This window comes from Cricetulus griseus, assembly GCF_003668045.3.
Source record: "Cricetulus griseus strain 17A/GY chromosome 1 unlocalized genomic scaffold, alternate assembly CriGri-PICRH-1.0 chr1_0, whole genome shotgun sequence".
In the NCBI taxonomy this organism is placed as follows: Eukaryota; Metazoa; Chordata; class Mammalia; order Rodentia; family Cricetidae; genus Cricetulus; species Cricetulus griseus.
The window spans coordinates 63,192,667-63,264,755 of record NW_023276806.1 but is presented as its reverse complement, the minus strand read 5'-3'; the positions used below and the strand labels follow the sequence as shown (position 1 = coordinate 63,264,755).

Sequence of the window (72,089 nt, the reverse complement as noted above, 5' to 3'; positions counted from 1 at the left end):
GGCATTTTGGAGATGGACATTTGGGAGCATTTGGGAGCTCCTGAGGCTGTTGTTTCTGCTGTGACATTGCTCAGCTAACTCTTTGAATCTGGAAGAAAAAGAACATACTGTTACATAAGAGACCAGAAGGCATGGGCCACTCTTCTCTGGAGCTGAGGCTGCCATTAATAGAGCCAGCATTAACAACTCAGAAAAGCCTATTCCAGAATGAAGAATGGTGGATTCTAAAGGATTGAACTCATGGGGAGTAAATTCTGGTGAGAATTTCTAAGAATTAGTCAATAATCAAGTTAATAACTTACCCCCTCCTATTAAAGAAAAGTAAAATTTAACTTTCTGAACCAACAGGACACTTCTAAGACTGATGACTGATGTGGTCACGTGTAAAGAACACACACATTCCTGCTCTTTTGTTACTTGGTTCTGGCCTCAGTTTTTAAGCCTATGTGGTGTGTCTCTGCTGTTAATTCTGCCCTCTGGTCCTCATTGGTTTGTCCCATGTTAGTTCATTTCAGGATTCTTGGCATGGATTTCCAGTCGTTCCCTTCTCCCTGCTATAAATATTTCCTACCTTGTTTATTAATTTCTTGGGAGAGATACTAGGGGATGCCAAAACTTTCTTAGCAAAGTGTGAGTGAGTGACATGTGTCTCTTCACCCCAAAGTAGCCTTACCTTCAAGGAAGATGGGTAGACAAGTCACCCCAGGAGGAGCCTGAGGTTTTGTGGGACCAGGATGGAAGGTGCTTTTTTATACATCCTCCAGTTGAAGCCTCCAGGCTACTTGTTATTGGAGGGCAGTCATGGAGTGGATGATCTATCCAGGTGTTTCATAATTCCCAGGGCAGGATTTCTCATCTGTATACACCTGGGAAGCATTTCAAAGGGAATTCCATGTAAGCAAGTGATGAAAAGGCTGAGGCTGGCTTGTGTAGAAGTGAGTACACCACACAAATTCTATGAGACGAGACAGGATGGGAGATAAGAAAAGTACTTTTATGTTTAATTTAGAATGGAAGAAGGAAGACAGACCAGTCAGTGACCAGAGTCTGAGGAAGACCCTGATTGTCTCCTAACACCTATGACTGAATATCCAGCTCAGCACCATGCATTCCATGGGACTTACCTAGTTTTATAGTCATATTAGAGTCCTAGGTCCTCTGACCTCAGATCTACAGGTGTCCCAGGTCATAGTGACCTAGATACGTACCTTATCGTTTCTAGTAAACTGAATGATAGAGACTTGTCATTATCACTTCTGCATTCCTAAAGCCTGATGCTATTTCCAACACACACCAAAAAATGCTCATGAATGTTTGATGAAGGGCTCAATCTACCTGACTTTAGAATAGGGCTTGTATCCAGGGGAACAAAAGCAGGGAAATAAGACCCAGCTCATTTTTCTTTGTATTTAGACTTCATTTTTATTCCTCTTTTGTGAACACACTTTCCGAATCTGTGGGTGGACCTTGCCTGGTACAACAGACTGAGAGGAGGGAGGGGAGAAAACATTCATTACCTGTCTTTAAATAGAAATGAGGATCTGTGTGTTGATCCAGACACTCCATTGAAAAGCCTTTTACAAAGCAAAAGTTTTTCTTCATCTTTTATAAAAGTTTATATTATCCCATGTTTTCTTAGCTAGAGTGAAAATCCTTCTCATCTAAATACCTTTTCTCATTTCCCAGTGTTTCCATTTCAGAATCATTGTTGATGTGACATCTCATTGAAAACGATGATGAGTTTGGCAGTAGGGGCTGGGCCTTGCCTGCCTCTAACCAACCCTAAAAACACACTATAATGTGGAAACAACTGACTAAGTGAGAAAAGATGTAATTTGATTATAGAAGCACTCCTTAAAGGCCCCAAATCAGATTGGAAACAAAGGCAAACATGACTGGGGCATGGGTTAAGGAATAAGGGACCTAACCAGGGTAGAAAACAGAACAAATTCAGGAAGAATTACATTTGGAGGGCTAACCCAGCAGGGCAGCATTATTTAAATTTGTCTGTTCCTTCTGAGAAGCTTTGGGGATGTAGCTTGGATGTAGAGAACTTAAAGTACTTATGAAAACACAGTGAGTGGGTGGGAGACGGTTTGGTCTATGTCATCCTATAACGAGAGGGCCCTAAAGAGTGAATCTGATTTACAGGACCTCAGTGCTTAAACAACATCTTCCTTCACTTCTTCTGTGCCTTTCTTTCCCCTCAGCCCTCTCAGGCACCAGAGAAGCCTCTGGCTGTTCCTCATCATGCTTCATGTGCCTGGGAAGGCAGCATTTGTTTGATTACAATGCATTGCTTTTTCTTTTCCCCAACCCACATCTGCAGCATGTAATTTCCTAGTATGGAGACCTCACATGCCACAAAAGCATTTATTTGCGCTTAACCAATAATCATTCATTTGCTATAGTCCTTATATAAGGTCTATAAGTTCTTTCTGGGGTTTCTGCCATGAGTATTCTGCCCCGGAAGAATCAAGTATACCTGCCTATTTTATTTATTTTCCATCCTATGCATTATAGTACAAATCACCCATAGGAATCTTTAAGTGCAATCAATTTTATCACGGTGAGTCTTCTCAACATGTAGGGCACTATGGGGACTGAGTCTAGGATTTGTACTTGCAGTAGAAGATATTGATATATAGGTTTGCCTAGTTACTAGGGAGCCTCTCCAAGTTGTTCTCTCTTCAAATGGACTTACACATCTTGTCACTTGTACATTAGGGACCCAGAAATTTAGTGTTCTTAAATTTCAACTCCACCTCTCATTGTGGCTCAGGTATCTAAGAGCAGAATTTCGTAATTTGATAGTAATTAAGTACCTACTATGAAAATGATGCAAGAAAGGACAGAACCCCACCTCATGCTTTAAAGAGTTCTCATAGAAAGAGAAGGGATGCATTAGTGGGTCACACCAGATGGTACTGAAAGTGAAGGAGGGAAGCAAAATAGCAGGCTAGTGCTGCTTGGATTTTAGAGTGTGATTAATTATCACAAGTGTACCTGGTTAGGAAGGTAGTGTCTGAAGAGGTGGCTATCATTACTGAGCCTGATCTGGAGACAGGATCCTACCCCCAAGAAGTGTCTCTTCTCATTCCTACTCATTTGAGGCCCTCAAATTTTCCTGAGCAATAAGCACCTACAGATATAAAGTTTCTCTGAATCTTACCTCTGTAGTTTTTCTTTTCTTTTCTTTTCTTTTCTTTTCTTTTCCTTTCTTTTCTTTTCTTTTCTTCCTCCCCTTTCCTTTCTTTTTGGTTCCCCAAATCTCTTAGATATTCAGAAGATAAATGCCTCTTTTATCTTGTTTTATTTTTCTATCCATGGTCCCTATAATTGATAAATAACTTTCAATAACACGGTGATGTCTTCAAGATAAGCCCAAATTTTATCATTTAAGGCCCTGTGATTGTGATCCCCATTCTGTAACTTTAAGCTCTTGCACTGACACTTTATTTCATTATTTCTCATTAAGTAAGTCCAAACAGTGAACCATTTACTTCATAATAAATCCTGATCACATTTTCTTAGGAAGAAGGGCCAAGAGGTCTTCTGGACCCATATTTTTTCTCCAGATGGTATTATTCTCAAGTCACCAATTATCATGGTTACCCTTTTTATGGAAAAACAGCAAGTTTTTAGTAAGTCTACAGCATCATGAGGACTGTTAATGCAATATTTTATTAATTCTTTGAGAATTTCATGCATGCATACTATGATAATATTTAGTCCACACTATTTCCTACAAATCCTCCAAGACTCACACCCAACATCCACCTTCCATACCCTCCCAAGTTCATGACCTCTCTCTCTAATAACCTGCTAAGTTAAAACAAAATCAATCAATAAAGTCTGAGGAACCAAAAGAGCCAATATATACAAAGACTGTAATATAATGTAAATTGGTCATTTTATAGTTTCTAACTTTAATTTTAATTTTTTTTATTTTTTATGCGCATGTGTGCTTTGCTTGCATATATGTCTGTACACCGCTTGCATGCCTGATTTCTGAAGAAACCAGAAGTAGTCACTGGATGCCCTGCAACTTGAGTTATAGATAGATGTAAGCCACCACGTGAAAATCAAACCCAGTTCCTTCAGAGGAGCAGCCAGTGCTTTTTACTGCTGAGGTACTTGTCTAGCACCTACTTTCAGTTATTAATTGTCGTGAAAAATACCCATTCAATATTCTACTTTCAAGAAAAAATTTTGTTTAGTTGATTCTTCTCTAGTCTCATCTCCCCCCTCTCCCTTCCTACCTGGTATAAGTCAGTCTCCCCTTCACTTTCATATCACATGCACCTTTAGCTCCTTCTACCAAGCACTTATTTCACTCTCATTTGGTCTCCTACTTTTCATGCTTCAGTCACATTTATATACCCATTTACAGCCATACATATACACATTATATACTAGGATCCACATATGAGAAGGCAACATGCAGTTTTTACTCGGGTTACCTTGTTTAATATAATACTTTACAGATTCATCTATATGCCTACAGTTTTCATGATTTCATTTCTTACACTGAGTGAAATTCCACTGTGTGTATGTACTGGATTTCTATTATCAATTCATCTGTTGATGGACATCCAAGCTGGTTCTAGATCTTTGGTATTGTGAATATAACAGCAACAAAGAGATGCATAAACATCTCTGTGGCAGTATATGGAGCCTTTGGAGCAGGTGCCCAGATACAATATAGCTGGATGATATAGTAGTTCTACTTTTAATATTTTGAGAAACATTCATGCTAGCTTCCATAATACCTGTATTGGTTTACAATACCACCACTAATTAATAAGAGTTCCTCTTTCTCTGAGTCCTTGCTAACATCCATTCTCTGTTTTCTTGATGATAGTTATTCTTACTGGAATGACATGATACTGCAAATTAATTTTAATTTGCATTTCCCTGATGGCTAGTGTGGTGGTTTGAATAAAATTGGCCCCATATGCTCATATATTTCAATGCTTGGTCTCCAGTGAGTGGAACTGTTTGGGAAGTGTTAGGAGGTGAGGCTTTTTTAGAGCGGGTATGGTCTTGTAAAAGAAAGTATGTCATTTGCAGTGGACTTTGAGATTTCAAAAGAACATGTCAGCCCAATTTTTCTCTGCCTGCTGCCTGGGATCAGGATGTAAAGATCTCAACTAATGTTCCAACTCCCATGTGTGTTCGTCTTCTGTCGTGATATAAAACTATAAGCAAGCTCCTAATTAGATGTTTTTTTTTAATAAAAGTTTTCTTGGTCATAGTGTCTTTTCACAGCAATAGAATAATAATTAAGAGGAAAAAATGGTATCATGAGTGCAGTTTTGCTGTGACAGACTTGACTATGCTGTTTTTTGGACTTTGGGACTTTAGACTAGGAGAATACTTGAATGCTTTTAAGTAGCACTTAATGGGGCATCGTAGTAGGAACATGTAAGGAAGTAATGCTGAGGGCAATTTGATCTATAGAGGCCTGGCTCTAGAGGTTTCAGAGGGTAAGAATATTAGGAAGTAGCCTATAGACCATTCTTGTGATACTTTGGGAATAGAAGTGACTGCTTTTTGCGCTTGTCCTAAGTATCTGCCTGAGGCTAAATTGAAGAGGTTTGGATTAATGAGATTGACAAAGGATTTTTCAAAACAGCCTAGTACTGACTGGGTCATGTGATACTTAGTGATTATTCTTACTCAGATCTACAATGAAAAGGATCAGTCAGGTGAAGAGAAATAGATTATAGAGTTGTAGAAGAAAAGCACCAGAAAATATAACATTGGATCCAAGTCCTGTGCTCCAGGAGGTAAAAAGTTTAATGAAAGGCCTGATTAAAAATGGAATAAAGGGAGTGGTGCTCTCAGGGAAAGACCTCATCCAACCTAAGTTCCCAACTTGTGAAAAGGAATTAAAGGAAAGTTTAAACAGCAAAAGAAACCATCAAAACCAGAAAGCTTATGCAGATGTAACTCAAGGAGGGTGCTGTTTCCAGCCCTAGCAAGCCACAGAATTTAGGCAGTTTTGGCCATGTGGTCCAGGATTTAAGGATACTAGTTTAAAGGGTTGGGGAATTGTAATCCATGCTTAAGGAATCCATCCAGGCAAGGCCTGAAGTAGGGGAGCCCCTTCAGAGATTCTCATAGAAGCCATTTTTTTTTCAAGCTGCACTTTTAGTGAAGCCTGGATTGCCTTGTAGACTACAAGATGTTGGAGATGCCAGAGCCCTAAGTACCTGCCAAGGACAGCTGCAAACAGAATGTGGAGCCAGCACAATAGAGAGGAGTGTACTGTGGTCAACACAGCTGGAAGGAGTGGGAGACCTGAAGAATGCTCTGACATCAGTCAAGGAGCTACAGAATTTGCAATTTTCCCTGCTAGACGTCATTTCCCTCTTAGTCCAGTCTTTCTTCACTATGCTCCCTTTCCTTGCTTTTGGATTTGGTAGTGTACATTCAATGCCTTTGTATGTTGGAAGTATGTGATTGTTTTTGCTTTTGCTTTTACATGGGGTTATGGTTAAGAGATGGCCCTATGAGTCTCAGAAGAGTCTTTGGACTTTGAAACAGTTTTAAGATGGAAAGACTATGGGAATTTTTTAATGCATTTTTGCTTTATCATATGGCTGCAAGCCTATTGGAACCAGAAAATGGAATGTGGTGGTTTAAATGAGAATGCCTGTATAGGCTTGTATATTTGAATGCCTAGTCTCCATTTGGTGTTAGCTATTTGACTTGGATTAGGAGATGCATCCTTGTTGGAATAGGTGTGACCTTGTTGGAGAAGGTATGTCACTGGGGATGGGCTTTTATTTCAAAATCCCATGCCAGGCCCAGTCTCTCTGTCTCTGCCTGATGCCTGTGAATCAGACTGTAAAGCTCTCAGCTAGTGTTCCAGTGTTCAATGTCCAGTGTCCATGACTGTCTACTTCCTGTTATGATGATCATGGAGTAACCCTCTAAAACTGTAAGCAAGTCTTCAATTAAATTCTTTCTTTTGTAAGAGTTGCCTTGGTCATGATGTCTCTTCATAGCAATAGAACAATAACTGGAGATAGCTGTGTCGGGGCAGTATAAAGAAGCACTTAATGGCCATTTGTGTTTCTTCTTTTAATAACAGAAAAAAAATGTCATTTTTGTCAAAGATATTTGAGATGGATGCTACACAGAAATAGCAGTGAAAAGTAATTTCCTTTTAGAAGATTCAAAGATTGGGCTTAATAGACAAAGTCTTTAAGTGGCCACCAAAATTATATTTAAATTGCTCTTGAAAACAATGCATAAGAGGTAAATAAGGATATAATAATGTCTCATCAAAAATGTGGAAATTATTTTTCAAATAACAACCAGATATTCTAAAGTTCACAAGTAAAATGTCTGAAATGAAATTTTATAAGGACTCAACATACATTGAACTCCTAGCAAAAACAATTGCAAACAAACTAAATCAACAGAGACTACAAACTCAGTGAAAGAGAAGGGTGAAGAACTGTGACTAAAGTCTTGACCAAGCTTGTAATGTAAGTCTACAAATACGTGTGAGCACAAAAAAAGGGATTAAAAAACAGAAAAGAGCAACAAAAAGATTTTTAAAATCTCCTAAATTTTATTATAAAATTTAATCCATTCACAAATAGACAAAAGTCAGAGATCAATGGATCATGAGGAGATAAATCCAACAGATAAATCTACATCACAGCTCCTGAACATATGGCTCAGGGAGCATCACAGAATATGCTGCCAAAAGATTGTAAGAACCAGAATACCAGAAAGTCTGCAATGGGGATAGTCTTCTTTAGAAATGGCAGAATCAACAAGACGGGAACAATAGGAACATCAATGGACACATTAACATGAAAGAGGGAAATTTTGTGGGCTCCTACCCAAAGACAAAGAACTTCTTACTGAGAGAAAGAGAATTAGTTTCTCCTTGGGAGTGGTCATCTTTGAAACAACATACACACAGACAGCAAACATGCACTCAGCAGGCTTCATTTATTTATATTCATGTGCACACATATTTATGTATATAACATATAATCAAAGAAAAAGAGATTATCAGCTTGAGATTGGGGGAGGCATGAGACGGGTTCAAGGGATGACAACTGGAAGAGTCTAGAGGGAAGAAAGGGAGTGGGGAAATAAGCATTTCTACTTTAATCAAAGACATTAAAAACTAAAATTTAAAAATGTTAGGAAATTCAAGGTGAGATAAACACAGAAAATATGCACACTCACATGCATCTCTGTAAAATATGGACAAAATGAGAAAAAGAATTTTTGAAGAGGAAAATGTCATGGCAGCAACTTAAAGGGTATTTCAATAATATTTATAGCTGCTTTCTTTTTTCCATCAAAATGCATGGACTCTACAGGAATTGTGGTGGTTCGAGTAAGAATGTCCCTCATAGGCTCAAATATTTGGTGTCTCACTACCACCTGTAACTCTAACTACAGGGAGTTTGATGCCACTGCCTTCCCAAGGCATCTGTACACACTTGCACATACCCACCCCCACAAACATATAATTAAAATTAAGGTTATATCTAAAAAGGAATTGTTAATTTACCAGGAACTATAATCCTAAAAAAAATACTATAGGGCAAATATAAAAGAATAAAATTGACTTTCTTGAGAAAATTAGCTCAAAATAGATTAATAATCCGAGAAGCTTAAACAATAAAATTCTAAGAAAAATGACTTTGTTACAACATGACTTTGTTGTAACATAGGATCTTGGTTTTTCTGGGACTTTATTCCTAAATAGACACATACCACTGCTTTTTATGGAGTTTCTGGTCTAAGGGAGTGAAAAAACAACAACAACAACAACAACAACAACAACAAAACCCAACCTCTTTGTAATAGTATCCTGTCACAACTGGAACATTCCTTCCATTCTAGGAAACACAATCTTTGCTTTGTTTGGCTTGAGAATTATAATTGGCCTAACAATCAATGTTACTCTTGTTGCTATGAGGGTTGGATGATTTTGGCAGGAAGAAGGAAGATCCACCTTGTAGGTTTATGTTGGAGCTTCCTCTTGTCACAGAACATAAGTAAAGCTGTTCTTTTCTAACCTTAGAATAGTAAAGGGGCAGGCACATGGTCAGGGGCCAGCATCCTGATGTTCCCTTTTTGAATCAAGTGACTGAGAAAAGGCACAGGGTGTCTGAAAGTCATATTAATCCTATTAATTGTGAAATATGCTGCAGTATATTCCTCTGCTGTGTTCCCATGCCTCAGTCAGCCAAATGCTTGTTTTTTTATGAATTAAAAATTAAGTAAGCTTCTGGACATTTATATACTTCATAAAAATATTATTGAAAGATAGAGACAAAGTAAAATTAACAATATTAAATATCATGTTAATTCTACAACTTAAAACCATGGTGAATGTTACGACTTCTTGTTCAGGATTATTTGTGTAATCCTAGGTATTTTGTGCTTCCATATGAATTTTTAAGATTTTTTTCAATTTGTATAAAGTACCAGGTTGTATTTTTGATAGCATCTGCATTAAATCTACAAACCGCTTTTGGTAGAATGTTCACTTTCACAATATTAATCCTATCATGTTATTCCAGACACCTGAGTTTTGACAGATAGGGCATAACCGCAAATTACAATTAAAAATGGCCTCTTGAACAAATGGTGCGGGTCAAACTGGACAGCTACATGTAGAAGAATGAAACTAGATCCTTATATTTCACCCTGCACAGGACTGAACTCCAAATTGATGAAGGATCGCAACATAAGACCTGATTCTATGAATCTGTTAGAGGACAATGTAGGGAGTATGCTCCAACTGATAGGCAGAGTCAAGGTCTTCCTGAAGAGCACCACATTAGTGAAGGAATTAAGACTAGCGACTGAGAGATGGGATCTCATGAAACTAAAGAACTTACATATAGCAAAGGTCATTTGAGTGAAGAATTACAGAACAAGAAACAATCTACTAGCTAGAGGTATGCTATCTAGAATATACAAATAACTCAAAAAACTAAACTACAAGTGTATGAGTTTGCTTTCTATTGGTATGATAAAACACAGACCAAAACCACCTTGGAGTGGAAAAGGTTTATTTCACTTTGCAGGTTGTAGTTCATTCTTGGGGAAGTCAAAGCAGGAACTGAAACAGGAAACTGGATGCAGGAACTTAACCAGATATCAGAGAGGAATATTGCTTACTTACTTGCACTCCAGGTTCATGCTCAGCTATCTTGTACCTGTCAAGACTTCCTGCCCAGGGGTGACACTGCCCACAGTAGGTTGGATCCTTCCACATCAATCATCAATCAAGAAAATGTCCTGCATACTTGCCTGAAGGCTGATCAGTGGGAGGCCTTTCCTCAATTGAGATATCCTCTTCCCAGAGGACTCTAACTTGTGTGAAGTTGCCAATAATGTAATCAGCACACCATGAAAACAAACAACTTCCTTAAAGTTGGGGTGTGGAACTAAACAGCTGTCAAAACAAGGAATAAAAATGGCTGAGAATTCCTTCTTTAAGTTCAATATCTTTAGCAATCAAGGAAAGGAAACATAAAACTACCTTGAGATTTTATCTTACCCAGCCAGAAGGGTATATATTTATATAATAATTTAAATTATTTTTAAAAATTAAATTGAATATATTAAATATTTATTAAATATACATATTAAAAAGGCCAACAAATGCAGGCATAGATGTGGGTAAAGCTAAACAGTTACCCACTGTTGGTAAAAGTACAAACTGGAACAATCACTATGGAAATCAGTGTGGGGTTCTTCAAAAAGCTAGAAACAGAGCTACCATACCACTCTTGAGCATATCTGACCACATCTGACTCCAGAGATACCTGCAAATCCATATTCATTAAACATCTGGCATTAGATGTCTGGCAACTGAATGGATAATGAACATGTGGTGTCTAGGGAGCAAAGGAAGCCCTAAGTGAGTGAAGTCCTGAGTGATCGATCGTATAGTTTGCAAGTACATGGTCTGTTGACAATGCCAAGGCCAATTGGCCCATGGCAAATTGGCAAAGCCATTACACATATGAACCAGACTCCAGAGGAGTGGCAAAGACCAAGTATGAGTGTTCATGAAGGATTGGTCGGTGTGTGTGCAAACACTAGTAATTGTAGTTTCCTTCTCCGGGATGTTTACAGCCTGAGGTTCCTCTGAGGCAGAGACCACCTACAGAGACTGGTGAACCCCTCCTATTGTGCTGTACCTCATAAACACACTGAGCTTCTGAGTTACAGTAGTTAGAGCTACTTGATTCAAGGTTCATTATATGTGAGTCTGTGTGCCTGTCCTTTCTTCATCCCCCACCTCCCCATTCAGGGTTCTGGAACACAAGCCACTGAGGAAATGCCAGTTGTATTTACACATACTATTATGAATCATATGCAAAGAAAAATTAAATTATAAAAATTGCAGGTAAATAGATGGAGCTGCAAATACTCATTCAGATTGAGATAACCCTGAGCCAGAAAGGCAAACGCCGCATGGTTCTTCTGCTTATTTGTTTGTTTATTTTACATCCTGACTGAAGTTTCTCCTCCCTTCTCTCCTCACATCCCTTCCCCCTTCTCCCTCCTCTCATTCTACTCCCCTGTTTCTGTTCAGAAAGGGGCAGGTTTCCCATGGGTATCAATAAAGCATGGCTTGTCAAGTTGCAGTAAGACTAAGAACCTCCCCCTATATTTAGGGCAAGGCAATCCATTATGAGGAATAGGTATCCAAGAAGCTGAGCAACTGTCATATATACGTAGAAAGTGTAGATTGGTTCCATGCAGGCCTCCTGGTTGTTGGTTCAGACTCTGTGAGTTCCTATGAATCAGGTTAGTTGTTTCTGTGGCGTTTTTGTGATGTTCTTGAGCCTCTTGCTCCTACAAGCCTTCCTCCCTTTCTTCAGCAGGATTCCCAAAATTCGGCCTAATGTTTGGCTGGGGGCAGTCTCTGCATTTGTTTACATGAGTTATTGGATGAAGACTCTATGATAACAACTGGGGTAGTCACCGATCTGATCACAGGAGATGGTCAGTTCAGCCTATATATCCACTATTGCTAGGAGTCTTACCTGGGGTCATCCTTGTAGATTTTTGGAGTTTCCCTTGCATCAAGTTTCTACCTGACTCTGAAAAGCACCCCATTTCCAGTCATCTCTTTCAGTACCCTCCCCTCCACTCACCCTCAACCTGATCCCTCAAGTTCCCACCCCCACCTGCCTCTGTCCTCCTAGGGAAAGGGGGATAGAATTTAGGTGATATAAAGAGAGAATGGATAGTAATGGGTCATTAAAAAAGTGAAATGGGGTGAGGGTAATAGGACCAGGTAGAGGAGGAAGCAGGTGTGCGGGGGAGGGTAAAACTAATGTCAAACTCATTTGAAAAATTATGGAAATGTACTATTGAAAAACCTTCCTAAAATACATTCATATACATATGTAAAAGGAGTTTAAATGAGTATCCTACAACAGGAGAAACTGCCCCCTCAAGACACCATAAACTGTGAAATAAAAAAGCTCAGTGCCAGGAATGGGTTATCTCTGTTTAAGTTGTTAGCCAGTGTACCCCTACAGACCACCTCCTCCCACAAGCAGCAGGATGTTGTCATTGCTCTTCCTGGTACACGGCTATTAAAATATCAAAAGACTGGACATGCCTGCACCGTTGTAGGCTCTGGTGTCAGCATGTGAGACACATGTCCTGTGCCACATGGTCCTGTGACAGGTGATGGATGACTGGATGCTTCACAACTTCCCTATTCAATGAAGTCCAGGCAGCAACTGCAAACACAGGATATGAAAAAGTATGATGGGCAAGGGAACAGGCTAGTCAGGCCCTCTGGGACGTATCTTTGATATCTCTGCCTATACAGATGAATGCCTGCAGTTTATAACTTCTCCTGTTTCACATTATAATTTATTTACAACATTTCTCCCTTCCCTTTCCTCCTTAGAAGGCCTCCCATATAACCCGCCCAGTTCAAATTCATGATATGACTTTTCCTCTCTCTCTCTCTCTCTCTCTCTCTCTCTCTCTCTCTCTCTCTCTCTCTCTCTTTCTCTCTCTCTCGTGTGTGTGTGTGTGTGTGTGTGTGTGTGTGTGTGTGTGTGGTGTTTTCCTAAACATACCCTGTTTGGTCCATATAATGTGACCTGCAGATATGGACATTCGGAACTGGACAACTAATTGGTGTTCATAGGTGTCATACCTGGGTGGGACTTTGGTTGCCTCTCTCCCTTGGAAGCTTACAAGATGCTTTCTGGGATCATGAAAGCTAGTCCTTGGGGAGGAAGTATTCAGGTTAGCTCTAACTCAGGGGTATTTGCGTTTGGGGCCATGTGGGCATGGGGTTTTAAGCAATAGAGATTTATGGTACACCTCTGGGGCATAGCCAAGGTCAGCAGCAATAGGCTGTATGTTTTGGGAGTCTCTTGAATAATCCTGTACAACTGAAGAGTACTTCTTCTTCTAGTATTGGGGTTTGTGTTACCTAATCTTTGGCTCTTAGCGGGAGTACTGTCAGCCCATTTTGGTCTGTTTTCTTTATTTACATAAGGTCAATGATTTCAATTCAGAACACAATTTTTATCATCTTAAATAGTGGCTTTCTGGGGGTCTTGTTATCAAAAACTGGGCACTGACATGAATGAGCTCTACAATGGGAAACATGAACCAAATTAGAAGTGATGCATGTGTCCCATGTTGTAAAGTTTTAAGATGCACTGGATCCAACTTGCTCCATTTCAGCTGACACTCCGGCCAAAGCTTCGGATACTGACTTCAATCAAGTTGAGGATTTCAAGCGAGATCTTCTATCAAGAGAATCCCATCTAACATGGACTGGAAACAATCCATTCAAGACTTTTACTACACTAATATTTTCTTCCTACAGGACCCCACATGACTATCATTGTCCAATTTCAGCAGGAAGTAACTTGGAGAATGCTACGCTCCCTTTCTCCATTGTTGTCACTTAGGATACTGTATATACCTAGTTAGGAATAGCTTCCTATTGTTTATGGTTGGGATTGGAAGGAGGTGTTCAGGCTTGGACACCTCTTTCAGATGACTTTAGGGTTTAGTTAAAATAGATAGTTAGGATGTGACATAAGCAGATTGTTTTATCTTCTTATATTTTTCCTTTATGATTGTTAATTTTGGATACTTTAAACTGTTAAGTTTTAATCCTCTTTTAGACTAAGAGGGGAATTGTAGGGGAAGCTGTAGCCACGCCTACTTAGGGTCTGGCTACAGGTGTGCCTGACCACGCTTGTGAGGGCGTGGTCAGAGTGACGTAGTGTGACTGTGTTTGTGCTTTCGGTTTCACTTTGGTACTTGCGTACAGACTGCTGCCACGTCGGCTGGCTGAGTAGATCTGTAAGTAAGGCGTTTTCCCTGTTAAATACCCTTGTATTTCTACCTGACTCCGTATTGGTAATTTCTCACTATACAAATGTTTTTAACTATGTCCATGTATATAGCCTGAATCATTAAAATCACATTGTAACAGAAAAATATTTTATGATTTAATACTAATGAATGATTTTTTTATCTTTTGAGACAGGGTTTCCTGTATAGCTTAGTAGACCAGACTGGACTTGAACTCACAGAGATCCACCTGCCTCTGCCTCCCAAAGTACTGGGATTAAAGGCGTGCACCACCACCTCTCAGCTTAATGAATGCTAATTTTGAATGAAGCTTTATATATTTCTGAGGCTGCCTTATCTAAAGCATAAATAATAAAATGATATTAAAATATAATTTAAAACTGTTTGTAGCCATGCACCTATTCATGACAGGAATATGTTCTGAGAACTGTCATTGGGCTATTTTGGTCATTGTGACAGTATCACAGAGCAGTATTGCACACTTCACAGTAACCTATATGATGTAATCTTTTGGTTCTAGACTATAAACCAGTGTAACACATCACTGTTCTGAACACTGTAGGCACTTGTAACATGTTGAATATTTATGTGCCTAAACATAAGCATAACTGAAGACTGAGTGGAGGATGCGGAACTGGAAGGAACTCTGGGTGAGACAGTGAGTGTGAGTGAATGTGAAGGGTGGAGGTACTTTGACCACGCTGTAGACCTATTCGACACACTCACTTAGGCATTTCTCAATTTAAAAAGTGAAACAAAAAAAATCTTTCTTAACTTAATAACCTAAACTAAATCTAACTTCATTAAATTATAAACATTTAAATCATTTCAACTTTTTGTTTCATAATGACATTTAGCTGAAATTGGAGCAAAAATATAGCTACACTATTTTCTTCATACACTTATTCTTTGAGCATTTTCCCATGTAATTAAATCTATTTTAGTTTTGTAACTCTTGTTAAAAGATATGACACGAGGCTACACAGAGAAACCCTATCTCATAAAACCAAATAAAGTAAAATAAAACTACAACACAAGCCTGGCATGATAGGACATGCTACAACTCCAGTACTTGGTGGGAGGATTGTGAGTTTGGGGGCAACCTGCATTACATAGTGAGTTTTAATATAGCCTGGGCTATGCTATATAACTGTCTCGGAAAACCAACCACACAAGCAAGCAAAAAAACTACAAAACAACAAAACACAAACACACATCACCCAAACCATAAGTACCACTGTCATCTGCCTCCACATTTTGCCCCACTTGGGAATCTTTAGAGACATCAGCATGTATGAAGCTGTCACTTCGTAGGGCTACAGCACCCTCTTCTGGATCCCCCTGAAAACCTGCTGAGGTTTGTTTCTGTTCTCATCATAAATTCCTTTGTAAGCATAAAATACCCTGAGAGCATTTCTCTCTATTGATGAACACCTTCCTGCCATTGGGTGAACATTTTAAAATGTATTTTTATTTATTTTTTGTTTTTGTTTTTTGAGATAGTGCGCCACCACTGCCTTGCATTTTCAAATGTTGTAAGGAGCTTGTTTAGACCGTCAAAGCTGTCAGTGTGGATTTTTCTTTGGAATTAATCTTTTTCTTCTCCTACAGTCTTTTCTGTTTTGTCTTCCTCAGCTACATGCTCCTGATCTAGTTGCAACAACCCCTCATCAGTTCAGTTTTCAACACTCTTCCATGTCATCTCCATTCACACCCAACACAAAGTTGTTTTCTGTCTCAATCACAGCTTCATTGATTTTTGCAACCTTCTTATTCTTGGCAAATCCTTTGAAGTCATGGATGAACCTCTTCTTCCAGATGCCACTCATACATTCCTTGCTGACATCACCTCAACCCTAACAAGTTTCCATATGCAGATAAGATGGTGTAATCTTTCCATAGCTGCGCCAGCATCTTCTCAGCTCATTGCAGAAATTGTGCAGGCCAGTGTCTTTACTGAGTGTAAGTATTACACCCTAGTATAGCTCCTTCCTTCATCTATTAATCAAATTGAAAAACTTGTGTTTGGAGGGAGAAATACAACTTTAATATTATGATGAAGATTGCCTGTGAGGAGCATTACCAACAATAAGGAAAATTTAAAAAGTTTTCCTAGTCTCCCAGTGATACTTTGCCATTGCATTGGCTAGTTACTCAGTAGTGTACCTTGGGAGAGGGACTGGGACATTCCTGATGTCTTGTTTCTGAATTGTACCAAGTATGTGCTTAGTGACACATTTGAGCAGGCTGCGGCTCTCACTATGCTAGATCACAAAGGATTTCTTGTAGCCTACAGCACCTCCCTGAAGCTGGATTGTGATCTTCTCCTTACAAGCCTAGGGACATGGCATTAACTTGCCCTGTTTATAGGTGAAAGTCATTTCAGATATTTATTTCCAGAATTAGGTCAGTTGCATTCATGCTGAAGAGTTGTGCTGACAGAAAGCCAAGTTTCTCATCAGCCTCATCATGACCATTTACAGATGTCTTTCACTATTTTGGCAAAAATTCCATTTTGATTTATTTTACAAAATTAAATGAGTTTATCATTTGAACATATCTAGAAAATACTTAGTAACTGTTGGCTTTTGAAAACATTTTAAAAATATATGCATATGATAAATACCTCATGAAAATTTTTATAGGAGCCAAAGTCAACAAAATTATAAGGTCATTGTTAGAACTGCTACATGCCTTTCAATTGATGAACTATAAATGAAAACAATTATTTTATTCATATATTAATTCATTTTTCATAACTTAGTGTATAGTGTATTCTCTACCCAGCATAAACAGTTGTGTTTTAAAACATACTTTTAATATTAAAAGTAAATGTTTCATCATGACATCTTCATATGAATGGTCTATACATTATTCTCATTTGTTACCTACCCCCTTACATCGTGCGATAAATGGTTTCTTGACCCATTTAAACTTTTTAGACAAAGCAGCAAATTCAACATCCTAGTCAGGCACTACCAATTAATTAGTTAATTTTTAACACCAGGAACATGTTGCTTTGATTCTGGTGTCGTGGAGCTAAGAGGGATGCACGTCTGCATATGGTCTTCAGCTCAAGTAATCAGAAGGCCTGTCTTACCAGTTATGGATTTTTTCTTTAATTTTAAGTCTCCTAAATTAAATAAGCTTTCATCACTTTGTCCTTGTTCTTCAAGATTGTAGGCATGGTTGAACTGGGCATGCCTGACCATCAGACAACACCATCACTGATGGTTCTTCTTTTTAAAGAAATTATGTGTTTATTTGCAATGTGTTTGACTATAAGTCATTTTTACATGAATACACAAAAATAACTTACTTACTTAAGCCTCATGCATTCTGAATAGTTTACTTTTTTATAAAGAGTAATAAAATGATAGGTCTTCCAAGGGCATCTGCCTAGTAAATGGATAAATATGTTACTAAGGTCTTTTAGCTTTGTCCCATATTTCCATTTCAATACAGTATTTGTAGTTTATGACACAAAAGTACTGGGTTTTTGTATATTTTACTTATATAACTTAAATAACTTATAATATATTTACTTATATAACTTAAATAACTTATAATAATCCTCAGATGTCACTTTTACTTGAAAACACATCAAAAAATTTATTCAGTAAACATTTGAAGTGAAGCAAGTACTGATTTTTTCCTTTTTTTAATTTTAGAAACAATTTTATTTTACATATCAATCCCCCATTCCTTCTCCCTCCAAACCTCCCATGCTCCCCTCAGACCCCCCCCCCCCCGCAAGTCACCTCCACCACTCCCCAAGGATAATGAGGCCTTCCATTGGGGGAATCATCAAAGTCTGCCATATCATTTGGGGGAGGGCCTAGGCCCTCTTTCATGTATCTGGGCTGCAATAGTATCCCTCCATAGGGAATGGACTCCCATTTGTCCACTAGGGATAAACAATGGCTCCACTGTCAGATGTCCCATAGACTGCCCAGGCCTCTGAGCTGGCATCCACATTCAGAAGGCTTGGTTTGGTCCAATGCTGGTTCCCCAGCTTTCTGACTGGGGTCTCTGTGCTCGCACTAGGTCAGATCAACTGTTTCTGTGGGTTTCTCCAGCACAGTCTTGGCTCATTTGCTCATCCCTCCTCCCTCTCTATGACTGGACTCTGGGAGTATGGCTCAGTGCTTCACTGTGGGTGCCTGCTTCTGTTTTGATCAGCTACTGGATGAAGGCTCAAGGATGGCAACCAACGTAGTCATCAAACTCGTTATAGGGGGAGGGCATCAAGGCAGCCTCTCTGCTACTGCCTAGGTTCTTAGTTGGGGTCATCCCTGTGGATCCCTGAATATTTCCCTAGTGCCAGACCTCTCTCTAAACCTATACTGGCTCCCTCTACCAAGGTATCTCCTTTCTTGCTCTCCTCTATTGCTCCCCTGTCTCAGTCTTCCTGATCCCTCTTGTTCTCCTCCCCTCTCCTCTCCTCCCCTTCTCATTTTCCTACTCCCCCCCCAATTTTCTCAAAGTTTCTTTGCAACTTTTAGTTTTGTCACCAGGACTGCTTACTGCCTAATGTGGCCTCTTATCACTTTTGCAGAGGAGCACATTTCCAGCCACCCACATGGTTCACAACCATCTATTACTACAGTTCCAGCAGATCCCAGTGCCCTCTTCTGGTTTTAGTAGGTACCAGTCACGCACTTTGTGTGTATGTATACATGTAGGCAAAACACTCACACACATAAAATATATTTTCAAAAAATTGTCAGTAAAAGACTTACAAACTAAATTCACAAGAGCACAAAAACAAGTTATCCACTCTGAGCAAATAGGGTTCATCTTAGAGATGCAGATATGATTCACACTACATAGATTGATAAAAGTAATCCATGATCTCAAAGCCAGAAACTATGTGACCATTTCATTAGGTATTGAAAATGCTTTTGACAAAGTTCAACATCTTTTTATGAGAAAAGTCCTGGGGAACCTAGGGATGTGATATAGGTATAAGAAAGAACTTTCAGAATAGGACTCAATTTGCCTACAAATAAGGCCAACAATTGACAAGTGGTACTTCATAAAACTAAAAAGCTCCTGCACAGATAAAGAACCATCAGGTGAAGAGGAAGCCCACAGAATGGGAGAGAATTCTTTCCAGACACACAACTGACAGAGGATTAATAAAAAGGGAACTGAAAAAAACAGTAAAAAAGAAACAACATTAATAATAATATCCTAATGATTTATTAGAAAAATGAGCTTGGAACCTGAACATAGAGTACTCAAAGGACCAGATAGATAGATAGATAGATAGATAGATAGATAGATAGATAGATAGATAGATGTTAATTAATTAACAGCTAAGGGATTTTTAAAAAAATGTTCACCATCCTTACAATTATGGAAATGCAATCAAAACAACAGTGATTTCATCTTACCAAAGATCAGCAAAACAACTGACACTAAATGCTGGAAGGAGTGTCAGGGGACACTTACTATTGGTGGTATCGCAAACTGGTGCATCTACTATGGAAATCAATGTGGAAAATTCTCAAGAGACTAAAAAAAAATCTGCCATATTACCTAGCTACACTACACCTGGGCATGTGCCCAAGGGACTCCACATCCTACTCCACAGATATTTGCTCAACCATGTTCACTGACACTCTATTCACAATAGCAAGGAAATGAAAGCAACTGAAATGCCCGGCAACTGATGAATAGATATTAAAAATGTGGTACATATGTATTATGGAATGCTATTCAGCTATAAAGAACAATAAGGTCATGGACTTTTCAGGTAAATGATGTAACCAGGAAAATTCATACTGAATGGGGTAACCCAGGGCTCCTAGCTCCAAATCTTCAGATGTGAGAACATATGCTGGAGTAACTGCAGAAACAAGGAAAGTAAGAAGGAGCCACTGCCACTGTGCTGGGATGGGAGAGCCAAAGAGAGGCGAATAGCAGTGTACAAATGACATGATGGGGAAAATGAGAAAATGTAGGAGATTCTAATGACAGATGGGGAAGAGATAAATGCAAAGGGGGATGAGGGCATGACTGTAAAATAACAGTAAGAATGTCTGAAACAGTCACAAGGAATCATATTATTAACCTAAAAATGTATAGCATGTGAATCTGAGTATAAATGCACATAAATAGTTTAAATAAAATTTACTTACCTGGGTTCACATAATTTCCTCCAAGAGCCAGAGACGACCTAACAAAAACCCTAATGCTAGCCATGAGAAGCCTTCTTTTGAGTTGTTGGCAGGGTTGGTCAAGAGACCCACACACACATACAGCCCACTGCTATTGCCATGGTGGCCCACCAGAGGTAGAAGGCAAGTCCCTACTCCTGAAGACACCATGCACTTCAGAAATAGAGCCCAGAGGCCCCTGAGCTGGACCTGACCTGAATGCCCACTCCCCGAGAACTGGCTTTCATGGTACTCTAAAGCTCTCTGCAAGCCTCCAAAGTATGGAAATGAGCAGGAGTTCTACACAGCTGTGATGCTGAAGAACCACACAAACAAGCAACATGGTGCAATAACCCAAAGGGTGCCATGGTGGCATATATACCTTAATGTTAATGTGAGAGCATATGTTACATTTTTTTCCTCCATTTTTTTTACTTGAATTAGAAATGAAATTGTTTTACCTGTCAATCCCAGTTCCCTCTCCCTCATCTCCTTCCCTCCTCCTTCCCCAAGTAACACCCTACCTATCCCATATCCTTTCTGCTCCCCAGGGAGGGTGAGGCCTCATTACATTTGAAGTTTTAATTGCTATACCATAGAGATTCATGAAACAAAAATGCCTCTGATCTGCAAGCCCCTTACCCAAGGACAGATAGTTCCTGAAATGCTGGAGGCTATTATTTATGTAAGATAGCAAGCCACTTGTTTTCATTTCCCTAAACAAAGTTTGTTTGACTCTCCACACTGGATGTTCTTGATCACATGTAGGCAGGAGGTATTTAGGCAGGAAATATATCAGGATATATGCTTGTCCCTGATTGGACCTGATGGGAAATGCAATGAGTTATGGGTTTTCCTTCTTAAGTCCTTGCCATACTTGATTCTGGGCCATTTCCCAGGGACCTGAGTGTGCACCTGGCCATAGCCCATATACCTGGTCAGTATTTAATTAAAGCTTGTTTCAAATTTGTCTTTAAATTGTGGTAGTGTTCTTATTCTCAATCGGTGGGATCAACAGTAACCAACATCTCTCTAATTGCACCTAAAATCTGCTCAACAAGAAGGAAATTGTGACTTATGGGAACCTAGACAAAAATCCAAGGCTGGTGATGTCATGGATCTTGGAGGAGAACCTAAAACTACGACTTTACTAAATAAGCATAATCTTCAACTACTCTCTAAATATGTATTCTTATAGCCACAGAGAAATATAGTCTTCATCACACCTCAAGGGAACTTCTCTGGCAATAGAGAGAGACCACTAGAGAAAACCACAACCAATCAAAATGCAGTGTTGCAAAGCCCATTCTCAACAAATACATTTGCAATACAGTTACTGCACCCCAAGGCTCAGGAATCATTGTTGAAGAGGGAGAGCCAAGCTTATAAGAGCTAGAGGAACAGGAAGTTTGCTGTGAGATTGGATTTTCAAGGACTTCCAGAAACTACATCCATAAAGTCTCCCCAACAACACCTCCTAAGCATGAGGTAGACAAGGACAGCAACAATGGACATGCTAACATGGCTGTAGGAAAGCCCATGAGGCCTTAATCTTACACAAAGAATTATGGGCAACCAAGGGGTGCAAAGAGTAGAATAAATAGTTGTCCCAAGGGAAGAGCATACTAATTGGTTATTCAATATCACATGGTAAGCAGTTGAGAGGACAGGAAGCCAAGAAGGGAGGAAGGAAAGGAGAGAGGGAGAGAACAGTGCTTCAAATAAGTGATGTCTGCAATCACTTAGCACTCAAGTAAATTGCCCATATACCATATATCTATGGTACAGGAATGAACCATGCACACACAAATTAAACAGACCTTGCCCGAGTCCTTAGAACATAAAAACAGACACTGACAGTGACAAATAATAAGAGCACATGTATAGTCACAATAATATTTAGAAAAATGTAGAAAGCTATGAAACTTTCAATTCAAAGACATAGCCTCACCCCAAAGAGGATAATATGGAATTTATTCTGGAGTCAAGTATTGGTGACCAAGGCCTGGGAGCACAGATTCAGGTCACCTCAAATCCATGTCCCATTAAGAAAACAGTTTGAGGAAGTTTGGATAGTAACAGAACAAGGAACATTATCAATCAAGGCACTAAGGAATATCAGACAGGTAAGTTACAGCAAAGCATGGAATACTGTGCTGTGGCTTCAGATGTCTGGAAACATTGGTTGGTTGAAGCTGGTGGCATGTTAATGCATTCAGAAAGGTTTCACCTGTTAGTCACAGGATAGTAGGTCAGGCACTGAGGTGGCTATTAAGGGAATTAAAGATGGCCCAGTCATTGACCTGATCAATTAGTTGTCCTTGGAGGAGGCTCAGCATAAGGTATAATTTTCCCCTAGAAACTTTCAGTTTCAATAATAATACCCAGAATTACCAGTGTCCTAGAATTTTAAATTAAAAAATCTTTAGGGGATGTATTTTCTTTGTGAAGATAGGATGAAGAAGCAAAGATACTTACATTATAGTTTGAATTGCTTGAGTTTCAGAATCACAGAACTGTCCACAGAGCCACACTTTGGCCACTTGTGCCTCAGTTGGCAATGTTTTGACAGTCTGTGCGGCAATTATGGGGTGGGGTTAGCTGCTGAATGGAGCTTGATGTTGAACATGGTCCATGAATGAAGCTGTGAGGTGATTTCTGAGAACTTTCGAGAAAGCGCCAAGTAAACAAGACAAGAGTCTTGTAACCTCTGATTCTCCATAACATGGATTTGTTCTTGGAATGTGATTTCATGTCTCTCCCACAAGTAATAAATGGGAGTAGGTTTTGCTTTAGATTACCCATCATCTACTGTTATCTTTTAGATGATGTTTCTAAGCACAGGTTACCTTGTGACTATATCTGACTTGAACTACTGTGACCTTACCTTCATGATTGTATAAGCCTAAACTCATGTGACAATACCTGTGTGACTGTATATAACATGAACTCAAGTGAACTTTCCTCACATGACCTTACTTAACTCTCAGAATACCCTCAGAATATAAACTGTTCAATGCCATGAATAAAGTTGGCTATTACATGAGACTTTAGTCCATCTAATTTTTAGGCTCCATTCTCTCAGGTTAAGGCCACCAAATAGAGTGGTAACACTCACTAGGGGCTGGACTTTGAAAGCTATGTCTGTTCCTTGCTCCAGGCTGTGCCCTTTACTCCCCCAGGCCACTATCATGTGAACAGTTCCTGCTTCATGTCCCTACCACCTCAGACTGGACTCTCCACTATGTATTTCCAGCTATAATGGAGTAAAGCTATGAAATCGCAACCAAAACAAACATTTCTTTCTTTAAATTATGTGCCAGGCATTTTGGGCACAGTGACAGAGAGGTAATACACTGAATATCATAGTGGACTTAGAAGGAATATTAGATAAAATCCAGATTAGCACAAACACTGGGCTGTATAGTAGACATGGAAAGAACTCCTTGGTGGAACCATGAAGTGTGTGGTCTAATCTCACCTACAGTAAGTCAGGTATTGTGTTGTACTCATCATGTTAAGGAGACATCTGTCAGCACCAAAGGGGAAGAAAGTGCTTTAAGAGACTACCTTCTGTGTGGACAAAGGTCAGAAACTAGTATTTGTGAGTGATCAGGTCAGAGGACAGGTGGACATAGCTGTCTAGTCAAGTTCTTGAATATATAATGGTTTCCCATTCATGTTTAGTTAAATTCTATGACTGAAATGACATGTGCAGGAATAGGATATCCTATGCTACATAACTTACTATGTCATATAAGAGATTAATGAGGTTTCTAGTATTGTAGGATCCTAGCATAAAGCCTGAGCCTTGGATGACTTAGATGTCCCATTTGTGGCTGTATATGCCACTGACAGTCTCTGCACTTTGACAGTTGTGAGCCTCTGCATCAACCAAAGTGATACATTTTATAAATGAGATTTTAATCCAACTTCTCACAACACAACTTGAACTTTTGTCTCCTATTTCCACCAACAATCAGTATATGGTTATACACATGATTAAATATTTGTGAGTAGCATTATCATAACTTTATAATTTACAAATAGTTAATTTGTGTTTCTTAGGTCATCCTAACAGAATACACACTCTGAGGTACACCTGTGGACATACGTTGGCCTCAAACTCCTCTGAGTATGACCATTGCCTGGGTCTTTCCAGTGGAGCTTAGTTATGGGGAAGTATACTGGATGTCATTGCCTTGGCTTAGGAGGGACCAGTTCCTGGTTCCCAGAATGATGTGGAGAAGCAGTCATCTGGTTAAGGCCTTGCTCTTGAGAAATGGAAATACTTGACCCACTTAATGGGGTGGGTCAGAAAAATGGCTGACCCCATGTTCTGAACATTAACTATTAATGGAGCTGGAAGCATTTCATAAGTATATTGTCTTGTCAAAGCTGTCCTAGATCATGTATTCACCCTGTCTGTCTTCCACATTATTATTGTTTTATCTTCTCAAATTCTAGGAGCTACTACTGAAATAACCAAAGGCACACACTCATTCTGAGTTGATGGTTTACATACTCCTACCAATCACCTCCTCTCTGATACACTAACCAACAAAGTCATGAATTTAGATGCCCCAACTCTATAAGTCTTTCTTAGAAGTCTAATCTATAGTCAGCATTCTAAAACTTAACATAAAGAACAGTCAACAAGATAAAAAGGCAGCACACAGAATGGGAAAAGACCTTTACCAACACCACATCTGACAGAGGTCTGATTTCCAAAATATACAAAGAACTCAAGAAGCTAGTCACTAAAACACCATATAATCCAATTAAAAAGTGGGGTACATAACTAAATAAAGAATTCTCAGTAGAGGAATCTAAAATGGCTGACAGGCACTTAAGAAATATCTCAACATCCTTGGCCATCAGGGAAATGCAAATCAAAACAACTCTGAGATACCATCTTGCTCCTGACAGAATGGCTAAAATCAAAAACAACACTGACAGTTTATGCTGGAGAGGATGTGGAGAAAGGGCAACACTCCTCCATTGCTGGTGGGAGTGTAAACTTGTACAGCCACTTTAGAAATCAGTATGGCTGTTTCTCAGGAAAATAAGAATCAGTCTACCTCAAGATCCAGCAACTTCACTCTTAGGCATATACCCAAAGGATGCACATTCACACCACAAGGACATATGTTCAACTATGTTCATAGCAGCATTATTTGCAATAGCCAGACACAGGAAGCAGCCTAGGTGCCCCTCAACTGAAGAATGGATAGAGAAAATGTGGTGCATTTACATAATGGTGTACTACTCAGCAGAAAAATCAAGAACAACAACAACAACAACAACAAAAAAAAAACAATAAAATCTTGAAATTCACAGGCAAATGGATGGAACTAGAAGAAATCATCCTGAGTGAAGTAACCCAGACACAGAAAGACAAACATGGTATATATTCACTCATATATGGATATTAGACATAGAGCAAAGGATAACCAGCCTACAATCTACAACCCCAGAGGAGCTAGGGAGCAAGCAGGACCCTAAAAGAGATATACATGGTCCCCCAGAGAATCGGAAAGGGACATGATCTCCTGAGTTAATTGGAAGCACGGGGAGAGTGGGGAGGGAGGGAGGAGAAAGAGGAGGGGAGAAGGATGGAGGAGACCATGAGGGATCAGGAACATCGAGTAGAGAAGAAGAATAAAGGAGATCAAGAAAAGAGATACCTTAATAGAGGGGTTAAAGAGGGGTTTAAGCCATTATAGGCTTAAAGAGAAATCTGAAACTAGAGAAATGTCCAGAGACCCACAAGGATGACCCCAACTAAGAATCTAAACAATAGTGGAGAGGCTACCTTAAATGCCCTTCCCCTATAATGAGATTGATGACTACCTTATATGCCATCATAGAGCCTTCATGCAGTAGCTGATGGAAGCAGAAGCAGAGTACTGAGTCTAACTCCTGGAATCCAGCTGAAGAAAGGGAGGAGTGGTGAGCAAAGGGGTCAAGACCATTCTGGGGAAACCCACAGAAACTGTTGACCGGAACAAGTGGAAGTTCAGGAACCCCAGTTGACAGCTGGGGAACCAGCATGGAACTGAACCAGGTCCTTTGAACATGGGTGACAGTTGGGAGGCCTGGGCAGTCTTTGGGGCCTCTGGCAGTGGAACCAGTATTTATCCCTAGTGTGCAAATAGGCTTTGGGAACCCATTCCCTATGGAGGTATGTGTAGTAAACATATACAAAGCATGCACATTTCCTTTTATGTGATAGTTGAGCTTCTGGGCATTTAAATAAGATAAAGTTTTCACACAGACCTATAAATACATAAAAATGTTTTATAGAATATTCTTAGATAAAGTGAGAGCTCAGCAAGATCACAAAATAAATATAAACTTACGGAGTCTAGACAATAGCTTAGTGAGTAAGAGCACTCGTCGTGAGAGCCTGAAAACCTGAGTTGATCCCTGGGACCCAGGCTAAAAGGAAATAATGAACTTCTAAAAAGCTTTTTGACCTCCACATGTATGTGCTCTCCTTCACTCACATACATATAGCATAATAAATGAGTGTTTTAAAAGGATCAGCATATAACATGCACATTATTCTCAATGACATCAACAATGCTATAAAAAAACTTCCTTGAGAAAAGAACCATCAAGGGATGGCAAGGAAATTTTGACTCAGTAATAAGAGATAAGTATTTAAGTGGACCGAGTTTAACCCCTTACATTAACTGTCTCTAGTCAATGAAGAAACTGTGTAGACACACACACACACACACACACACACACACACACACACACACACACACACAGATTCAGAATACTTTCCCAGTCTCTTCTTACTCCTGCCAATATTCCCCTCCACCCTACAAATCTCTTCCTCACATCTATTTCTTGTTTCTGCATTATGAGATGAGACACACCTCTGGGTGTGCATATGAGGGTGTTTCCCTAAACGATTAACTGAGGAGGAAAGACAACCTGAATGATGGCAGTGCCATTCTATGGGCTGGGGTTTTGTAACAGGGAAAACTGTGAACCCAATAGAACTAGTGTAAAATGCGACCAGCTTATTCTCCTGATCTATCCTTCCCCTTCATGATAAGCTGGACTTCAAAGTATAAACCCAAGCAAATCCTTTATGATGATTCACATTTATAATCCACTTGGTTAATCTGCAATTAATTGAGAGACGTGCCTCTGGGTGGATTTGTAGTTTATTTCCAGGGAGTATTAACTGAGAGGGAAGATCATCCTCAGACTAAGCAGCCCCCTTCCAGTGATGGCCCAGATATAAAAGAGGCCTAAGAGAACAGTATTGCACTCTGCCTCTCTCTGTTTCTCTCTCTGTCTCTGTCTCTCTCTGTCTCTCTGTCTCTCTGTCTCTTTTCTCTCTCTTTCTCTCTATTTCTCTCTCTCTCTCTCTCTCTCTCTCTCTCTCTCTCTCTCTCTCTCTCTCTCTGTGTGTGTGTGTGTGTGTGTGTGTGTGTTCACCCAGTGAGTTGTGAGTTCAGTACTGTATGTATCTCTGGAGGTCAGAGGCATCAGATCATCTGGAACTAACATTACAAACAGTTGTGGCTTGCTCAACATGGGTTCTGGGAACAGAATTCAGGTCCCCTGTAAGAGTACTATGTGTTCTTAACTAAGTCATTTCTCCAGCTTCTTGATGATGAGCACAGCTATCTCATTCTTCTTGCCGTTTTGCCATTGTTTGCTACCATCAGAACCCAGCTTGTTCAGCCATCTAATACAGACTGAAAAACAGAGGCTCTCCAGGAATCCTTTAGGCCTTCAGTGTGCTGCCAAGACCAGTGAGGTATCCAACCACACAGACAGAGTAGCTGTAACTGCCAAGTTCTGAGCCTCTCTAGGTGCCAGATAGTCAGTGTTAGACTACCCAACCCCTATCCTGTTAGAAAATTGGATAAGTCCTCTTTTGTTATATACATTCATTCTATCAGCTTTGTTCCTCTCAAGAGCCCTGACTTAAGAGACCCTTCTACCCTTAAATTGTTTTCTCTTAAGTATTTGATTAAAGCTGTAAGAAGAACCAACATAGAGCTTTTCCTCAGTAAGTACTTGTGACTAGGGTGGCACATAGAGAAAAGGTCTCTGGGAACCTTAGGTGAGTAGATGGAATCCATTTAGACTAACACTCTTTATAAGCTGCACTTGGACTCTGACCTCAGCAAGTGAGATAGGGCCTGCTGTTGGGGACCAAGAAAGTTCCATTTTGGAATGTCTTAAGGTCTAGCCTCCGGTTTCAGTAAAAAGGAACACCCAGGAGCTCCAACCTACAATTGTATTGCTAATGTGAGCAAGTCTGCTACCATGGCCTCATTGTAGAATGCCTCCTAGTTTGCATCTCTATGGGCCCAAGCATTTGAATAGGCCTGCACCTGGGTGGAGGGCTAGGTGTGTGAATAACAAGTGAGGAGAGAGTTAGGAGCCTTCTACCAGACAGAAGTCAACTGAAGGAGGCAGAAATGGCCTCATGGCCTTGGAAGCATGGTTAGAAAACAGACAGGAAGATGCCTAATAAAAAAAAGACTCCAGTTTTACAGCATGGAACTGAGAGTTCTCTAAAGATGGCAAGATGCCTCTGTTTGGTCTTTATCGCCGTTGGGTTGCTAGGAGTTTCCAAGTCCACGCTCCCCCACTCAGGTGGAACCTCATGGCTACCATGACTTGGAGTTGAGACAGGCCAGACCATGATAGCTTGCCTACTAGAAGACCTGCCTCCTGCTTCTGTGTGGCTCCCTGTGACATGGTACCTGGAATTCCTGCCTCACTGCATGGTGAGAGTGGGCGGGTGGGACAAAGCAGATGCTCCAAGCATGGACTATTAAACGGGATGGTATATTGTTTCCATTGTGTTATCTGCTCAGTGGTACCTGCCCCTCACTCTCCTTTTTTCCCTGTTTTTGTCTTTTTTTTATTTCTTTTTTAGATTTGAATTAGAAGCAAGATTGTTTTACATGTCAATCCCAGTTCCCACTCCCTCCTCTCCTCCCCTACCCCCCAAACTAAAACCCTACCTATCACATATCCTTTCTGCTGCCAGGGAGGGTGAGGCCTTCCATAGGGGGTCATCAGAGTCTATTCTTCAGCTCTTCCCCCACTCAACATTCCTGCTCCCTCATGTCCTCCTCACACCTCCTCTTCTCCCCTTCTCATTCTCTTAGCTCCCTCCCCCCTCCTTCCTTGCTCCCAATTTGCGCAGGAGATCTTGACCCTTTCCCCTTCTCCAGGGACCATGTATGTCTCTCTAAGGGTCCCTTACTCTCTTTCTTAAGCGTGTTTTTCATACTTTCTCATCTCCCTCCTACAATGTTGCTTCATTAACACCAGGCTTCTAGGACTGAACAAAGAAATGTGCGTGCCTATAGGGGTTTTATGTGTGTTCCATCTTGTTCACAGAGGGAGTCATTTTATTTACTTGTTTATTTATTTGCTTGTTTCAAATGTGGCATATTCATTGGATATAAATTATGGGAAACATGTATTCTCAAAGTCTTCCTTTTGAAATAGCTTGAGAGAAATTTCCTACATATTAGCTTTAAAGTTTTTGAGCCAGACATCCCCAGACACCATTCTAGTTCTAGTATCAAATATCTAAGTTAGTATTGTTAGACCCCTGGAAAACTCAGGTATCCGGGGTCCCAGGCCACGACCTCGGTCACCCCAATCACCAAGCGGATTCGAGAGCTTGCTGCAAACTGCATGAGGCTTTATTGTAATTTAACGAGCTAACCCCATGTTAGCTTGGGTCTTTCACCCACCTGCCATGGCGGATGGCTAGCAAAGACAAGACCTAGGGCGTCCCAAGAGATCTTGTAGGACAGCGTAAGGGGAGTGTCTAGGGGTACGCACAGGCTCACTATTGGTGTGCCTCCAGCCTTGGAGACTCTTTAACTTTTCTCACTCAGTTCTTCAGCTATAAAATATAGATTTGAATGACCCTCTTTTCATGAATTTTCAAAGAGTATTAAATAAGATAGTTTAATTGACTGATCAAACAGTTTCATGCACATACCTTCCATACTAAAAGATATCATCACTATAACCATTATACTTCATCCGTCTGTAGGAGCAGGCAGACTTTACTGGCATATGCGTGATCTACTTTCCTGTGGCACTGTGCTGTTACAATTTCTTTTCTACATTGCTTAGACTACCTGTGAATGACCCCAGCTGGCAGAAATGTGTAATTGGACATGTCACCCCACAGAGATCTGTCCCAGTACTGTCTGGCTGTCACTCTTTTCCTCCTTGGGCTATTACAAAAGCAACATGAGAGAATGGACAGCATGCAGGTGTCCTCCCTCAATGCAATGAATCTACTCAGCAGCAGAGCTCACCTTGAGATCACATGGTCAAGGTATTTACTGGATATGATGTCCAATAGAAGCCTTTCCATCAACTTGATTTACATCTGATTTTAAATTGTTAGCACATTTGGATTCTGATAAGCATTGATCTTCTTGTCCTGGTTCAACAATGTAAAAGTCTTGAATTTAAGCCAATATAAGAAAAGAATGAGCACAATTGCACAATTATACCTTTCCAGGTCTTTTTAATAAAAAAAAAAAAAAACTGAGAATCAAAGTCTACAGGGAGAGACTCAATTTTCACTTAGTGAGGTGTTATAGCCACTGTCATAAAGATGTATATGTGAGTTGTTAGAAACTGTATCCCAGTACTTAGGAACATAGTAGAGCAAAATATATAACACTAGAGAACACACATCTGTATGTAGATGAGGGTAACAACAGCAACAAGAAACATGTGTGGTAGACTAGTCCAAGAAGCCACTATGTGTCCAAGAAGCCACTATGCACACCCTATCAGATGGCTGGCTATCTGACCCACATTCCTGATCCACGGGTCTGACACCCAGAGTAAAATGGAACACCAGTTACAACCACTGACATGTAGGGATGATAATGGTCAAAATGATTAAGGGTCTGAAGAAGATTGTCAAGGAAGATTTTATTACTTTGTAATACAGAAAATGAATTACCCTGCTTGTTAGGGCATTCAGAACTTTCCACATGATTTCAGCATCTCTAGGCTCAGGACAGGAGGAGGAAAGAGCAGGCAGTTTTCCACACAAGGTTTCCTTTTTCACTGTGTGTCTGAGATCCTCCTGGCAAAGGTCAACAGCAGCCCCCAGACTGTTGGCTGCTACCACAGCTGCTGCCACCACTGCTGCCACAGCAGCCACTGCTGCCACCACTGCTGCCACAGCAGCCACTGCTGCCACCACTGCTGCCACAGCAGCCACTGCTGCCACCACTGCTACAGCTTCCAGAGCTGTGACGATGACGACGGAGGGATCTGCGGGGCCTGTGGTGGCTCAGGCAGCAGCCACCACCCCCAGAACTGCAGCAGCCTCCGGAGCTAGAGCCACAGCAGCCACCAGAGCTGGAGCCACAACAGCCACCAGACCCCAGGCTACAGCAGGATGACACAGGGGGACACTTAGGAGGACACTTTGGGGGACACTTTGGAGGACACTTTGGGGTCTGGCACTTGGGAGGGCACTTGGGAGCGCACTTGGGAGGGGGCTGGCATTGCTGCTGGCTCTGCTGGCAGGACATCTTGGCTGGTGAGTGCTCAGGAGCTGTGGAAATGTCACACACAAGTCAGATCCAGGATCCTGGGGCATCCTATCCACCTCTAAATATCACTGTTATTCACAGAAACTCCATAATCAGTAGTTTTATTTCTAACAAACCCCAAGGCCCTTTCAGTCCTGGCCCACAGAGGGCAATTATCTTGCAAGTTTTGACAAGAGAAAAGAGGTGCTTGTTCTTTTTAAAAACTCATTTTCCTGTAACCCTTAATTTGAGATATTTCACAGTCTGAAGGCATATTCAGAATAACTTCCTCCTCTTATATTTCTCTGACTGACATCTTTTGCAATAACATTGGTCTTCATCTACTACTAGTGTATGCCATATGGAGATTCTTATGGGATTTCCGCAATTCCCTAAGCATCCCAAGCTGATGATTATAATGGTGTCAGAAAAGAAACTGGTGATTATTGATCAGTGATCTTACTTCCTTTAATGAAAATTCTAACTTATCCATTCCTGCAGACATGAACCAGGTCTGGGCCCTCCTTTCAAGAAATTTTTGAACTCATCTCAACACCTCATATGAACTGGTTGACATGACAAGTCTTGTGTTGTTGTATGTTAAAAATTCTGAGAAGCATGTGAAAAAATTCCAGATCCACAGCTCTACATGTTTTCCAAACCCAAAGATTGCTTGGTGCCCTATCCTCACTGTTAGTCTTTCTTTGCAGGCTGTCTCAGTGCTGTGTCAGCAGAGGGGAGTTCCCATGGCAAAGCCTATGAAGGTCCACAGCTCTCCCCTTCCTGTCCTGTTGGAGAGCTCCACTGGAGGACATATGATCCTCTCCAGATTCAGAAGTCAGAGCTACCCAGTTACTTCTAATAATTCCCATGAGTCTTAGAATCCTTTACCACTGCTACCCAACGTTAATTTTTTCTATACTCTCTGCTCTTCCAGTATGTCTCTGAGCTCCATGGTCTTGCCCATCCCACTCCTACTCCTCAGCTCCCCTCTTAGCTTCCTGCTGTATATACAGGGTCTCCAGTGGACACTTACCAAGATGACAGGTAGCACAAGGTCTGTGGGCACCTCAGGAGGTGAATGAATGCAGATGCTCTGTCCCTCAGCCTTTTATTCTGATCTTTGGCTCTGCCCTAGCCTGTGAGACAGTGGTTGAGCATTGGAGGCCCTGCCCCCTGACACCATGTGGTCCTGTGACTGGTGATGACCACATAGATGTTCCTCTTCAGCTTTCCTCAGTGGGACTCATGGATGCTGCATCCAGCTTGGAATATGATTTAGACATGAGATGAGGAAGTGGATTCCTGTCAACATTAACTTTACATACCTGAAGGATCCATAAGAGTATCTCATTGCTCAACTGATCACTTCAATGCTCGTTCTGAAATGATTAACACTCCAAAAATTAACACTCTAAAATCTGCAGTTTCATATCTATCCTCCTCCTACCTGCCCATTAGACAAATTTTATGTTGAGCATAGTCTTTCCTCTTTGTTTCACTGTTACCATTATCATCAGTCTCATTTGTTCCTATAGAGTTTCACTTTGAATTTCATGTCAAGTGTACATAATACAGTTTTATTTGTCTATATAAAATTTAAGAAGGAAAATATGAAAGAATATGGATATTTGTCTTTCTTCAACTGGCTTAATTCACCTAGAATCAAGTTATTTCTATTTCTCTGGAAATGACATTACTTTCTTCTTCAATGTGAAAAATTCCAATGTATACCACATTTTCTTAACTCATTCCTCTATTAAATATAAAACACCATATATAACAATATGTATATTATATACATATAATTTATCTATGGAGAAGAACCTATGACAGTGATTTACAGCATTTGTGCTATGCTGACTTGAAGTTCTTTGAGTACATATTCAGAAATATATACCTGGTCATAACAAGCCCATTTTTTATAACTTCATGAATTATCACTGGGGTAAGATGGAATCACAGTGTAGTTTCTATTTGGATTTGCATTTATCTTATGACTATCAAATTTGAATTTTTCAAATGTTTAGCAGACATTTATTTTTAATTTTCTGAGAAATGTCTCTGAATTTCATTAGCTCATTTATTGATTGAGTAGTTTTAGTTTAGCTTCTTGAGTTCTTTGTACATCAAAGGTATTAATCCTTCATCAAATATATAGTTAGCAAAGATTTTAACCCATTTTGTGAACTGTCTTTTCATTTAACTGTTTCCTTTTTAGTATAGAATCTTTTTAAGCTCATAAAGTCTAGTTTGTCCAATATTAGCTTTATTTCTTGTGCAACTGAGTCCCATTGAGAAAGTCCTTGCCTTTGCCAATATTTTAAGTATTTCCCCTATGTTTTCAGGAGTCTGATCCACCTGGAGTTGATTTTTATGCAGGGTGAGAGATAGGCGCCTAGTTAAATCTTTGCATGTGATGATACAAGTTTTTCAGAAGAGATGGACTTTTCTCAATCGTGCATTTTAGCATCTTTGTAAAAATCAGGTGATTCTGGCTATATGACTTTGTATTTGTCCCTCTGTTCCATTCCACTAATCTACATGTCTTCATTTTTGTCAGTACTTTGATGTTTTTGTTACTATGACCCTGTAGTTTAACTTGAAATATCAACATACTTCGTAATTTGATCATTAATTTTTGTGCTGCAATTGTTTTGGACTATCTGTGTTTTTTTTGTATTTGAAAATTAATTTTAAGATTCTTTTTAAGTGAAGACTGGCATTTAAATTTTGTTGGAGATTGTATTGAACCTGCTGATTGTTTTTAGTAAATAAGTTTTACTATTTACTAAATAGTAATATTAAATAGTAATTTAATATTAATTATTAATTTAATATTAATTTAATTATTTTAATTAATTTAACTATTTTAATTAATTAATTTAATTATTAATTTAATATTAATTATTAATTATTAATATTAAATATTAATATTAATAGTAAATTAAATAGTAATATTAAATATTACTATTTAATATTAATTCTTTAATCCATGAGATAAAAGGCCATTGTATCTTCTAGTGTATTCTTCAGTTTCTTTATTCAGTCTTTTTAAAGTTTCATTGTGGAAATCTTTCACTTCATTGACTACATATTCCAAAATACTTTCTAAGGAACTGTGAATGGGACTTTTTCGGTGTTTTTTTTTTTTTTTTTCCTCAACTCAATATGATATATTATTGCTATACATGAAAGCTACTGGTTTGTTAATGTTAATTTTGTAACAGGTCACATTCTATAAAGTATTTTTCAATTCTAAGGGGTTTCTGGTGGACATTTTAGGGTCTCCCATGAATAGAGTCATGTCATCGGTAAATGAAGGAGCTTTGATGTATATTTTATCATATTCCCTTTCTTTCTCTTATATTATTATTATAGCTAATAGTTCAAACACTATATTGAGTCACGGAAGACTAATTGGAGGTTGTTATGTGTTTGCATTTAGTGTACATGCTTTAAGGTTTTCTCCATTTAGTATAATTTGGGATACAGGTTTGTCATATAATCCCTTTATTATGTTGAGATAAATTTCCTCTATTCCGAGGCTCTTCGGGCCTTTTATAGTTAATGAATGTTAGATTCTCAAAAGCTTTTTCTGTGACTATTGAAATGATCAGGTGATTTCTGTCCTAGAGTCCATTTATATGCTACATTAAATTTATTGATATATATATATATATATATATATATATATTCCTATACAATATGGCAATTATATATCTATCTATACACACACACACACACACACACACACACACATATATACATATATATATATATAGAGAGAGAGAGAGAGAAAGAACTACATAATAAGTGCTCATCATTTCCTGGTTGCATAGTAGCTGTCTTTCCATATACTGTCTTCAATTTTTGTAGTTAGTGTTTTACTTTTAATAAAGGTGGTGAATCTCTTACCTGGTCTTGTCTATCTAATGTCCTATATGCCTTTTGTATATGGATCATTACACTGAATTTTAAGAGTCATTCATGTGCCATATCACTGACATGAAGCTATAATAAACTTCTTGAAAACCTGGCCTGGGTTTTGTATTTCTTGACTAGTACCCATTTAGCACATTGAATACTTTATAATCTTAAATTTCCTTGCCAAGGCTATCTATGATATTTTTATTTATAAATAGCTATTGCTTATGATATAGATCACTCTCCAGGGAGCTGACCTCTGAAATATGCATGGCGAGGTATGTGAGGCCACATGACTTGAGGGATCTGCTACTATCTCATCTGACAAGAATGTTGTTCTCTTCCTCAGGCTGCTCAAAAGGTCTTAGTAATTGGGAGAGGTCAGGAAGTGATTCCTGGGTGTCCACAATGGCAGCTCTGCTCAGCTCAACTCCTGACTTCCAGAATGATGAGATCCTGATGCCATCTGCTCCATATTTCGGCCTCTGTGCAGAAGCACACCTATGTTGTCAGCTGACCCATGTAATCCTGCTTGGGAAAAGCTGAAAATCTGTCTCTGACTGTGAGCTCTGCAGGCTTACATGTCAGTCAGGTCAGTGTAACCATCTTGACTAATCAACTGCTTACTTTCTGGGGATTTCTATGTGGCATACTGTCTCTCTATTATAATGACTAATTTTCTCCATCACATGGAATGCAAAAACACAACTGAGTTCTAAGCAGAAGAAATTCAAGAAATAATAAGCTTTTTTTTCTGTGCTTCTAAGTTAGCATCAAGGAAATTAGTCATTTCTCATTTGTTTTTCTCATTTCTATTCTCATTTCAACCTTTTGAATAGTCATAAGCAATGATGCCATGATCTCACAGTCTGAAAGAAGGTTCAATTTCTACTTAAATAACATTGTTTAAAATTTTATTATTTGATTGATCATAGTGTTGCATTTTTTATTTATTGGCACTACAGACCAATCAACAGCCAGTATTCTCTGTTTTGTTGATTTGACATGGCTTCTTCCTTGGCTATTTAAATGTTCTCTGATGTTGTATGGCCCATGGATGTATTATGCATGTGTTTTTTTTTTTCTTCTAGTTCTCTTGACATTGTTTAAAAGAAATTTTTTATTTCTTTTTTTGAATTCATATTTTAATTACATCATTCCCATATTCCCAAGCCTCCAAAATTCCCTTTCTGGCTCTCTTTCAAATTCATGGCCTCCTTTTCTCCTTTTTCATTGTTGTTGTTATAGACAGACAGGCGTGCGCGCACACACACACACACACACACACACAATGATGTTTTATAAGTAATAGGAAAAAGTACCTGGAATTTTTTTCTTTTTGATTAGTGTTGCTTTTGTATGGTGGATTCCAGTTCATCTCTTGTGGATTTTTTTTTATAGTGAATAATCCTAAATGTCTCTTCATTATTGTATTTTTATCTCATTTGACTGATATCAGAATAAATTCACACAAACATGGTATGAAATTCATCAAACTCAATAATGATTTGAGTGAATAAATTAACACATTTCTTTAGTAAGCTTTAGTGGCATCTCTAATTACTTTGACCTCAGGCCTCCACACTCATGCACACACATGTGTGCTCACCAATAGGGACACATTCAAACACCACATACAAATGCCATATACACAAGAAGAGCCACATGGAAGCACAAATAAAAGATTTAGTTATGTTAAAGTTAGTAATTTTACCTTTTGTGTGAATTTTATTTGCATTTTAATATGTGTATGTATATTCAGAAATTCAGTAAGAAAATTGATTAGTTGGATATTTGCTAGGCCAAGGGACAGGATCTAAGGTCTTAAGGTAGTAGCAGAGGGTGGGGAAAAGGAAGGTAATGCTGATTTCCTGTCAGTACCTGAGAATCTAGATGTGAAGAGAATTACAGGTTAAAAAGCAAAAATATCTCAGTATTACTTCAGTGCCTTGATTTATTTTATTTATTGTTTTTTCAAGACAAATTTCTTTGTGTAACACTGTATCTCCTGGAATTCTGTAGACTAGTCTGGTCTGGAACTCACAGAGTCAGTGCCTAGATTTAAAGGCAAAGCACAGAATCAGCGGGAAAAAAACAAACATACTGAAACCCACATTTGCACTCCTACTGTTTGACTTGATCTTCTATCTCCTGAAACCGCAGTGCCAACAGCATGAGACAGGAACTAGACAATGCCAATATAAGCAGGAAAACTGAACTGCCCAATGGGCACTTGGGCAGCTGTCCCCACATCACTTCAGTGTCCGCAGTAAAACAGGACAGAGTTCGGCACAGCTGTATTTTAGGGTTCCCAGAGAGAACTACAGCAAGGGGAATGTGGTTTTTAACGGTTTTGAAAAAATGTATTTTTTAATCCCCAAAATATGAGATGCCTTACCCAGAGATTAAACTCTTAAGTATGACTCAAACACTCAAGCCGACTCAAATGGATAAGGAAGCAAAGTCCATTCTGCAAAAGCCTCCAACTTCTGGCTGCTCTTTAGTCACAGCAGCTGGAGGCCAACAGTCTGCCATTAGTTTGCATTGGCTCAGGCAGCAGCTGCAGTCACCTGCAGATCGGTCCCCAGTGCTGACTACCCATGGGAGGAGATTGGGGTAATTTAGATTGAGATGTAAGGGTGGGCTGGCTGGTTGGATGAGGGGGTGAGGTGGAGACAGCAGCTTCCAGCTCTAGGTGGGTGATCACGCTGGAGCTGAAACAGGGTGCAAGTCCCACAGAGCTGACTCAGTCCTGCTCCACTGTCTTTATACAGTCATTTCCATACATGTTACAAGCATCAGTATAAGCCATAGAGAAAATTGTCTCTGAAACAGTTTGCCAAACATTTCACATTACCTCATTGGCTCCTAGGTATGCCTTTATAAAAACACATGGTCTTTTCCAACCGAGGAAGCCAATGAGAACAAGCGCCCCTTGTTGCAGTCAATACACACTTTAAAAACCTTCAGTGAGGAAGAAAGCAGGCTTCTTCAGGGAGGCAGTTCCCAATATCTTTAAGTAAGTACTTTCCATATGTATGTATGAGATATAACATAACACATAACACACACCTCCACACATGAGAGTAAGGAATGCAAAGGCTTATCACACTATCACCAATCACAGTCATTGCACGATGTGAGGTGTCAAGCTGATTGGCCACTGGGGAGATATGACTCTGTTTTTCCTGGTCTAGTGATCCCAGGCCAGATGTTGTCCTTTGGAAGTCTTTAGTCTTTTCCATCTCTCTTCCTGGTGACACTTATCTGCGAAGGGAACCTGGGTGGGGGAGACAAATGGAAGGACAGGAGACACAAAGAATGAGAGCAAGTCAAAAATGCTGACAAGCTCTAAGTTTATCAAACAAGGGCAGGGTTTTTATAGTGGTGGGGGAAGGTGCCTTCCAGAGTGAGGGTGGCGGTAAAGGAACGCTCAGCCAGGCAGGAACTGTTGCAAGGAGATGTGCTATCCCTGGCCTGTAGGCCTAACTGCATGTGGTCATTTGAGAAACATCTCTAAGAAGAGGAAGCAGAAATTTAAGCTTGAGGTTTTTCACAATGGGGCTCAGGCTCATTACCTGTTAATTAGGTTGGCTCCCGGCATGATTCATCTTTAGTGCTTTTAGTACAGATGCCCAGGTACTACACCTGACCCCCTGACGGACAATGATTAGGGTGAGAGTCACAGGTCTCAGAGACTGTTGGCCCCAAATGTGTTTCTGACCATCACTGTCTGGGGACTAAGTATTCACAATGCAGGCTCCAGGCAAAACAAGGAGGTGAAACACTATGAAACAGTCAAGTGTGTTAGGAGTATGTACATGGAGACAGTTACCATCATTGTCAGAACACTATTGTTCTAGGATCCATTGGCCTTCAGCAGACTTTCGAGGCATTTCTTTATTATGCATTCCCAACTCCCACCTCTGCCCTTAGAATTATATCAAACTCCCATGCTCTGTCAGGGTTTCCCTCTAGAGAAGTTCTTTCTAGTAATTATAACCAGGATCACATGCTACACAACGAGTACCAGAGCTGTTGAGAAGATATTCACTCTTCATCCTGCCCTTGATCTCTCCCTTCAGTCTGTGACACTGGGCCTAGCTCTGTGAGCACACAACGGACCCAGAGTGGCTCTCACAAGTGTTTGCTGAATGTGCCTCACATTTCTCTTTCTAAGCGCTGCAAGAAGGCTGCTTCAAATCTGCCATTTGGAAAGCATCAGTGAGTAAAATCTTCCCACCATCCACCATGCTATCTCCTTAGCTATGTCTGCCTCCCACTTTCTTCTTAGACTTGGTCTATGCAACTCTCTCTGCAGGCTTTCAAAGAAAACACATGCACCTGAGCTCTTTCAGTGTTCCTCATTGTGCTCCCACTGCATGGGAATTGGCTGATCCATGTTACTGACATGGACTATAATTCTACTGAGTGGCTAACACTGACTTGGAAGGATGATGCTGCCAAAAAATAAGCACAGCTTTAGTCAGGTTTGAAAGTGGAGACTTTATTGTTGCAGTCTGGTCATTTTACAGGTAACTCAGCATTTTGCACAGGATGTCGGAGAGCCCAGAATATAGGACACAACATGGAGGAAGAGTGGCAGGCAAGGACACTTCTGCTGTACTTGGCTTCCTTCTCCACAACTTGTCTGAAGTCCTAGGATACAGGTCAGCAGCAGCCACCAGACTGCTGGCTGCTGCCACCACAGCAGCCACTGCTGCCACCACTGCTGCCACCACAGCAGCCACTGCTGCCACCGCTACTGCCACAGCAGCCACTGCTGCCACCACTGCTGCCACAGCAGCCACTGCTGCCACCACTGCTACAGCATCCAGAGCTGTGACGATGGCGACGAAGAGATCTGCGGGGCTTGTGGTGGCTCAGGCAGCAGCCACCACCCCCAGAGCTGCAGCAGCCTCCGGAGCTAGAGCCACAGCAGCCACCAGAGCTGGAGCCACAGCCACCAGAGCCCAGGCTGCAGCAGGATGACACAGGGGGGCACTTAGGCGGGCACTTAGGGGGACACTTTGGAGGACATTTTGGTGTCTGGCACTTGGGAGGACACTTGGGAGGGGGCTGGCACTGCTGCTGGCTCTGCTGGCAGGACATCTCGGCTGGTAGATGCTCAGGAGCTGCAGGAGAATCACACACAAGTCAGACCCAGAGCCCTGAGGCTACCCTGAGTCCTTAGCATCCATAATAACCATAGAAACACTATTTATAGGAGTTTCCATTGTAGTATGCTCACATGAGAGGTCACATGCTCATCACTGTTTCTTCAGAGCTTCAGAAACCCACACAAGCCAGGTAAAAACTGATATGCAGTGTCTAGCAGTGAAGGACAAGCTAAGATGGGTCCGATGAGAGGGTTCTGAATCACAGACTCTGACATTGCCCATTTAAAGCATCATTTCAGGGAAAATGGATATCACTGCAGAGAGAACCTGGTATCCTCTTCTGCATCCATCTCTTCCTTTGAATGTTGGGCCCGAGCTGTGTTTCAGAGTCCATAAATTCTCTAAAGTTGAAGTTGTACTCTCTTCAGTGCTACTCAGAGACCAGCTCCACTAAAACGATGCTTGTTCTCTGCAGAGCTCAACATCAAATGGACTCTGACTGCTCATGCCTCCTATGGGTATCAGAATGCCCTTTTCTCTACCTATCATTCCGTACCACCCTGTAAGAATGGCCTCTAGACTCTGTGGTTCTGAGCCACCTCCCCTCCAGCTCTCCTTTCAGCTTCCCTCTAGTATGACCCATGCTCTTTCTCCCAATAGACACTTACCAAGGTAGTACAAGATCTGTGGGTGCCTCGGTAGGAGTAGATGGATGGGATCTGCCCCTCAGTCCTTTTATACTGATCCTGGGCTCTGTCCCAGCCTGTGAGACAGTGGCTGGGCATGGATGACCTGGCCTCCTGACACCCATGTGATCCTGTGACTGGTGATGACCAGACATTCCTCACCAGCCTTCCTCCATGGGACTCAAGCATGGACCACGGTTTTGGCATAAGTGAGGAGGAAGTGGATTCCTGGCATCCTTAACTTCACATATCCGACGGGCACGTGACTTTGGAACTGTTCGCTTCTCAGTCTATCTCACTTACTCCCTATTCCTAGTGGAACCTTCAGTCGAGATAGCCTTTTAATCAAGTTCAATCTGGACAGTATTTTCAAAGCTACAGTGTTCAAGCTGGTGACTTAGGTAGCTATCTACCTTCTCCCAATCTGTGTGGCTGCATCACACAGTTAGACATGTACACAGGCAAAATCCTGGCTGATGAATTTGAGGCAGTAAAGGCACCACGTGAGGTTTTGAAACCTATCTGACCTGTAAAATTTCCCCTTTAAGTGTAACTTTCAGAGAATTACTTGTGTGTATAGTGAAAGTCAGTACTATATTTTGAAAAGAGAGGAGAGAACAAATCAACCTTCTAAAGACATGAGATGGTAGAAAACTCTTAACAAACATGTTTAACTTGCTGAATAAAGGGAAGGAGTCAGCTCTTAAGAAAGCAACTGAATGTGGGTTGATATGGTCAAAATATGTGGCATGCATACATGAAAATTTCTTATGGGAACCCCTTGTTTTATAAGGTTAATGTATTGTAACAATAATTTAAAATTCTGATTTCTTCTAGAGAAAATCAGTTTCATTGTTTACTGGTTGATTGGTTGATATTTCTGGGGATCATATGGGATGAGGGGAATGATGTCTACATGGGTCTAAATAGGTGGAAAAGAGAAAATTCTGTGAACTACTGCATGCATATTCTTCTATGTGAGGCAAAATGGATAAGAAGAGACACATCCCTCCCTGTCAGAGGCATGGTATTTCCAGGGTAAGAATCCTTACTAATTTACAGGATGTGTTTGAGCTGTGCTTTTTAGGCCCATGTGTTCCCTTCATTCACCTGTTTTTAACAAGTGTCTACTGTTCTTTAGTTTGCATATGGAAGGGCTGTTGAATGTCCTATTTTGGGGATTTCAGTGGAAATAGTTGATGTTTAATCTAGAACAAGACGGATGAAGAGACAGTCACACTCTGATGTCTTCTAGAAATGGATCAAATGCAGAGTTGGCAAAGCAAAGTCTGAATGAGTCAGGTGAGGGGGAAGGTAAAACTTTGGGGGTAATGTCCAAGTCATGTGGGCGTGATGAGCACCATGGAAATGTGAGAGAGATAATATCTACCTATCTATGGATTTAGAGAGATATTTGACTGCAATTTATCATGACTCCATCTGCCTATTTATCCATTATCTGTTACCTATAATCTGTCTACTTATCTATTATGCATATATCTATCATCTATCTATGTATAATCTATTACCTTTTATCCACCTATCACTTATCTGTCACCCAAACATCTACCTAATATGCATGTATCTGCCATTTATGTACCTATCTACCTATAATCTAACTAACTAGTTACCTACTTATTTACATATAAGTGGCTGTCTCAATTTTTCTCAGTCTCCACCATTTACAAGTGCTAGCTTTCGTTGTCAAAATGTTGGCACTAGGATTCTTTTTTTTTTTAATATCTAATGAAATAAAGAACTTTCGCCTTCCCCTATATTATTTACATTAATTGTTTGGGTCTTGTTTGGGGCTCCCTACAGTTTAAGAGAAAAACCCAAAGTACTATCAGATATAGCCTTTTCCTCAGCTTGCATGTTAAACAGTTTCCACCTTCCCGAAGGAATGCTCTTAGCTGAAATATATTATATTCTATACTTGGTACTAAATGCTTGTTACTTCCCCAAGTAACACAAGCTGAGCACTTTTCCCTGCCATGTCTGTTCATTACAGTCCCTCTGAAGTTTACTTTTCATGTGCCATTTTATTTACATAAGACTACAATAAATCATTTGACAACCTTTTCTGTGCTGTGTACTTATCTTCATTAATTCAATATGGGATGATACATACATTGGCTATTTTAAGACTTTTAAATCCTCTAACATTATCAATGATATTTCATCATATTAATAGCTACTCCTAATGTCTCAAGTCACCCAATATGAACCCACAGTCTGAGACTGCCAGAGTGAGGCATTTTGATGACATCACCTGAAGATCTGCCACTGTTTCATCAACTGTGACATCTGTTCTCCTGGTCAGGTTGCTCCAAAAGTCTTAGTAACAGGGAGAGGTCAGGAATTGATTTCTGGATTCAATGACAAGTCTATTAAACTCAACTTCCAACTTCAAGGATGATGAGGAGGCTAAGATGCCATCTGGTCCACATCTCTGCCAGTGTGCAGGACAACACCCAAATCTTCAAATGACCTGCATAAGTGATGTGTGAGCACCCTGCTTGCTTCAGGAAGACTGGAATTTAATTGACTGTGAGCTTACCTGGGTCAGGTCAATGGAGCCATCATGCTTAGCCAATCTTTGGTTTTTGGAGGCTCTCTTTGTCATGGTTCTTTCTTTTGGAGTCATAGTTCCTCCTCATCAAATGCAAGAGAAATATGTTGAACAATTTTTCTCTTTTATCCCATGGCAGTACTTAATGTATAAATATTTCATTTTTATAAGCCTTTTAAACAATCATTATATAAGACTTTGCATTTTATACTAAAAGGATAGAGGATTGTGGGAGGGGCAATACTAGATATCAGGAATGCTCTACTCTAAAAATTAAACCAATGAGAATTAAAGGGGCAAAAGAATGTGGTCAGGGATATACAAATCACTGTTTCATGTCAAATCTACATGCCAGTTCTTTTAACTAAGTCATAAGAGGTCTGAGTGAGTGATCTAAGTTCATGAAAAATAAGATTTAAAGTTGATTCTTCAACAGACATAGTTCATTACAGAGAGAACCACAACTGATCAAAATGCAGGAAACAGGTGACCATGTGAGTCCCAGCTCCAAGGCTTAGGGGTCATAGTAGAATGTTCAATTGTTGATAATCAACCTGAACGTTAGCTTTCAGGATATTTTATTTTTTCCACAGACCCATTACCAAGGACATGATAAATTACTAATTTTTACTCATTGAATCCTGTTTTCACAGCCAACATTTTAAATAATACTCAGGATAGAAAACATATTTGAATATTTCTTATCTCTTGTAGGAATCAAAATTATGAGATAATGATTAATATGATTAATACTATCCATTCCCAAGTGAAATTTTTCATGTAAGAAATAGAAAAATACAGAAGTCAAAGAGAAATGCCTGATTAATTTCAGGAGTGACTCATGATCCATTCTTTACTTTTTGAAATGAAAATATAATTATATCATTTCCCCCCTTTTGCTTTCTTGAACTCTTACCATGTATCCTCCCCCCTGTATCATGGCTGAGCAAGGTATCCCTCTATAGGGAATGGGCTCCAACAAGCCAGTTTGCGGCACCTGGTGTTGTTTTGATACAGATGTGGGTGATGAAACATGAACCACAAAACTCAACATAACCCACGTGGAGTTTATTGGGGAAAGGGAACAAAGGAAGAGGCAGGTATTGGCCAACAGGGAACAGAAATGGAAGGGGGAAGGGGAAAGAGAAGGAGGAAGAAGGGAAGAAAGGAGAAAAGGGGCGAATAGGTGGGAAGTGTTCGCTTAAAAGGGAAAGCTTGTACAGAATCCTTATACAGCCATGTAACACGTGACATAACCACACAACACAGGGCCCTTTGAGCTCTCTAAGTATCTGCCTGCATGATGGTATGGATATTCTTCCCATTGTCTTATGCATTATATCACGTTATCTGTTAATAGAGGTATCTTGACTTAATTTTTTTCCTATTTGTACTCCCTTAATTTCCTTTTCTTGCCTTGTTGCTCCAGATACTGCTTCAAGCACAATGTTGAAAAGGAGTGCAGCAGGGCGTTGGTGGCACATGCTTTTAATCCCAGCACTGGGGAGACAGAGGCAGGCAGATCTCTGTGAGTTCAAGGCCAGCCTGGTCTCCAGAGTGAGTGCAGGATAGGCTCCAAAGCTACACAGGGAAACCCCATCTCGAAAAACCAACAAAAAAGAAAAAAAAAGAAAGAAAAAAGAAAAGAAAAGGAGTGCAGATAGTAGAGAGCTCTGCTCACTCCTAATTTTGGTGGTATTTAATCAATTTTTCTCCATTTAGGATGAAAATGGGTATGGTTTCTCATATATAACTTTCATTAAATTGAGTGATGTTCTCTCTGGTGCTCCATTCTCCAGGACTTTTATCATAAAGGCATGTTGGATTTTGTCAAAGACTTTTTATGCATCAGTTGAGATGATCATGTGACTTTTATCAGTAAGTCCACTTTTGTGCTTATTACTTTTGTTGACTTATGTTGAATCATCCTTGCATCTCAAGGATAAAGCCAACATACTTACACTGTATATTTTTTGGTGTATGCCTGCATTCTGTTTGCAAGTATTTTATTGAGCATTTTTGTCTGTGTTCAGCAGGACTATATATGTCTATAGTTTCTCTTTTTTGCTTTGTCCTTACTTGGTTTTGGGTTAGAGTGACACTGGCTTCATAGAAGATGTTTGGTACTACGTCTGTTTCTGTTCCTTTCTTTCTATTGTCTTTCTCTCTTTCCCTCTCTTTCTTTCTATTTTGAATAGTTTAAGAAGGACTGGCTATAGATTTTCGTTGAATGTCTTCTACCTGGCTTTGAACTATTTTTGGTGGCAAGGCTTTTAATCAGTGTGGTGATACTTTGTTTATTACTGTTTGAATGCCCTCATTTGTTATGGATCTATTTAGGTTGTTCATCTCTTCTTGGTTTAATTTTGGTGTGCTGACAAAATCTAAAACTTAGTGCCTCCTTTTTTACTTTTTAGATTTTCCAACTCAATGTAGTACAGGTTTTAAAGTATTCATTTATAATACTCAGAAATTCTTTACTCTTTATTGTTATGTTTCCATGTTAATTTATGATTCTGCTATTTTGGGTCCTGTCTTTATTTTGGTTAGTTGGACCAAGAGTCTCTCAATCTTGCTCAGAGAACAGCCTTTAATATTTGGTGATTTTTGCATATTTTCTTTGTTTCAATTTCATTAATTTTGTCTCTGATTTTTAATATTTATTGCTGTGAACTGTGTTTGGATTCAGTTTGTTCTTGTTTTCCCATATTTTTTTGAGTTTCATCACTAAGTCATTTATTTGTGCTTTTTGTGATATTTTAAAAGTATACAGTTAGAGCTACAAATTTCCTCATAGGTCTTCTTCTAATGTGTCCCAGTGTTTTTCTTGTGTTGGTTTTATTTTCATTTAGTTCCAAGAAACTTTTTACATCTCTATGATTTCATCTTTGACTTCCTTGACTTTCGCCTTTCATTATTCAGTAACAAATTGTTCAAACTCCACAAGTTAATGTACTTACTAGAGGTTTTTTCTGTCTATTTTAAGATTTATTGAGCACTGTTAAGTAGAGCCCTGTAATAGGTCCTTTGTGTATATGTTGTGGATGTTAGATTGGTGTTTTGGTGAGACTCCTAACTGTGGAAGCAGGTGTACCTTTGACTCCTGTGCCTACTCTTGGGACTCTTTTTCTCATTTGGGGTTGCCTTGTCTAGCCTTAGCGTGAGGGCTTTGCCTTGTCTTGTTGTACTTTGTTTTGTTCTGTTTGGGTATAATCTCTTAGAGGCCTGCTCTTTCTTGAGGAGAGATGGATGGTGAGTGGATCTGGGAAAGAGGGGTGGTGGAAGGAGCTAGGAGGAGTGGAGGGAGGGGAGACCATGATTGGGATACATGGAAAAAAATCTATTTTCAATTTTTTAAAAAGGGAAAAGAATTTATTGCTTTAAGATAGGAGACATTATTTTAATCTTTCTGAATTTTTAAAGATGGCTTTTGTATCCCAGGATGCAGTTATTTTAGAGAAGCTTCCATGTACTGCTGAGAAATTATATATACATATATAATATATAATATATATATGCATATATATACAATTATATATATACATAATTGTATGTTGTAGAATATTAGTTTAAGATGTGTTACATTTATTTATGCTGTGGATCATTTGTTTATTGCTTCAAAGATGTGCTGCACTCTTTTATGCTGCATTGGTTTAACTCTGTAAAGCTGTGTTACTTTGCCTGTCTAAAACAGCTGATTGGTCTAATAGAGCTAAATGGCCAATAGCTAGGCAGGAGAGAGAAATAGGCAAAGATGCAATGCAGAGAGAATAAACAGGAGAAATCTAGACTCAAGGGAAGAGATGAAGGAGGGGCAAGAAAAGGAGAAGAGGAGGACACTAGGAGCCAGCCAGCTAGCCGTGAAATAACAAGGGAAGAAAGACACTTAAAGATTAAAGAAAGGCACTTCTGCCTGCCCACACTGGGAACTCCAGACCTGGGATCTGCAGGCAGGTTGACTCCCTGTCACCTAAGCTGGACCAAGCATCCCTGAGTCTGGTGAAAGCACTGTGGTAGGCTAGCTCCCACCCACCAGCAGAGAGAGTGCCTCAGAACTGCCTGCACCCAGTATGAGACCTATCAGAGTATCCAACCCACTTGCACCCATCAGAAGAGAACCTTGGACCCGTACCCACCGGGAGAGGAAGAGAGTCTACCTGCACCCACTGGAAGAAGGGATCAGAAGATAACAATATAAGAAAACATTCAACAACAGAAAAACCAATGTGATTCCACCAGAGTCTATAGACTCTACCCCAGCAAGACATGAACATCTCAACATAGATGAAGCATAAGAGAACAACCTTAAAAATAAATTCATGAAGATGATAGAGACCCTAAGAGAGGAAATGAGAAAAGCCTTTAAAGAAATAGAAGAAAAGACCATCCAAAAATTGTAATAAACAATTCAAACAGCGCAAAGTTTGAAAGCTAAAATAGAGACAATAAAAAAGCACAGTCTGAGGGAATGCTGAAATTAGAAAAGATGGCTAAACCATCAGGAACTACAGATGCAAGCATAACCTACAGAATACAAGAAATGGAAGAGAGAATCTCAGGCATGGAGGATACACTAGGAGAAATAGATTCATTGACCAAAGAAAATCTTAAGTCCAACAAATCCCTAACACAAAATATCCAGGAAATATGGGACACTGTGAAAAGACCAAACCTAAGAATAATAGGTATAGAAGAAGGTGAAGAAACCCACTTCAAAGTTGCAGAAAACATATTCAACAAAATCATAGAAGAAAACTTTCCCAACCTAAAGAAAGACATGCCAATGAAAGTACAAGAAGCCTACAAAACACCAAATAGAGTACACACAAAAAGTCCCCTCATCACATAATAATTAAAACACCAAACATACAGAATAAAGAGAGAATATTAAGAGCAGCAAAGGAAAAAGGCCAAGTAACATATAAAGGCAAACCTATCAGAATCACACCCGACTTCTCCATGGAAACTATGAAAGTCAGAAGGTTCTGAATAGATATTCTACAAACACCAAGAGACTACTAATGCCAGCCCAGACTACTATACCCAGAAAAGCTTTCAATCAATATACATGGAAAAACCAAGATATTCCATGAAAAAACCAGATTTGAGCAATACATATCCACTAATCCAGTCCTACAGAAAGTACTGGAAGGAAAACTCCAACCTAAGAAAGTTAACTACACTCACAAAAACATAGGCAACAGATAATCTACTTTACAAAAAGCCAAAAGAAAAAAACAGGGTAAATCCACAACAATACCACCAACAAAAACAAATAAAAAACAAACAAGAATTAACACTCAATGGTCCTTAATTTCCCTTAATATTAATGGTCTTAGCTTGCCAATAAAAATACACAGGCTAACAGAATGGATACACAGAGAGAAACCATTCTTCTGCTGCATACAAGAAACACACTTCAAATTCAAATACAGACATTCCCTCAGTGTAAAGGGGGTGGAATAAGATTTTCCAATCAAATGGATCCAAGAAACAAGCTGGTGTAGCTATCCTAGTGTTTAGCATATTGGTCTGCAAACTAAAATCAAACAAAAGAGTTGAAGAAGATCATTTCATATTCATCACAGGAAAAATGTGTCAGGAAGAAGTTTCAATTCTGAAAATCTATGCCCCAAATACAAAGACACCCACTTTCATAAAAGAAACATTACTAAAACTCAAATCATACATAAGACCTCACACACTTACTGTGGGAGATTTCAACACCCCACTCTCACCACTAGACAGGACTGCAAGACAGAAACTTAAAGAGACAAAATAACTAACAGAAGTTATGACCCAATTTGGATTAACAGACATCTATAGAACATTCCATCCAAACATAATATGCCTTTTTCTCAGAGCTACATGGGATCTTCTCTAAAGTCAAACACATACTTGGCAACATAGCAAACCTCAACAGGTATAAAAAATTGGAATAACCCCCTATATCTTATCAGATCACCATGCTTTAAAGTTAGAATTCAACAAGAACACAAATTGCAGAAAACCTACAAACTCATGGAAATTTAACAATGGGCAGTTGTACCATTCATGAGCCTAGGAAGAAATAAATAAAGAAATGAAAGACTTCCTAGAATTCAATGAAAATGAAGACACAGCATACCCAAACTTATGGAACACTTTGAAAAACAGTACTAAGAGGAAAGTTCTTAACACTAAGTGCTCACATGAAGGAACTAGAGAATGGTCACACTAGAGAATTAACAGCACAATGGAAAGCTCTAGAAAAAAATAGAAGCAAACTCACTCCAGAGGAGTAGACACCAGGAAATAATCAAACGGTGGGCAGAAATCCATAAAGTCCCAACAAAGAAAACAATACAAAGAATCAATGTAACAAATAGTTTGTTCTTCTAGAAAATCAACAAGAAAGACAAACCTTTATCCAAACTAACCAAAAGGCAGAGAGAGAACATGCAAATTAACAAAATCAGAAACGAAAAGGGGACATAACAATGGACACTGAGGAAATCCAGGTAATATTCAGGTCATACTTTGAAAACCTGTACTCCACAAAATTCAAAAATTTACAGGAAATGGACAATTTTCTGGATAGATATATCTACCAAAATTGAATCAAGAACAGATAAGGAACTTAAACAGACCTATAACCCCTAAGGACATATAAGCCGTCATCAAAATCTCCCAATCAAAAAAGTCCAGGGACAGATGATTTCAGTGCAGAATTCTACTCCTCAAATTGTTCCACACAATAGAAACAGTGGGTTCACTGCCAAACTCTTTTTACAAGGTTACAATTACCTTGGTACCCAAGCCACACAAAGACACAACCAAAAAAGAGAACCACAGACCAATATACCTCATGAACATTCATGCAAAAATACCCAATAAAATACTTGCAATCGAATGCAAGAATACATCAGAGAAATCATCCACCATGATCAAGAAGGCTTCATCCCAGGGATGCAGGGATGGTTCAACATACAAAATTCTATCAATGTAATCCACCATATAAACAAACTGAAAAAGAAAAACCACATGATCATCTCACTAGATGCTGAAAATCCTTTGAAAAAATTGACCACCCCTTCACGGTAAAGGTCCTAGAGAGATCAGGGATTACAGGAACATACCTGAGCATAATCAAAGCAATATACAATAAACCAACAGCCAACATCAAACTAAATTGAGAGAAACTCAACAAAATTCCAATAAAATAAAGAATAAGACAAGGCTGCCCACTCTCTCCACATCTCTTCAATATTGTACTTGAAGTTCTAGCTGGAGCAATAATACAACAGAAGGAGATCAAGGGGATACAAATTGAAAAGGAAGAAGTCAAACTCTCACTGTTTGCAGGTGATATGATAGTCTACATAAATGACCTAAAAAACTCTATCAGGGAACTCCTACAACTGATAAACACCTTAAGCAAAGTGGCAGGATATAAGATACAAGATTAACTAAAAAAAAAAAAAAAATCAGTAGCCCTACTATATACAAACTATAAATGGGCTGAGAAAGAAATCAGAGAAACATCACCCTTTACAATACCCACAAACAACATAAAATATCTTGGGGTAATGCTAACCAAACAAGTGAAAGATCTGTATAGCAAGAATTTTGAGTCTTTAAAGAAAGAAATTAAAGAAGATACCAGAAAATGGAAAGATCTTCCATGCTCTTGGATAGGTAGGATCAACATAGTAATGATGGAAATCTTGCCAAAAGCAATCTATAGATTCAATGCAATCCCCATCAAAATATTGGCACAAGTCTTCACAGACCTTGAAAGAACAGCACTCAACTTCATATGGAAAAACAAAAGACCCAGGAAAGCCAAAACAACCCTGTACAATAAAGGAACTTCCGGAAGCATCACCATCCCTGATTTCAAGCTCTATTATAGAGCTGTAGTCCTGAAAACAGCTTGGTATTGGCACAAAAACAGACAGGTAGACCAAGGGAATCAAATTGATAACCCTGATATTAATCCACACACCTATGGTCATCTGATTTTTTGATGAAGAAGCTAAAGTTGTACAATGGAAAAAAGAAAGCATCTTCAACAAATGGTGCTGGCATAACTGGATGCTGGCATGTAGAAGATTGCAGACAGATCCATGTCTATTTCCATGGACAAAACATGAGTCCAAATGGATATAAGAACTCCACATAAATCCAGTCACACTGAACCTCTTAGAAGAGAAAGTAGGAAGTATCCTTTAATGAATCGGTACAGGAGACTGCTTCCTGAATATTGCACCAGTATCACACACACTGAGATTGACAATAAATGGGACCTCCTGAAACTGAGAAGCTTCTTTAAGGCAAAGGACATAGTCAACAAGACAAAATGGCAGCCCACCGAATGGGAAAAGATAGTCACCAACCCCATATCTGACAGAGGGCTGATCTCCAAAATTTACAAAGAACTCAAGAAGCTAGTTTCTAAAACACCAAATAATCCAATTAAATAGGGGGGTACAGAACTAAACAGAGAATTCTCAAAAGAGGATTCTAATATGGCAAATAGACACTTAAGAAAGTGCTTAACATTCTTAGCCATCAGGAAAATGCAAATCAAACAACTCTAAGATACCATCTTACTCCAGTCAGAATGGCTAAAATCAAAATCACCAATGACAATTTATGCTGGAGAGGATGTCAAGAAAAGGGAACACTCTTCCACTGGTGGTGGGAGTGCCAACTTGAACAGCCACTTTGGAAATCAGTATGGAGATTCCTCAGGATAATGGGAATCAGTTTACCTACCACACGTTCCAGCAATTCCACTCTTAGGCATATACCCAAAAGAAGCATATTCATACAACAAGGTCATCTGTTCAATTAGTTTTATAGCAGCATTATTTGTAATAGCCAGAACCTGGAAGCAAACTAGATACCCCTCACCTGAAGAATGGATAGAGAAAATGTGGTACATTTACACAATATGCAGTACTACTCAGCTGAAAAAAACAATGGAATCTTGCAATTAGCAGGTAAATGGATTTAAATAGAAGAAACCATCCTGAGTGAGGTAACCCAGTCACAAAAAGACAAACATGGTATATACTCACTCATATATGGATTGTATATATAGAGCAAAGGATTACCAGCCTACAATCCACACCACCAGAGAAGCTAGTAAACAAGGAGGACCCTAAGAGAGACATACTTGGTCCCCTGGAGAAGGGGAAAGGGACAAGATCTCCTGAGCAATTTGGGAGCATGGCAGGAGGGGAGAGGGTGTTAGGAGAATAAGAAGGGGAGAAGAGGATATGAAGTAGCAGGAAGGTTGAGTCGGGGGAAGAATAGAGGAGAGCAAGATAAGAGATACCATAATAGAGGGAGCCATTATAGGTTTAAAGAGAAATCTGGAACTAGGAAAATGTCCAGAGATCTACAGGGATGACCCCCAACTAACAATCTAAGCAACAGTGGAGAGTCTACCTTAAATGCCCTTCCCCTATAATGAGATTGATGACTACCTTATATGCTATCCTAGAGCCTTCATCCAGTAGCTTATGGAAGTAGAAGCAGACACTCACAGCTAAACACTGAACTGAAATCCAGTTTTAGAGAGGGAGGAGTGATGAGCAAAGGGGTGAAGACCGTGCTGGTTAAACCCACAGAAACAGCTGACCTGAACATGGGGGAGCTCATGGATCCCAGAATGATAACTGGGAAACCAGCATAAGACTGGTCCAGACCCCCTGAATGTGGGTGTCAGTGAGGAGGCCTCCAAAAACCTATGGGGCCTCTGGTAGTAGATCAATATTTATCCCTAGAATACAAATGGACTTTGGGAAACCATTCCACATAGAGGGATACTCTCTCAGCCTACACACATGGGGGGTGGCCTAGGCCCTGATCCAAAGGATATGATAGACTCTGAAGATCCCCCATCGAAGACCTCACCCTCCCTGGGGAGCAGAAAGGGTATGGGATAGGGAGTTAGTGAGGACAGGGTAGGAGGGGAGGGAGAGGGTACTGGGATTGACATATAAAACAATCTCGTTTCTAATTTAAATTAAAAAGTCTGAAAAAAGAATAGATAAAGGCAAAAAGCCTAGAATCAAAATGTATAAGACAAGAAACTAATTAATTTAGAAAAACTGGCTAGAAACAAGGCAAGAGCAGGCATTCATAGAATAAGTCTCCATGTATTTATTTGGGAGCTGAGCCCCCAAAAGAGAAAAAACAACCACAAAACTTGGGGACACCTAATTTTTTATTTTAAAAATCACAGAAATACACACTGAAATAAAAACAGCATCTTCAACAATTAGTACTGGTCAAGCTGAATGGCTGCATGTAAAAGAATCTGAAGAGATCTATAGCCTGCACAAAATTCAACTCCAAATGGATTAAAGATTTCAACAAAAAACTAGATACACTGAGCCTGATAGTGGAAAAAGTGGTGAACTCATTGACAGAGAAGATTTTCTGAACAGAACACCCCTAGAGCAGGAACTAAGATCAACAATTAGTATATGGGACCTCATGAAGCTGAGAATATTCTGTATGTCAAAGACACCATCATTCAGAAAAAGTGGCAGCCTATAGAATGGTAAAATATTTTTCCCAACAACACATCTGATAGAGGATTACTAATATGCAAAATAATATAAAGAAACTAGATATCAAGAAAAAAATAACCAAATAAAATGGAGTGCATATCTAAATAGATAATTCTCAATAGAGGAAACTCAAATGACTAAGAAATACTTAAATGTTCAACATTCTCAGCCATTGGGAAAATACACATCAAAACTACTTCTTCTATCTTTTATGTTTTTGTTGATGGATGGAATTTTTTTCTTGATCCATTCATCCACTCTGTGTCTTGTGATTGAAGAGTTGATGCTATTAATATTTAAAGTTATTATTGAAATGTGTGTATTCAGAGCTCTAAATAGGATGTCTCCATCAAATCCTTCCCCCATGTCTCAGAGAACCCTGTGGAAGAGGGGGAAGAAGTAACTGGGGAGACAGAGAGGACAGAGGACACCAGAACATGACCCTCTAAAACAACTGTACAAAGAATATGAGCTCACAGAGACTGGGTCACACGCACAGGTCTTCACCGGGTGCTCTTCATATATAGTATTGCTTTCAGGTTAGTATATTCATTGGACTCCGAATGCATAAACAAATGTGTCTTATAATCTTGTGCCTTCTCTTGGGGCTCTTTATTTTTCTGTAGGCTTGTCTTGTCCAGCTTCTATATGATGGATTCTGCTTTATCTTATCATATTTTATTTTTGTTTTGTTTGTTCGTTATCTCTTAGAAGTCTGTTCTTTTCTATTGCAAGACAGAAAGGGAGTACATTCAGATGGGAGAGGAAGTGGTGAAGAACTGGATGAATACAGGGAGGAGAAATTGTAGTCAGATTATATTATAAGTGAAAATGAATCATGTTTAATAAAAGGGGAAAGATATGTATATGTTAATTGTCACTGTGTTGGTTGTTTTGTTGCTGTTTCTTCTGTTCTCAATAGTACTCTGTATTTTAGTAATTTTGGCTTCATATTTTGGTCCATAGTCCATTGACTCTGATTATTCCTCTTTTCATTCTGAAATATTTTTCCTATATTTTCTTTATATTTTAATGAAAGTTATTTTTATTATTTTGAATGTGTATGTGTGTGTACGTGCACACACTCACATGAGTATGGGTGAGCACAGAGGCCGGAGTCTGATTTTCCTGGAACTGGAGTTAAGGGTGGTTATTATCAACTGATGTGGCTGCTGAGAGTCAAACTTGGATCCTCTGGAGGATTAACATGCTCTTTGCCACTGAGCCTTCTCTAGTTCCCAAATACAGGACTTTTTAGACTTTCTCTATCAATTATTCTGGATAGTGTCACTAAGTACATCAGTTTAGGTTGGCAGTTGTGGGCTTTCAGTACTTGGAATGCAATGCTCTAGGTCCTGGGACTTTCAAAGTTTACATTGAGAAGCCATTCTGGTAGGTTTTCCATTATATGTGTATGTGACCTCTGTTTTTTGTTTTTTTTTTTTTTTGTTTTTTTTTTTTGTTTTTTTGTCTTTCAGTTTTCAATACACTTTGTTCTGTATACTTAGCTTTTTAACTATGAAATACCATGGGAATTTTTTTTCTTCTTCTCTTGTATGTTTGGAGTTCTGTGTGCTTCTTGTGTCTCCAAGGGGTGTGTTGTTCCCTATTTCAGACAAGTATTTTTCCATGATCTTGTTGAAGATCTGTATATGCCAGTGACCTGGAATTCTTCTCCCTTATCTTTTCCTATAATTAGAATGTTTGCTCTTCTCATTGTGCCCTACATTTCCTACAAGTTTTTCTCCAGTGGTTAAAAAGAAAAACATTTAATAGTCTTCACTTATTTCATCTAGATTATTTACTATTCTTTGCTTATTTCATGTAGATCAGTGATTCTCAATCTTCCTAATATTGCCACCCTTCAACCCAGTTATGGTGGTCCCCAACCATAAGATTATTTCCTTGATACTTCATAACTGTGATTTGCTATTGTTACAAATTGTAATGTAAATGTTTTTGGGGATGGGGGTTTGCCAGCGGAGTTGTGACCCACAGGTTGAGAACTGTTGATCTAGATTGTATACTTTGTCTTTGAATCCTGATACTCTGCTTTCTGCTTGATTCCTTCCACTCATCGTGCTTTTCCTTGAATTTTCTGGTGGGTTTATTGGCTTTTTCAATTTCATCTTTATTTCAGTTTGAGTCCTCTCCAATGTCTCAATCTCCGTTTTAGATTCAGTTTTCAAATACTAGATTGCCTTTGTAGTTCGCATCTGCTTTGTGTTTCTATTTCTTTGAGCATCACTCAGGCATTTATTTGCTTGAAGTTCATTGAACTTCATCTTTGTGATTTCTTTAAACTCTCTAAAATTCTTTGATGAAGCTTATGATTGTTCTTTTAAAATATGTGTCCTGTGTGATCCTTCTAGGTAATTCTCACTAAGTGGAGAGGTTGGAATCAAATCATAGATTGTTGACAGAATAAGTAGCCAAATACCTTCCATTTAATGGACACACAGCTTGTTAGCAATTTTCAAAAAGGTGAGATGTTCTAGGCATTGCTGAGCTCTCACATTACACCCTCTGTTAGAAATGCTAGTGTAATAACATTAACACAGGAGAGTGAAAGATAGGAAGCCAAAACAGATGTGTACCCATAAGAGGACGTAATAACACCCATGTGAGATGGATGATCCCCACTGTACACAGTAAGGGTGGTGGAGGAGACACTGTCCACACCCTGTGAGTTGATCTGATGCTGTCCCACACAGATTCAGGCTTCTGAGTCATCTTTGGAACAGCTGAGCCTTAACTGGCTAAGCTGATCTGTAAAATGTTTGTCAAATGATGAAGAGTCTATAGAAGATTGTTATAGAAGACTTTATTATCTTGTAGCAGAAGGCAGGCCCTTTAACAGAGGGGGACATTCAGAACTTCCCACAAGACTACAATATCTCAGAGCCCAGGACACAGAAGGCAGCAGGAGGAGAGAATAACAAAAGGCCGGGGCAGGTCTCTGAACACGGCTTCCTCGTGCAGGGCTTGACTAAATATTAATGGCTCAGGTCAGCAACAGCCTCCAGACTGTTGACTGCTGCCACCGCTGCTACCGCAGCAGCCACTGCTGCCACCACTGCTGCCACAGCAGCCACTGCTGCCACCACTGCTGCCACAGCAGCCACTGCTGCCACCACTGCTGCCACAGCAGCCACTGCTGCCACCACTGCTACAGCTTCCAGAGCTGTGACGATGACGACGGAGGGATCTGCGGGGCCTGTGGTGGCTCAGGCAGCAGCCACCACCCCCAGAACTGCAGCAGCCTCCGGAGCTAGAGCCACAGCAGCCACCAGAGCTGGAGCCACAACAGCCACCAGACCCCAGGCTACAGCAGGATGACACAGGGGGACATTTAGGAGGACACTTTGGGGGACACTTTGGAGGACACTTTGGGGTCTGGCACTTGGGAGGGCACTTGGGAGCGCACTTGGGAGGGGGCTGGCATTGCTGCTGGCTCTGCTGGCAGGACATCTTGGCTGGTGAGTGCTCAGGAGCTGTGGAAATGTCACACACAAGTCAGACCCAGGATCCTGGGGCATCCTATCCACCTCTAAATATCACTGTTATTCACAGAAACTCAATAATCAGTAGTTTTATTTCTAACAAACCCCAAGGCCCTTTTAGTACTGGCCCACAGAGGGCAATTATCTTGCAAGTTTTGACAAGAGAAAAGAGGTGCTTGTTCTTTTTAAAAACTCATTTTCCTGTAACCCTTAATTTGAGATATTTCACAGTCTGAAGGCATATTCAGAATAATTTCCTGCTCCATTTACATTTCTGTGATTGACCTCTTTTTACAAAGCCATTGGTCTTCATCTACTACTAGTGTATGTCATATGGAGATTCTTATGAGATTTCCATCAATTCCCTAAACATCCCAAGCTGATGATGATAATGATATCAAAGAAGAAAATAGCAAATTTTGGACAAGTCTGAACTCATCTCAACACTTCATATGGACTAGTTGTTATAACAAGTCTTGTGCAGTTGTATCTTAAAAAATTCTGAGCAGCATGTGATAAAATTCCAGATCCACAACTCTGCTTGTTTTCCAAGCCCAAAGATCCCTTGGTGCCTACTCTTCACTGTCTTTCTTTGCAGGCTGTCTCAGGACTGTGATAGCAGGGGAGCTCCACCCCACCCCCACCCCACAAAGCCTATGAAGGTCCACAGCTCTCAGGTTCCTGTCCTGATGGACAGCTCCACTGGAGGACATATGATCCTCTCCAGATTCAGAAGTCAGAGCTACCCAGTTACTTCTATTGCTTTCCATGCTATCAAAATCCCTTTGACCACCTCCTTCCTCCCAGCTTTGATGTCCTCCTCTCTTCTGTGCTCTGTCAGTGTGTTTTCTAGGCTCTGTGGTCTTGCTAAGCCTCCTCTCCAGCTCTCCTCTCAGCTTCCTGCTAACACGGTCCATGCTCTTGCCACCCCCCCACCCCATGAAGACTTACCAAGGTGACAGGCAGCACAAAGATTCTTGGGCACCTCTGGAGGTGAGTGAATGGAGGTGCTCTGCCCCTCAGCCCTTTTATTCTGAACTTGGACTCTGCCCCAGCTGTGAGACAGTGGTTGGGCATGGTGGCCCTGCCTCCTAACACCCACATGGTCAAATGACTTGCAATGATCAAATGATTCTCACCACCCTTCCTCCATGGGGCTTGTGGATGCTACATTCAGTTTGCACTATGACTTAAGCATGAGGCTAGGAAGTAGATTCCTGTCATCCTTTATCTTACAACTCAAGGATTCCTGCTGTAAGAGTATCTCAGTCTATTTTCCATCCCTGTACATTGCCATTCTATGTGACTGTCTCACACAGTGTAGACACGTAAACAGCCGAAATCCTAGTCACTGGACCCAGCTCAGCACAATAAATGCTAAAATGGGATTTTAAAATCTATTTATCATGTCTCATTTTCCCTCTTTACCTGTAATATGGGAATATCAATGAGAATTATTTGGAAAAGGCTTATGAAAGCCATGGAGTATCACCAAAAGTGGAGAATATGAAAAAAATAGAAAAGAAAAACTGGCTGATAGGAAGATTTGTCATGGTAGCTTTCTGACAAATGATCTGTATAGGGGGAAAATATAGATATTTAAAATAATGATTTAAAAGTGGTAGATACAATTGACATATTTCATTCCCGTGTGAAAAGTTCACAGGGAAGCCAACTGTTTTGTATAATTAATGTCTACAGAGAGTACAAAGAAGTGAAGTACAGTTATTTTTAAAGTTAGTTAATCTGATAGTTGCTTTTCTTTTAAAATCTGCTTTGAAATAGCCTCTCTGCTGTTTTTTATCCGGATGGGAACTCAGCTGGAGTAATTGTAAGGCTGGAGCCAGGAAGGAGCAGAGCTGAATTGGATTTCTGGAGACTATGACTGAAGAACATGATGGCCAGAGTTGAGAAATGCAAAAAGGACAGAGGGCCTGAGCTATTAACATCTGCTTCTCCATGTTGATTACATAGGTAATGGGGACTTTACCAGAGGGAACCAGGTGATTTTTAAGATCACATGTCCTAAACATTTCCCAGGAATTGGCTTGTGCTGTTATTTTCAAAGCTCCTCCCTTTTCAGTGTTTCCTTAATCCCTTAAGGCCACAAACTTTGTACAATATGGTGTTCTGAAATTATCTATCTATCTATCTATCTATCTATCTATCTATCTATCTATCTGTATATTTGTATATCTCTTTTAATGAAAAGTGTTGAAATTCTTTGTAAGCCAAAGTTTTTGCAAAGACTGACAAGACTGTGAGGTTTAATTTAAAAACAAACAAACAAAAGGAAATCAATGAGATAGCTACAAACCAAAGCCAAGTTGAAGCTTGTAAGGTGAATTTGTTTTCTCCCTAGCCATTGATGGACCATTCACTGAGAAGTCTTGTGACTAATTTCTCCCTCAGTTGGGCATGCTGAGCTAATTGAAATGTGGTGAAAACATGCACTTCATTATAAATAGATGCAATGACTACATATTTAGAAAGATACATGTCTGTTGCTTATCACAACTTATTCTGTCTGTTGATCATGTCATCTAAGCTATCTATCTATCTATCTATCTATCTATCTATCTATCTATCTATCTATCTTTTATTTATCTATTGTCTATCCATCATCTATCACCTATCTCACCTTTTCTCTGAGCCTTTACCATTTACATGTTCTCTGACACCCAACCCCTCTGAAAATCACTGTCTCAAGTTTCAAGCGCATCCAAGGTTAGCTATGAAAGAGGACCCACATGAATCCGTGAACAATTAAAACATTATTGTGGTTTCAGTGATTATTTTTTTAACTTGACTTTGTGGTTGTTGATCATGAATTTTGTAAAAGGAATCATTGTGTCATAATGTGAAAAGCTTAGGCAGACATGTAACCATGGTAAAGTCTTTCCAAGGACTGTGCCCTGCTGTGATGACTAGATTTTTTTGTCAGCTGACACAGTTCGAGTCATCTAAAAAGCAGTAATCTCAACTGAGAAGATGTTTACATAGGACTGGCCTGTAGATAAGCCTGTGGGGATTTTCTTAATTGATAATTAATGAGTGTGGAAAGGCCCCACTCACTTAGACAGGACCACCACTTGGCAGGTGGTCGTGGGGTATATAAAAAAGCAAACTGAGTAAGCCAGGAGAAGGAAGCCAGTAAGCATCATTTCTCCATTGTTTCTGCTTCAATTCTTGCCTTGGCTTCCCCAAATGGACTGTGATTCAGGATGTATAAGCCAAATAATCCTGTTTCTTTCCAAAGTTGATTATGGTCAGTATTTTATCAAAACAATGGAATGTAGACTAAGAAAACTGCCTAGGGGAAAAAATTCCAAATCCAGTGTGAATCATGCCTTCTGCTCAACCTCTATTTGCTTATTATTTTCCATCTATCTTTCAGTTTTTTGGGCCCGATCCACATTATTTTCTGTAGTTATATTACTGTTTCTCATTGTAATACAATGCAGTTGCCTTGGCTCATCTCGAAAGTACTACTCATTCACTTTTGTATTTTGATATAAGTCATGTGCTATGCCATGAACAAGAGATTATAATGAACTCTTTGACAACTTGACCAAAGTTTTATACTTTCATGTTCATTAATTAAAATGGGATGATTGGGACTGGAGAGACTGCTCAGTGGTTAAGAGCACTTTCTGTTCTTGCACAAGACCTGGATTTGGTTTTCAACACCCACATTGTATGGCCTATAACAGCCTGTAACTTCAGGGATCCAACACTCTCTTCTGATATTCATGGTACCAGGCATGAATATAGAACAAATACATACACACAGGCACTCACACACATATACATTAAAAAAATCTAAAAAAAAGAAAACAATGATATACACATTGGCTACTTTAAGGCTTTAGAACCATGCCACAAACCTTATCAGTGATGCTTCAAATTATAAATGACAACTCCTTATGCATAGCATAAGGTCACTGCATAGCAATGTACATTCTGAGACTGGCAGAGTAAGAAATGTGACATCACATCACCTGAAGATCTGCCACTGTCTCACCAGCTCTGACATCTGTTGTCCTGGTCAGGTTGCTCCAAAGGTTTAGTAACAGAGAGAGGATAGGGATTGCTTCCTGATTTCTACAATGTTAGGTCTGCAAAAGCAGATCCCACCTCCTAGGATGACAAGGCTCAGATGCCAACTGGTCTACACCTCTGGCTCTCTGCATGGACATACCCAAGTCCTCAGCTGGCCTGTGTGATTATGGGATGTATGACAGGCACTCCTGCTTCAGGAAGATTGGAATTTAAGGCTTGAGTATGGACTGTGTAGCTCAGGTATCAGGTTAATATAACTACCTGGGTAGGAAACCACTGATTTACCAGGGTTTCATTTGTCAAGGTGTCTCTATTTTTCCATTCCATGGAGTATAAGGAATGTTGGTGAGCTCTAACCAGAAATGATGTAATCTGAAAAAATGGTTTTTCTATGTGTTTCAGAGCCACCACCAATAAATAAGTTTTCTTTTGTTTCCCTCTTTTCATCAATAAACAATCAAAACAGCTCATTAGGACTATGTGGAGGAATTGGTATCTCTGTGCAGTTTGGAATGCAAATGACTATGAAAAAATACCTTTCCCTCAAAAACTTAACAGAATTAAATATGAACCAACAAGTTCACACCTCCACTCTATTGTCTGTCTGCCTGTCCATCTACATGTGTATTTGTGTATGGATCTCTGTGTACATGTATAGAACATTTGCATTGAAGACAAAGGCTTGAAGAGCTCTTTCTATACCATGTTCACAGCAGCACTATTTACAATAGTTGACCTTAATAGAGGGAGCTGTTATGTGCTTAATGAGGAACCTGGCACTAGGAATATCTCCAGGGATCCACAAGAATGACCCCGACTAAGAATCTAAGCAATAGTGGAAAGGCTACTTTAAATGCCCTTCCTCTATAATGAGATGGATGACTACCTTAAATGCCATCCTAGAGCCTTCATCCAGTAGTTGATGGAAGCAAAAGCCAAGATCAACAGCTAAGCACTGAGCCAAACTCCTGGAATCCAGTTTTAGAGAGGGAGGAGTGATGAGCAAAGGGGTCAAGACCATGCTGGGGAAACCCACAGAAACAGCTGACCTGAGCAAGTGGGAGCTCATGGACTCCAGTCTGACAGCTGGGGAACCAGCATAAGACCAAACCAGTCCCCCAAATGTTGATGTCAGTTGGGGGGCCTGGGAAGTCTATGGGGTCTCTAACAGTGGAAACAGTATTTATCCCAAGTGTACAAATGGTCTTTGGGAGTCCATTCCCTATGGAGAAATACTGCATAGAGTTGTGTGTGTGTGTGTGTGTGGGGGGGTCTAGGTAGCTCCAAATGATGTGGCAGACTTTAATTATCCCCCATGGAAAGCCTCACCCTTCCTGAGGAGAGGATGGGGGTGGGATAGGGGTATGGTGAGGAGAATGTGAGTAGGGGAAGGAGGGGGAACTGGGATTGGTATGTAAAATATGATTGTTTTTAATTTAAATAAAAATTTAAAAACAATAGCTGAAAGATGAAAGCCATTCAAAAGTGCATTGATTAATGATTGTCTTCAAAGCATTTAAAGTTATATTGCTGAGTCAGTGCAAAAATTTTAATATTTTGTTGGTATGTGTGATGAAAGCATGCTAAAATCTTATCACTTCTTAGTTGGTACAGCTACCATGTTTCTAGACTAATTGGTAAAATGTCACATAAACTTTGATAACTTGTGCAGTTTTAATTCTGAAACTCAATAAAACAATCCTTTTGAGATGAGAAGCTTCATTTAAAGTATTTTTCTTTATTAATTTTTTTTTAGTTTCATACCTATATACAATGCATTGTTACACCTAAGTGTTTCATCATCTTGCAAAATTGAAGCAATACACTCATTCATCAGTATGTCACTATGGACCCTCTCCCTGGCCTCTGTAAATCAGCATTCCCTTTTCTACCCTCATGAATCTGACTAATTGCAGTTTCCAACAGGAGAAGAATGGTACAGTGTTTGTCTTTTTCAAATACCTATTTTAATTTGTAGCCTCCCTTTATATTTTATCCATATTGAAGCATGTACATATATTTCTATAAGTAATTTCTTTTGAGAAAAGGCTTCATTCATGCAGACAAGGCTGGTCAAGAAAGAGCTATACAGCCAGAGTGTCCTTGAACTTGTGATCTGTTGATGAAAGTTTCTGTCCCACCAGGTCCTGCTGCCCTTCATCCCCAAAAAAGCATACAGACACAATATTAATTTATAAACTGTTGGCTGATGGATAGAGTTTCTTACTGACTAGCTCTCTCTTAATTATTAACCCATAACTATTAATCTATGTATTTTCACTTGGTCTTGGCTTACCAGAGAATACCTGGACCTGTTACTCCTTTGGTGGCTACATGGCGTCAGTCTGTGGCCTTCCCCTCTCTCCTCATTCCTTCCTCTTGTAGCCTTCATGCCTGGATATTGGCCAAACAGTGTTTTATTCATCAACCAATAAGAGAAACATATATAAAGAATGACATCCTCCATTTGTGATCCTCCTGACTGTGATTGTAGGACCTATTATACCTGGCATTCTGAAGGTTATATCATATTCTTTGGCATGCTAGCACAATATTTTTAAAGAAAATCATTAATCAATGCATTTTTAAATGGCCTTCATCTTTCAGATATTATACATAGTGCTTCTGTGAACTTGGTATAGAAAGAGCTCTCCAAGTTTCTATTCTCAGTGCATATGTTCTATACATGTACACAGAGATCCATCCACAAATACACATGTAGATAGACATACAGACACTTAATAGAGTAGAGGTATGAACTTGTTGGTTCATAGTTAATTCTGTCAAATGTTTTAGGGAAAGGTATTTTTCATAGTCATTTGCATCCAAGTAGTGCAAAGAGATATCAATTTCTCTACATAGTCCTAATGAGCTGTCATGCTATATTGTGTTCATCATGACCACACTCTTGGCTTAGAGATTATATCTATCTCATTGTGGATTTTATTTGCCTAATATTCATACTGAGCAACTTTACCTGTGTCTTTTTGGGATAAATATATATGTGAGTCTCTTTTAAGTTTTAAATCAGGTTGTTTGCTTATATGTTAATGAATTGAAGCAATTCATTACACACGCTGGATAATTTCCTTGTGAGATATGATTGACACATGCTTATACCAAAGGCTGTAATTTTTCTGTGTGTGTTATGTTCAGTGGTGCATAGAAGATTTTAGCGTTAATGTAGTTCATGAAATCTACTTTCATTTTTGTTACCATAGTATAATTTCACAGAAGTTGCTGAAAAGTCCAATATTTCAAAGTTTTGCCAAAATGTGTTCTTCTAGGAGTATTTTTGTCTTCATTCTTTTAATTAAGTCCTTTCTTGATTGTGTAATGGGCACTTGGCTTATCTAACTTTTCACGATAGTGAAGAGCATCTGGTTTTGACCTGTTCTCACTTCATGTGTAGTGGTAGAATACCAGTGAAGTTACTTTTAAAACATAGAAGATAATTAGAGATACCAGAGAAAACCCAGAGGTAGCCATAAAAGGAAAGTAGCCTAAACTGAACATGACTGTTGGATTGCCCTCATGTGTGCACAGTAATGGATGACAGACACTTTACTATCTCTACTCTATGTAGTGACCCTTATTACTGATTACATCACACTATTGATATAAATTTCAATTCGTTCAAGGGTGTCTCCCATTTTCTCTTCTAGAAGATTCAGTGTGGCTGGATTTATGTTGAGATCTTTGATCCATTTGGACTTAAGTTTTATGCATGGTGACAGATACGGATCTATGTGCAATCTTCTGCATTTCAGAATCCAGTTGCGCCAGCACCATTTGTTGAAGATGCTATCTTTTTTCCATTGTATAGATTTAGCATCTTTGTCAAAAATCAGGTGTTCGTAGGTGTGTGGGTTAATATCAGGGAAAACACAGTTCAATGAAACTGTTGTTTAGTTCTACTGCAGTGACTTGATTTAAAAAAACTAAACAGAAATATGGATCAGTCACACACAGGGAATGCCAAATAAACCACTCATGAATACTGATCTCATCAATGTCAAGATTGCAGCAGCCACCAACAGAAGGGAAGGAATGAGACATTGCCATTGGTCAGCTGCACAGACGTTCCCACATTATAACAACTCGCCTACAGCAGAAAAAGAAAGTGATAGGAACAATGTAAATTTCTGCAGGTCTAGGTCAAACTTTGTTTACAAAAGAGCTAAAAACATTAATGTGAATAGAAAGGGCTGGCTGATTGTCCTTATGTAATCTGAGTATAGATCTTTTTCCTTCTAATGAATGTCTAAGAGTGAACATTCACTTTCAACTCATTGACAATGGGTTTGCACCCCACCCCTGTTTTATAATTGTGAGGAGTGACAGCCATTTCTAAGCCCTCACATCAGGTTACTATTTAAAATGTCATCGTTCTTCCTACACATACAGTAGAAGAGTTGATACAAAGTCACAGGAAGCGCATACATGTCTAAAAGGGGACAATAGCTCAGAGTTTCACTGTCTGTCTGCAGGAAAAGATGACTAAGGGATGGGGTAAGGATGATGCTGAGAAAATGAACAAGAGTCTTGTCAGGATTGGTTGGCAAGGCTTTTTATTTGTGACAAACAGGCAAAGGGACACTGTCATCTGGTGAGCGGAATGAAGAATCTTTCACAGGAGATGTCAACATCTGAGTGGGCAGGGCAAGGAGGAGAGCCAGGGCAGAGAGGGCAGATGCATGGGGCCGTCTGCTGAGCATGGCTTCCTCCTGCAACAGTTGTCTGAAGTCTTCCTCACCCTGGTTAGCAACAGCCACCAGACTGTTGGCTACTGCCACAGCTGCTGCCACCACTGCTGCCACAGCAGCCACTGCTGCCACAGCTGCTGCCACCACTGCTGCCACAGCAGCCACTGCTGCCACCACTGCTACAGCACCCTGAGCTGTGACGATGGCGACGAAGAGATCTGCGAGGCCTGTGGTGGCTCAGGCAGCAGCCACCACTCCCAGAGCTGCAGCAGCCTCCTGAGCTAGAACCACAGCAGCCACCAGAGCTGGAGCCACAGCAGCCACCAGACCCCAGGCTGCAGCAGGATGACACAGGGGGGCACTTAGGAGGACACTTTGGGGGGCATTTTGGAGGGCACTTTGTGGTCTGGCACTTGGGAGGGCACTTGGGAGGGCACTTGGGAGGGGGCTGGCACTGCTGCTGGTTCTGCTGGCAGGACATCTTGACTGATGAGTGCTGGGAAACTATGGAATAATCAAAGAAAAGTCAGTACTTGGTTGTTTCAGTCACACTCTGCCTACCCTGCCTCCTTAGCATCCATGGTAATCATCGAAACACCATCTCTAGTAATTTCAGTTCTAAACCACTCATCCTGTCACATCCTCCTCATCATGTCTTGGGAACACCAGAAACCCAAGCCAGTCAGGTACGAACTGGCGTCTGCTGTCCAGCAGAGAATGACAAAAGGCTTTTAGTCACAAACTTAAATGTGGCAGTGGGAACCATTCCAAATATGTCTTCAAGCTGAAATTACTTCTAGGAAAAATGTATCCTAAAACAAAACACTCTCTCTCATAACTTGAAAGATGATTTTTATTATACAAGTCACTACTGCAAAGAACCCGTTAGTATTGGATCAGTAAACTGATTCCCTCAATGAGAAGTCTGAAAACCCCATCATTTCGTGAAGACTAGGGCCAGAAATCCCTGTCCTGTTCTCTGACAAGCTTTTGTATATGCTCAATTTACCACCTGCTCAGGCCAATAGGATGGTACCACCAGGGTGGGGCTGGTGTATTTTAGTCTTTCTTGAAAGTATGTGAATAATCCTATACCTTTAACTCTGTGGATTTTCCAAGTTAAAAGGAGCACCTGACAACCTACTCTACCTCCATCACATCCTTGAATGCTAGCCCAAAGCTGTGCTTCAGAGCAACACTTTGGAAGTTGTTTAAGGTGCATAACCTGTGTTTCACAGTCCTGTTAAGACAGACTCACTCTAAAAAGAAGCTGTGACCCTGTGGAGCCCTTTGTTATATGCATCCTTACTGTTCATGTCCCTCATGCATATGAAAGTACCCTTTTATACTACCCATCATTATGGCCTACCCTAAGTCCTCTGTAAAAATGGCCTCCAGGCTCTGTGGTCCTGCCTAGCTTATTCTACAGCTCTTCTCTCAGCTTTCCTCTGGTACAAGCCATGCTCTTGCCTCCCAATGAAGACTTACCAAGATGACAGGCAGCACAAGTTCCCTGGGAACCTCAGGAGGACTGGATGGAGGTTCTCTGTCCCTAAGACCTTTTATTCTGATCCTGGGCTTTGCCTCATCTTGTGAGACAGTGCCTTGGCATAAATGGCCCTGCCTCATGCCACCCACATGGCCATGTGACTGGTGATGACAAGATATTCCTCACCAGCTCTCCTCCATGGGTTCAGGAGTGCTCAAGCCTGAACTATGGTATAGGCATGAGGTAAGGAGGAGACAGATTCCTCGATCCTTAGTTTCACATACTTGAGGAGTATCAACCTTCGGAACTGCTCATTTCTCTGTCTATCTCATTTACTGCCTATAGCATGAGACTATAGTAGCAAAGCTTGGATCTATCTATACTCTTCCAATCTGTATCACATAGTTAGATATCTACAAGAACAAAATCCAGAATGATGGACTTCAGCTAGGAGGGGGCTAGCTAATGTTATGTTTTGAAATCTTTTTGGTCTTCCTTTTTCCCTTTTTAATTTTACTATTAAAATATTAATGATAATTAGTTGAATGTTATTAAAGTTAATAAAGTATTAGAAAATAATAATCAAGCCTACTGGAGAAAATGAATTATGACAGATTCTTTTTTGTGAGGGGTCTTATTTTCTTTTTTATTTTAATATTTTTATTAGTTCAACTTAGGAACAAGCTTGCTTCACATGTCAATCCCTTATCCATCTCCCTCCCCTCCTCTCAACCCTCCCCGAAATTCCCCACCAGCCCCCCACTCCATCTCCCCTCCACTCCCCAGGCAGGGTAAGGCCCTCGACCGTGGCTCCCCAAAGTCCACCACATCATCCTGGGCTGGGTCTAGGCCCTCCCCCATGTGTGCAGCCCAAGAGTGCATCCCTTCACATGGGATGGGCTCTCAAAGTCCCTTCTTACACTAGGGAAAAATACTGATCCACTACCAGGGGCCCCAGAGAGTGCAGAGGCCTCCTCATTGACATCCATGTTCAGGGGTCTGGATCAGTCCTGTGCTGGCCTCCCAGACAGCAGTCTGGGGTCCATGTGCTCCTCCTTGTTCAGGCCAGCTGTTTCTGTGGGTTTCACCAGCCTGGTCCCGACCCCTCTGATCTTCATTCCTCCCTCTCTGCAGCTGGGTTCCAGAGTTCAGTTCAGTGTATATCTGTGGGTGTATGACAGATTCTTAACAAATTTCAAGCTAGTTTGCCTGAAATGGGAAGCTTCAGGTTCTGTGAGAAATCATGTCTCAAATGAAAAGTTAGAGAAGTGACCAAGGAAAGATATCCCTGATGCAACTTCTGGTCTCCTCACACTGCATAGGAAGTGTACCCACCAGATACATGTACACTCAATTTATACCAGAGATGTACACACACACACACACACACACACACACACACACACACACACACACACCTATACACACACAATTAAAATAATAATTGTAGATGAGTGGATATGTCCTAAAAAGTTCTATGTTGGAAAATGCTATGAGAATGCCCATTCTGTAAAATTAATATATGCTACTAAAAATTAAAAAGCAGTATTTCCTTCTGGAGAAAATGGGGTTACTTATTTGTCAGCTGGTTTTACACTTTTTAGGTGGAGTGCTTCATGAATTTTGTATCATCTTGCTCATGGGCAAAGGTAATGTTGCCTCTATTGCTCCAGGGTTAGCAAGCATCCTGCAGAAAGGAGCATATCTGTTTGTTTTTATAGATGTAATTTGTAGTTCTATGTATTGTGTGTATCTGTGTGAAGATGTGCAGATGCATGCAGGTGTCAGTGGAGGCTTGAATAGGTTGCCAGATCTACTGGGGCTGGCGTTAAAACCTATCAGGATGTTGGAATTCAAACTCTGGTCCTCAGTAGAAGCAGTGTGTTCTTAACCACTGGACATCTCTCTATTCCTCATGTGCTTGTTTTCAAATGACTGTTTTATGGTAGGGTTGAGATGTTTCAGTAGTAAGATATGAAGTAAAAAACAGTCATTAAAATAAACAAAATACACATCTTTGCTCTCTGTATTGGTGTATGGTTTAAGGTATAGGGGTTCATATGGAATGGAGGGGATGATATCTACAGATGAGAAGAAAACAAGATAAAAATTTCTGTGAGATACTGTATTCCCATTCTTCCATGTGAGGAAAAATGGACAAGAAGGGACACTTCCCTCCCTGACAGGGATCTTACTAATTCTTACCATGTGTTTGAACTGTTGTTTTAGAGTCCTCTCTTCTCTTCATCCCCCTGATTCCCATCGTTCTCTACTCTTGTACAAGTTGTATATGGGGGTGGGTTTGAATATCCCCAATTTCAGGATTTCAGTGAAAATAGTTAAGATATAATCTAGGGCAAAATGATTGCAGAAAACAGTCACACTGTGATGTTCTCTAAAAACTGAACAAACACAGGGAGATTATAAACCAAAGTCAGAATGAAGCAAGAAAAAGGCCTTTGGGAATAAAGGACTGGCTAAGATTTTGGGGATAATGTTCAAGCCATATGAGCATGGTGAGTGTCAAGGAAATATGAGAGGTTATATCTATCTTCTTAAAGGATTTATAGAGATAAAAGTCTGTAGTTCTTCATGACTCCATCTATCTGTCACCTGTCAATTATCTATTGGCCTATTGTCTATTTTTCAATCTAATTATCTATGCATCTCTTCATGTCTGTGTTTTCTAAGAGACACTATTATCTATGGATGCCAAGACTCCTCTGACAAAATACTGACACCAAATTGTTGGAATATTTTCAATTCTGTTCTAATAGCCTATCAAAAATAAATCACTCTCTATACTAATATATGCTCAAGGTCTATTAAGGACTCTATACATTTTAAGTGGAGATTTGGCTTTTTACTCTGCCTGTACATTGGTATTTTCCATCCTCCCTAACAATGATCTTAGCTGAACTATTTTAATTTCTATACTTGGTAATAAATATGTTCACCTGCAACATGTGCTGTGCACTCTTCCCAACAAGTATGTTCACGTCAGTCCTGATTTTTGTTTTGCCATGTGCCATGTTATGTGCATAAGACTACTATAAATAAAAACCATCCTGGGCTTTGTATTTTGGCTTCATTAATCCAACACAGAATGATGCATACTTTGGTTATTTTAAAACTTTTAAATCTTCTGACATTATCAGTAATATTTCATCACATTAATAGCTACTCCTTGTGACTCAAAGCACCCAAAGGAACCCATACTCTGAGACTGCCAGAGTGAGACATTTTGGTGACATCACATAAAGACCTGCCACTGTCTCCCCAACTGTGACATCTGTTCTCCTGGTTAGGTTACTCCAAAGGGCTTAGTAACAGGGAGAGGTCAGGAATT

General features: G+C 39.8%; 3 protein-coding genes and 1 non-coding gene across 4 annotated transcripts in view; 1 reads left to right on the top strand and 3 right to left on the bottom strand.

Annotated features, from left to right (window-relative positions):
- The window catches only part of Lce6a (late cornified envelope 6A), a 246-nt gene extending 179 nt beyond the window's left edge, over positions 1–67 (bottom strand). Inside the window, exon 1 of the mRNA XM_035451219.1 lies at positions 1–67. This exon is cut by the window's left edge and continues 179 nt beyond it. Coding sequence (XP_035307110.1) covers positions 1–67 — 67 coding nt within the window.
- Positions 68–36,396: 36,329 nt separating this feature from the next.
- LOC113839374 lies at positions 36,397–43,922 on the top strand. The gene is made up of 4 exons (XR_004772069.1): positions 36,397–36,626; positions 38,907–39,053; positions 40,120–40,258; positions 40,570–43,922. It is a non-coding gene; the product is annotated as an ice-structuring glycoprotein-like (transcript).
- A 14,067-nt stretch (positions 43,923–57,989) lies between these two features.
- LOC113833092 (late cornified envelope protein 1D-like) lies at positions 57,990–58,451 on the bottom strand. Its single transcript, XM_035451326.1, has 2 exons — positions 58,404–58,451; positions 57,990–58,343 (listed from the first exon to the last, which is right to left on the bottom strand). The coding sequence occupies exons 1-2, from the start codon at positions 58,449–58,451 to the stop codon at positions 57,990–57,992; spliced, it is 402 nt and encodes a 133-aa protein (XP_035307217.1).
- An 8,855-nt stretch (positions 58,452–67,306) lies between these two features.
- LOC113833093 (late cornified envelope protein 1B-like) lies at positions 67,307–67,732 on the bottom strand. Its single transcript, XM_035451324.1, has one exon. It carries the CDS (start codon positions 67,730–67,732, stop codon positions 67,307–67,309), a length of 426 nt encoding a protein of 141 aa, XP_035307215.1.
- Positions 67,733–72,089: the final 4,357 nt, after the last annotated feature.

What these genes read in the sequence shown, in the direction of transcription:
- LOC113833092 (XM_035451326.1), bottom strand. Translation starts at nt 58,451, where the DNA reads ATGTCCTGCCAGCAGAGCCAGCAGCAATGCCAGCCCCCTCCCAAGTGC. An exon ending in GCCAGCCCCCTCCCAAGTGC is followed by an intron (nt 58,344 to 58,403) that starts GCTCCCAAGTGC and finishes TGTCCCCCAAAG; the next exon opens with TGTCCTCCTAAATGTCCCCC.
- LOC113833093 (XM_035451324.1), bottom strand. Translation starts at nt 67,732, where the DNA reads ATGTCCTGCCAGCAGAACCAGCAGCAGTGCCAGCCCCCTCCCAAGTGC.